At 36.8% G+C, this 72,089-nt stretch overlaps 1 protein-coding gene and 1 pseudogene across 4 annotated transcripts; both read left to right on the forward strand.

Moving 5' to 3' along the window:
- Positions 1 to 28,651: 28,651 nt before the first annotated feature.
- On the forward strand, positions 28,652 to 31,562 carry LOC113302641 (annotated as a pseudogene).
- A 223-nt stretch (positions 31,563 to 31,785) lies between these two features.
- On the forward strand, positions 31,786 to 36,759 carry LOC113302640 (glucose-6-phosphate 1-dehydrogenase, cytoplasmic isoform-like). 4 transcript variants are annotated; one of them, XM_026551581.1, is made up of 16 exons: positions 31,791 to 32,207; positions 32,633 to 32,672; positions 32,886 to 32,971; positions 33,288 to 33,360; positions 33,448 to 33,634; positions 33,744 to 33,901; positions 34,007 to 34,075; positions 34,638 to 34,696; positions 34,838 to 34,874; positions 35,067 to 35,138; positions 35,256 to 35,403; positions 35,491 to 35,586; positions 35,706 to 35,776; positions 35,852 to 35,967; positions 36,237 to 36,282; positions 36,377 to 36,759. In XM_026551581.1, exons 1-16 carry the CDS (start codon positions 32,083 to 32,085, stop codon positions 36,542 to 36,544), a joined length of 1,551 nt encoding a protein of 516 aa, XP_026407366.1. In that variant the 5' UTR covers positions 31,791 to 32,082; the 3' UTR covers positions 36,545 to 36,759. The 4 variants fall into 4 exon arrangements, with proteins under 4 accessions (XP_026407367.1, XP_026407365.1, XP_026407366.1 ...); XM_026551582.1 differs by lacking the exon at positions 32,633 to 32,672 and having other exon boundaries at positions 31,786 to 32,207; positions 36,381 to 36,759; XM_026551580.1 differs by lacking the exon at positions 32,633 to 32,672 and having other exon boundaries at positions 31,790 to 32,207; positions 33,753 to 33,901.
- Positions 36,760 to 72,089: the final 35,330 nt, after the last annotated feature.

Below are 72,089 nucleotides of genomic sequence, written 5' to 3' on the forward strand. Positions count from 1 at the left end.
TTAGATTGAACAAAATGTCGGAAATTGATTAGTTTCATTATTTTATTTTTCCGTGTATATATTCTTTTTTTGTATTGCAATCAATTTTATTTTAACATTAAAAAATCTTGATTTATACGATATAGTACCAAAGATAACAGGGGTACCATTTGGGTGATCCAACTACGATCATGAAAACATTATCTTGTATGATATCATCCCTGAACTATGTGGTACCTTCCTTTATCAAAAGTGTTAAAAACAACCAACCACATCTTCCACACTACGATGTTATCGATGTTGTAACGACAACATAAAATTAATATTGTCCATCACTACTCACCAGCACTCACCGTCACTACTTCTTCCACCACAAACCAAGGGCGGAGCCAGGAATTTGAGGAAAGAGGTAGACAAAACTCTTGGCAAGTTGGATAATGTGAAAAATGGACTTTGTATCCCATTTTATGATAAAAGAACAAAAATAAATATAATTGTGCTTGGCGCCACCCTTAACCACCACTAATCTTTCGACCTCCACCACTTCTACTACTCATTGTCGCAAAAATGTCTATTGATATTATTTATCAAAATTACTTATTAATAGAAATAAATATTATAATTAATTAAGATAACATTTATAATTAAAAAATGATTAGTCATTTATTATGAGCAATTAGTGAAACACTAATTAATAAAACACTTTATAATGAATAGATTATTTATTATGTGCAATTAGTGAAACACTAATTAATAAAGAAATTATGATATTTAAGTTGAACAAACCACCACCGTTGATTTATCTTTTCTATTAATTCCAACCAAGGTGGAACACTGGTTAGAGGCCACTCTTATGACACAATAGGTCATGAGTTCGAACCTCCCTGTTATAATTTTTGAAAATCCATATCTTGACTTGAGTATTCATTTTTCATTCATAATATTGGAATTAATGCCACGCGTGCGAGTTGTAGGAGGTGGTCAGGAGAACCACAGCCCTTGATTTATCTTTGTCACAGGCTAACTTAGCCTAGCTTTGTTTTGTACTAATGAAATAAACAAATATAATGCGGAAAAGAAATAACATAGACACCATAATTTTGTTAACGAGGAAACCGCAAATGCATAAAAACCCCGGGACCTAGTACAGATTGAACATACACTGTATTAAGCCGCTACAGACACTAGCCTACTCCAAACTAACTTCGGTCTGGACTGTATTTGAACCCCAACCAATCTCACACTGATCCAAGGTATAGTTATACTCCTACATCTCTTATCCCAGCATGATGCTACGTACTTGATTCCCTTAGCTGATCTCACCCACAACTAAGATTTGCTACGACCCAAAGTCAAAGACTTTAATAAACAAATTTGTATCACACAGAAAAGTCTATGATAATAGATAAATCCGTCTCCCACGAATGTAACTACGAGTTTTGTTCCGTCTTTTGATAAATCAAGGTGAATAGGAACCAATTGATAATATGGACTTATATTCCCGAAGAACAACCTAGTATTATCAATCACTTCACAATAGTCTTAATCGACACAGCGAAAAAAGATATTGTGGAATCACAAATGATGAGACGAAGATATTTGTGATTACTTTTTACCTTGCCTATCGGAGATAGAAATCTCAAGCCAATTATTACAATTGTACTCGTACGATAGAAACAACGAGATCAGATCACACAACTACAAGAAAAGTGTTATCGGTCTGGCTTCACAATACCAATGAAGTATTTAAGTCGTTAACCTGGTTTAGAAGAAGAAACCAAAGGTTAAAGGAGAATCGACTCTAGCTTAGCACAACTAGTATCACACAGAATGTGTGGGGATTAGGTTTCCCAGTTTCTAGAGTTCTCCCTTATATAGTCTTTCAAATCAGGGTTTACAATCAATGTTAGCTTGGTAACAAAGCATTCAATATTCACCGTTAGATGAAAACCTGATTTAGATTCAAGCTAATATTTATCAACTGTTAGATCGAAAACATAGCTTGTTATACACAAATGAAATGCACGTTCCTGGGCTTGTGTAACCGTACCTAAACTTGTATCCTGGATGGAGTTCACAAACTGGGTTCGCGGACTTAAGTTCCCGGATGAAGCTCACAAACTCCAGCAGAAATTCTCGGGTTTGAGAACTTCGCCAGTTCGCAGACTGGGTTCGCGGACTTAGCTCACGCACTACTCCGGTTCACTTGATCAACAAAGTTCGCAAACTTCGGTTCAAGCAATAAAGACTTATACATATATGTGTTTCCACAATAATGCTTATATCTTCCAAATGGTTATATAGTCTAAACTCTCATTTCAATCATTGAAACATTCTCAGAGGACGTTATATAGTTGTTATTCAGAAACCATTTTTCGTCAGAGCAATTTTCAAAGTGATTGAAACATAACATGACTTTCGTCACTAGGTAAAGATGAACTTGGCTAAAGCGAAAGCTTTACCAACACATATTTCGAGAAATAAATAGGCGAGGTAAACTCGGCTCGAAATACCAAATATGTATAATCTAAGTCTATATAGCAAAACGACTTTTGTTTCAAGATAGGAGATAAGTAGACTTTTGAGTGATAGATAAGTTCAAGTCTCCACATACCTTTTAGTCGATGAAGATCGACCAGTTCCTTGAGTAGTCCTTCGTCTTGTATGATGATTGTCATGGAGTTCTTGAGATCAACTACACTTTCTATCCTAGTCCGAGACCTTAACTATAGCAGACTAGAAATCAAGACTTATAGTTTTGATCACTAACATTGACAAACATGCTTGAGATAGCAACGCATGCGAGTTCGACCGAGCAATGCTCTAACAATCTCCCCCTTTGTCAATTTTAGTGACAAAACTATCAATACATATGGAATACAAAAAATATGTAAATAAACTTTTGTAGCTCCTATTCCACATGCCTAATCTTCAACATTACTTGAAATCTTCGTCACTCCCAAGTACTCCAATGATCCCAAAGGTTGTAAGTTTAGCATCATCGTTGTTGAAAATCCGTAGCTATAACAACGAGAAAACAAGAGTTCTCTCAAGTAGAGAAGATAAAAATCGCTCTGATAGCGAATAAATTATTGGAAACAACGAAAATAACTAAAACTAAGAAATCTTTGCTCAGATCTAGCCTCTAAAGGACTAAATCTGAGCAAAGAAAGATGAAGAAATTGATGAATTTTCTCTAATTTTTGGAAAGAGAGAAGAGGGAGAGTTTTTAAAAGAGCAAAGATTAGTATTTTTTATAAAAACAACAAAATATTAGTTTCAAATACGGTGACTTTTCTGAATATAAATTGATGTTCGAAGTGTGAGGGGTATCCTCCCTCTTTTTTAAAACCCCCTTAAAAGTTTAATATTTACACATAGTGTTGTTTTACCTCACGTAGACTTCTTCCAGTCCTGCTCATCGTATCTTGTAGTCGGCCAATTAGACTATACTGTATACACACATACTGCAAGTGGAAATAACATGAGCTCAATAACAAGGGTCCCAAATAAAACTAGGGGGACCATGGACATAGACCGGATGGGGGAAACATGCTCACATGGGACATCGCATGGCACACGAAGGAAAGAGACCGACTCTCAGCTACATACAGTCTATGCATTTTTTTCAGGAATATTAATCAAAATAATGGGAAGACATTATTGATGACCCCCAACAGTTTTGTTCGGCGTTTTAACTTAATTAATCATCATCATAAACAAAATCAATGTCTCATAATGGTTTCGTTCTATAGTCCTAATAACACCCTACTTTAGCTGTTTCTAGTGATCTAATTTTGGTTTTTTGGCACCCTGGTACGCCGTTCATATTCAAGCGACGAAGTTAAAGAGATTTCTTGAAGTCTACTTCTACCCTATCATTTACTATCATCCATTGATTTACAATCTCACTTTCCATTATGTTAGTCAGTTTCATTTTTCATAAACTAATTATTGCTATTCAAAAAGGTGTTGGGTCCAGCTTGTTGCTAAATTACTGATTAGAATTTTGTACGATGCCACATAAAATGGTATTTTCTATTTAATGTACCCGTATCTTAAAAGAAGAAAATTTTATGACACAAATAAAATAACAAACGCTATGTTATTGATAAATAAAACGAAAGCATCTGTTTTCCGGAAGCGGAAGGAGAAATTTCTTTGATAAAAAAAGATGAGTACGAAAGATTTAAAGCTCAAATATTAAAGAATCAATATTAACACCTGAATTTTGTTAAGGTGTGTTGATTCAAAGGAGGGTCCAAGACAATTTTATATCAAATGCTATATAAAAGATGGAATCATTTAATTACTCAAATGATTACACAAATAAGTTGAGAGTAATAGTAAACAATTACGGGTATCTTATCAGCTTCGTAGCCTATAAATAAGGCCATACATATGAATCTGTTTCCCACGGACTAACATCATACGTCTCTCTCCTTCTCTAGCTCTATTGGAATCAGTAGTCCGCTTGATTCAAAAATGGTGTCAAAGAAGGTGTATGATGCGACAAACAGAAGTAGACACTTCCAGCAGCAACAACATCAGCAGCAACAACAACAGTTGACGAATTGCAACAATGGAAAAGCTTCAAAATTTAAGAGGAGTAGTTTCCTCGGTGAAGATGATGGAGCTTTGTCTGCCATTTTTTTGCTTGCTTGCATTGCTTGTTTCCCTGCTTCATCTTCTAAATAACCAGAAATTTTAGATAATACGCTCATATATAGACAGCTTAATTTGGCTGTTTGCGTGTGTAACTTAATTTCTTCCATCTAAGATCTATTCCTATCTGTGGAGTTAGCATCAGGGATAGCTATATGTTAGTTAATTTGTTGTAGCAGCCTATTTGAATAAACAAATTATAATTATGCGTTAATAACTGATTCCCCTGTTTTTCCTGCCCTTCATTCTGTCCTCTTTATTTGGCTCCATATCTGTGATTGATTAACTGGTTTGAGCGACAATTGAGAACCGGCGATTATAACCCTTTTTTCATTTTTCTGAATAAGATTCTATTAAAAAACTAAGAAGTGGTCAAAGCCAGAATTACATCATCGGTAGAGGCATCTAATATCGGTGGTGCTATTCACAGCACAAAAACACCACATTACTCACAGCTCGGGACATCTAAACCCTACATCTCTAAAATGGTGAACTCTTTTATCCAGCGGTGGGTCCCGGCTGAAAGCCATGAACCAATACTCTTACAACATCTAGCATTTGAGCTGTGAATAGCATTTCCGATCTAATATAGAGGAAGGAAGGTACCTCCATAATATTAGATTTGTCTATTGAAAATTGTTGATTTTGTTAAATAATAGAGAAAGTGAAGTGCCTTTCCGATCAAAATTACAATTAAAAGATTTTGCCCCTTTAGCAAGAAGTATTTGCTGCTTCATTTTCAATTCTACTTGCATGCATGAACTGAAAACCCGAAATGTTATAACAAGTTCTAAGTAGTGTGTAGCCGCTTCTAAAAGAGTTTTGTTGTGCCAAGAGATAGACGCTGGTTTTCCACTCCAAAAGTTTATTAAGCTTCCACAGTGGCCTTCTATACTGAAGTTGTGCATTTTCTTTTCCACTGTACATATTGCTGGTTGGAACAAACCTACAGCTTCCGCTTCTTGTGGACCTAAGCTTGTAGATGGTCTTGTTCTTTCCTGGAAAAGTCACTTGTTTTATCTCGGTCCGGCTGCGGTGTGGTCAGGCCACATACTTCAAGAATGTGGCACATCTTTATATAACGACACGTCATATAAAATAGAAAACAAAATTCCAAAACAGTTTTATTACCTAACTGTTTGTCTTTTTTTTTTTGTTAACTTCTTTTTTTTTCTCAATAAGTAAAGTAAGAAATACCAATTAGTCCTAATAATAATATATTAGAGTTAGTTTGGTCCAGTTGACGCAGTCAACTGTCATTTTGGTCCTTTCTTATAATATATATATATATATATTGTCGTTTGGTCCTAGATATTATCGTTTGGTCTTAGGGTTTGACAATACTCAAGCGAGATGACGTCATGGATGATGTAATTTTCCTTTTATAGTGGCAGAAATACCCTTTAATTTGGGACCATATATATAGAAAAAAATCAGTAGAAAATATTTTATTTCCAGATTCACTTTCTGTCTCTTCTTTATTTTCAGATCTAGTTTCTCTCTTCTCTACATTTTTATTTTTCTGCTGGAGGTGATGAAGACGATGAAGATGATGATGAACGACGAAGGTTTTTGGATTTTTCTTCTACGTCGGTGTTGCTGCTGTTGAAGATGATGATGAAGACGATGTAGATTTTGTGTTTCTTGGTCACTGTTTTGTTGATGCTGCTGCTGTTGAATACGATAAAGATGATGAAGACGACGATGATGTTGTGTTTTCTTCTTCTCTGCTGCTGAAGATGATGAAGACGATGAAAATGACGAAAACGAGTTTCTGTTGTTGAAGATTATGAAGATTTGATTTATAGAAATTAATTTGAATTTCTGGTGAGTTTCATTTAATCTCTGTAAATCATCTTTTTGTTCTTTGATTTTTGTAATCTGTGTTTTTGATTAGGTGTTCATTCGAAAAATGAACTCTGTTTTTTTCTTCATAATAATGAAAAATGAACTCTGTTTTTTTTCTTCATAATAATGAAAGTTTTGTTATGTGTTCATTCGAAAAAATGAACTATGTTTTTTTGTTATGTATTCATTTTTAAGAATGAACTCTATTTTAGTCTTAATTTTGCGACGAATCAGAGAATTTTTGCTCCCAAAGAATCGGGTTACGATCCGCTTGGCAAGCTCTGACTCTCTGAGCCTCCTCTTGAGAAATTAGACTTTCAAAAATTTCGGACAAGTTCGATTTCACCAAGAAAATGTTCATCGATTTACGCCAAATCGCTTCATGAGTAGGCAAACTCTTGTGCTAGTGACAATCATCTCCAAATAAACACCAAGATTCAGAGACCGAGATTCTGCTGAACAGAAACCTCATTTAAGGGCCATGTAATATCAGAATTGCCAGGGTAGTTCTGGATACCAGCCAATGCCAATGGTCTTCCGGGTAGCCACCGAGGTGGTGGGGTGTCCCAGTGAGCCTGACAACACACACCACATCAGACGGGTGATGGATGGCCAGTGCCAATGTCAGGATAGTTATAGATACCAACCACCATCGGCCAGTGCCAATGGTCTTCCGGTAGCCACCGAAGTGGGGTGCCCCAGTGGGCCTGACAAGGGTTGCCACTTAGGCTTAAAAAATTCACCATCCAGACGGTTCATCCACCAGAGGTGGGGGCGCCAATTGTGGCCTAGTAGATGGTATGAACTGCCATGCAGTAACCATCCCTTGCCTTTAAAAGACAACAACCATCTCTCAGATGATATGAGTTACCATGTCTGATAAAAATCACTGCTTAACTCACGAACCGAGACAAATGATATGAATTACCTCGAACAATAATAACCATCTCTTGTCTCACAGGCTGTACAGTTATCAGATGGTATGATTTACCCTGGATGGTAATAATCATTTCTTGCTAGGTAGTATGAAAAATCAGTGCTGCAACTACCTCTAACAAACATTATATGATCTGCCAGGGTCGCAATCATCTCTGAATAGATGGTTATGAACTGCAAAGCAGTAACCAATACTTTCAGATGATATGAACAACCTTGTAGAGTTGTGTTGAACCGCATAGCGGCTGCCTACATACCCTCTCCGTTGCTCGAAGGGATCAAGCACGACCGTAGTTCGTCAATTTAGTTTAGATAGTATGAACTACCCACAGTAGCAACTATCTCTTATCAGCTATCAAGTAAACTGATTCCATGTGCAGTGTTCACAATGAATAACGAGTAGATCAAGCACTACTCTGAGTAAGCAAATCACCAATTCAGTTCCAGAAAAGCAACATGAATAAAGTTCAAAGGAATTGGTAAATAAGCACACACATATAAGAGCTGTTACACTTACATATCCACAAGCATTATATGGTTGGTCCAATTCAGAGGGTCATTTAACTAAAATGTAAATATCATCCGCATCAACTGTCGACCTAAGCATAAACCTAAATAGATCCTGACAAGGAAAATGGACAAGCACCGATTTACCATCCGAATCAACCGTTGTTAATACTAACTAATATGGCAAGGTCCGTTTAGGCAGTTAGCGCTAACGCACTAGTGCAACTCAGTCACTAAATCAAAGTATCTCTTACCACAGTCTGGCCAATCTGCTAGCCTAGAGTAAAATATTCATTTTTCGATCCATACACCGCTAACTGAAATGATTTCAATGAAACTAACCATCAACCAAGCACTTAGCGTCTCTAAGCTAGTGTCGCTGCAGACTTGTAACAAGGCTAACCATATTATGCTATTTCAGTATAATTGAGAAGGAGAACGAAAGTGAAAAGAAGAATAGAATCTGTAGACATTAGCTAAGACTCTGAAACTCTGCTTTGTGGCTAACCTCATGTGACATGCTTAGCAACAATATTTTAATCACTTAACATCAAGAGTTCTACTCTTCTCATTCAACAAATTAATTTAACTCAGAGACTCAAATAGGCAGTATGCAACCTAATATAGATATGAGTCACTATCCCTTTCGTGGTATAAATAAATGCAGCAATCCATAAAAGCATCGTTGTGTGAACCTAAATGGAAAAGAAACATCTGACGATATTGATGCAGTGTCATTCCATTAGATCTAGAACAATTATTATTATCTAGCATGAAATAAAATCTTAACAGCCTAATCTCATAGCCCTGACTAGCTTCATAAATAGAGTACACTCCAGTATAGCTCACTGAATTTAGAGGTCTAAACCAGACTCCAAGGGATGCAAACTAGCGACTCTTATTAAGGGAGAACTTGTAAATCTTAATTACAAGTACTTCCAACACTATACACACATAATTATCAAGGAATAGACAGTTCACAACAAATTCCATAGGAAATATATATAAAGATTGAAGATAAAGCAGATACACAATGCATTTAAGTCACATTTCACTTAAACGATGTCAAGTACACGATACACAAAAATGATAAACCAGTAGCTAGGTGTAAGCATACTTGTGATTTCATTGAAGGATGAGAAGCTAAACACCCCAGTATATATCGAAAGATGGGTAGAGGTAGAAGTGGTATCAAGGGTCACGCACCACTATACGGAAGTCATGCTTTGGATTATTAAAATAAGAGTTAACACTAATACAATGCTTAGCACATACTCAAAAGTGGACGATTCAATGCAAGTATCAAAATTCTCTTTTCTTCTCGGTTCACACAAAATTAAGCCTTTATAAATGAATGGCCTTCATATACCACTAATTTAGGGGTTTTAAGACATCTAGGTATCCAATTATGCACCATAATCATACAAATGGGATGTAAACACAGCAAGTGCGATCAAAAAGAATTCATTTCTTTTATTAGTTGGGATGATCCTCAACTTTTTAGACTCTATATATATGATTGAATGTCTACTTTGGGGTACCAACCTCACCTTGTTTGAGACTACATGCTATTGGCAAGTAGGGAAACAAATACATTTCGCTTCATGGGAGTCAACTCATCAGATTTGTTCCCTCTACTCTATCTCTTATTTTTATTATTTATTTTTGTATTTCCCATCTTAATTTCTACGTTGGATGACTCAATTACATTGAGGACAATGTAATGTTTAAGTGTGGGAAAATGGGTAATTATCCATATTTTTGCAAGTTTTCACTTTTCTTGGAATAAAAAAAAAATCAATTGCATAATATCTCTGTTTTGCTCGAGGACTAGCAAAATATAAGTGTGAGGGTGTTGATAAGCATGTATATGCTACATTTTGTACCCATATTTATATTAGCTATGATACAATATTTTAGTTGCTAATACTATTTTAGTGATTTTGTAGAAAGTACAAGTGAATTCGATCATCCAGCGAATAAACAGCAAAATGTGAGACTTAATGGTGTTTGCGAGGAAAATTGCAAAATGTGGTCGGCCTGGTATTTCCATATATCAGCAACCACAATGATGAAATGTGGTTGTCCTGGTATTTCCATATATCAGCAATCACAATGATGAAACATGGTTGGCCTGGTATTTCCATGTATCAGCAACCACAATGATGAAATGAGGTTGGCCTGGTATTTCCATGTATCAGCAACCACAATGATCAAGTATGTTGGCCTGGTATTTCTATATATTAGAAGCACTTATTATGCTGGCCTGGTATTTCTATATATCAGCAACACTTATTATGTTGGCCTGGTATTTCTATATATCAGCAGCACTTATTATGTTGGCCTGGTATCTCCATATATATCAACAACATAGAATTATTTCATAGCCGAGGTCATAATGGGCAGACAAGTTTTAATTTGTTCTTCAATTAATGCATGGTGAAGCGAGTCGACGTCAGCACACTAATTCCACCTAAGATTGGTCATGAGTGACTTTATTATTGTTAGCATAAGAATGGAAGAATATCACCTCCATGACCACGTGCAAATGAAGTGCAAATGAAGAAAAAGGAAAGATTAACATATCTTGTCCTTACATAAGTTCTCTTGCTATATATATATATATATATATATATAAAGAATATGAAGGAATGTTTGAGACCAAATGACGTCATTTGTGCAAATACAATTAAGGTGGGCCCAACACATGCAAGAAAATATCATGCTTTTTAAATGAAATTAATTCATTTCCTTGGTGGTTTCATATACTATGGAAAGTGGATATTCGCTGATACTTTACAATGTTTCGTCATATTACGACACGCGGCACAATACTATTGGGCGGATTGTATTTCATGACATGTGGCAGACTTCTATTGGGAGGTGATGTGGCGACGACGTGAATTCATCTATGGGCTATATTTATGTGTTGTTTCAAAATGAAAAAGGGGGGAGGCGGCTGCAGAGCCGTTGACAGAGAGAAGAGGCGACAAGGGTTTGGTGTATTTGAGTTTTCTTTTCTCATGGTTTGCTAAGTTGTTTGTTAGGGTTTAGATTGAAGCCAATTTATTTATATGAACTCTACAATGATATTTCTAATAATGATTCATTGATTAATGATTTCTCTTCATATAGCTTGGTGTTTAATTGATTTTGTGATTTTCTTGATTACTTATACTTTTCAATTGATATAGCGTGCTTGGTTAAATTCTTTGACGCAATATGCTTTAGGATTGATATGTAATACTTTAGAATCATTACCCGTGAAGCGAAGGAAATTACAGCGGAGAAACCATATTTTAGAATTTAAACATATTATCTTCTGAGACATGAGATTGATTTCGAAATTTGTCTTGAGTAATAAATAGAGATTAGTCGAGTTTATATGATTGTATTGGTGGAAATCGAAAACCTTAACAACCCGTTACCCATTTTGTTTATTGTTAGAATTATTTATTATTTCATTTTGTCCCGAATATCTGAAAAATTGTCAAACATCACCTTATTGATTTGTTAGTTTTTGGTATTAGTTAGTAGTAGTATTTTCACACTCCTCGTGGGAACGACTTGTACTTGCCATTGTTCTACTAGTTAGACGATGTGCACTTGCAGTATTTTATTGTAAGTTTCCGAGCCTACCACTTATCAACACCCCCACACTTATATTTTGCTACTCCTCGAGCAAAACAGAGATATTATGTAATATATTATTTTTTTTTTTTTAAAGATAAATCCTAACAAAAGCGTCACTCCCCCACACTTAACCATTACATTGTCCTCAATGTAATTGAGTCATCCAACGTAGAAATTAAGGTGAGAAATTCTAAAATACATATGCAAAAACTAAAGAACTAAAAATAAAAGATAGAGTGCAGGGAACAAATGTGATGGGTTGACTCCCATGAAGCGAAATGTGTTTGTTTCCCGACTTTCCAGTAGCACGTTATCAAACAATATGGGGTTGGTACCCCAAGGTAAGCTGCGAATTATATATATAAAGCCTGAAGAGTTGGGGATCAACCCAACTAATCTGATTAGTTGAAAACATGAACCTACAGTAAGAAAGATTAGTACCCAGAGAGATAAAACTGAATTCAATCTTATTTCAAGCATAATTCGAACCTTGAATATGAAGTAAATCAGGTTCGCAGATGATTACTAAAAATTGTCTAAAGAATTGAACAGTTATTGTGCTCCCTAAATCTGGTTCTAAGTCAGCGGAAATAACTTCCACGACTGATATTTTTCAAATTTACTAGCTGAACAAGGCCTCAATGGAGCAATAATATCACGACTCTTAGACCCATTATCATCTAAAACGGTATCATTATGAATATCATCAAGACAAAAAAATTCAGAACTTAATGGCTTATGGGTGAAGGTAGGAGCATTCTCGACTGATGGAACTAGTCGAGAATCGGAAAAAACTAGAGGTTCTAGTTTGGGCTTCCATTTATTAGTGTCTAGCAGCAGTGTGGAGTCTAACAAAGCATTGACTTCACAAATAACACTATCATCATCAAAATCATACCCAAAATGAGCTAAGCAAACCTCTAATGGATCTTCCAAGTCGCTCTTGCAAAATCTTTGCGAGTGCATACTTTCTTTTCGCCCACTACTGGTTTCAATTGCAGCACTTCAATCACTAAGGTACCTAAAAAAGAAAAAAAAATCAAACAAACTGCGTAAAAAGAAACTAAAGAAAATCTAAAAGAAAAAGAAAAATAAATTACGTACAAAAACTAAAACTAAAATAAAAATAAACTATATACAATGATATCAGTTATTTGTTTTTCATTTTTATTTTATTTGTTCTTCTTTACGTTTTTGGGTTTTTGTCTTTTCCTTACAGATTTTGGAGTTTGGAGCGAAAGAAAAATTTGCCAAAGTTTTTGGTGAATACTTAAAGATTTGGAGCAAAAGCAAAGCGAAGGGAGCGAAAGAAAAGAAGAATAAAAATTAATTAAAAAAAAAGATAGAGAGACAAAAAAAATTTAGAATTTTTTTTAGATTATTTTTTTCTTTTGCACTTTATTTTTTTTAAAACCCTACGGAAGGGTGGTTTAAATATAAATTGTTTGCAGAGAAGGACGGCGATTACAATATCGCGTCGGCCCCTCGGGTTCGTACATGACATAGGAGTCGTGGCCCGAGGAGGATTTGAAAACAGCTGCTTTAATTTCCTAGTAAAAGGCAAGGACTGGCCATACAAGATAAGGGTTCGGATTTCATCACCGTTCCCTTCTTGCCCGCCTTAGGAAAACGAAACCAAACGCGAACCTAAGCCTAAAATTTGACTAGAACGAGACCTATAGGGTAACGAGCTTAATAGGAAAGTCATTCTAAAAATATTGGTTACTCTTTTAAGCATGCTTCAAAGTTCATGATGGTTTCTGTGAGTTGAATACGCCGCCTTGTAACGCCGGTGAGGCCTTGGGTATCAAAGCTCCACTGAGCTTCCCTCGTCTCGATTCAACTTACTTAAACTCGGATTGATTCCAGAGGGGTTTGCTTAAATTGTAACGAATTCCCTTTCGAAGGATTAGAAGCTGGTCTAGAAATAATCTAAGTGGAGCCATCATGCTTTTTGTTTGCTAGAAATCAGTAGGTTTGTTGTGGTGGAGTCAGTCTTGTTTGTGTTTGCATAGAACTTACCTTCCTTTTAGGGTTTCTTTATTTTTCTTTTGTTTTTCTAGTTTATGTCCAAGGTTATTAAAGAGCGGTCTTGGAAAAGGAACACTCTAGGTCGTTTGATTAGTGATAAACCTAGTAGTTCTTCTTGTGAAGGAGGGGAGCTCGAAGACTCTTCTTTTGAGAGCCCTGTCTTTGGAAATTTCAGCTTTGAAAACTTGACAATTAGTGAAGAAAGTACTCCTAGTCCTTTGGTAGTGACAGAAATGGCAACTTTGAAAGCTTTATTAAACCCAACTAGGACCTCTCGTCCGTCTTGTATCAAGTTAGTTGAAACCGAGGCAAACTATGAACTCAAACCTGGGACTTTACAGATGCTCCCAATCTTTTTAGGAAAAGAGAATGAGAACCCCTATTTTCATGTTAGGGAATTTGAGGAAGTTTGTAGTACTCTGAAGATTAAAAACCTTAGTGATAATGCGTTAAAACTTAGGTTATTCCCCTTTTCCTTAAAAGATAAAGCCAAATCTTGGCTGTATAGTTTGGCTTCTGAGTCAATTGAAACATATAACCAACTTACATCTGCCTTTATACAGAAGTTTTTCTCAAGGCACAAAACATCGTCTATTAGGACACAAATCTGTACTTTCGCTCAACAAGAGGGAGAATCTTTATATAGGTATTTAGAAAGGTTCAATGACTTAATATCTCAATGTACTTATCATGTTTTAGAGATGGTTAGGTTAGTTCATATCCTCTACGAGGGTTTAGATTATTCAACAACAACCATGGTTGAGTCCTTATGCACAGGTGGGTTTGAGAATAAAACTGTTGATGAGGCGATGACATTTTTGAATGAAATCGCCGATAAGACCCAACAATGGGAAAATAGTAAGGAACCTCAGAAAACATTTCTTTTAAGTAGAGGAAATGTCAATAGGGTAGAAGGATCTTATGAGTCAGATGCTAAAATAGCAGCCATAGCCAAAAGGTTAGAAGCCTTAGAATTAGGTCATTCTAGTGGTAATAATGGTAGAATAGAGCATTCTTGGGAAGGCCATATTGTTGAGGAGCAAGACAACGCTCTTTATAACCACACTAGATTCGATAACCGTCAGAAGTTTGACCCATATTCAGAAACCTATAACCCTGGCTGGAGAAACCATCCCAACCTTTCTTGGTCTAAGGGCCAGAATCAAGGTCAGTCTAGTAACTCTCAGGTTCCCCCAGATTTTGGCTATACTAAGAATCCTTCAGCTCCGGCATAGTTTCAGAACCCTTCGGATAAGAAGATTATGATTTTAGAAGAGTCTCTTGCTTTGTTAACTCGTAACATTGTGCAGTTTCAACAATCTGTCGCTCAAGGTTTAGAAGAAAATAAGAGAATAGGTCAGGCTAAATCTCAGGATATTTCCGAGTTGAAAACCCAGGTTAGTTAGATAAATGAGTCTTTAAGAGAAAGAGGTAAGTTTCCTAGTCAAACTCAATCCAACCCTAGAGGAATTAATGAAATAGGTGAAAGACCATACAGACATCTGCTGGAATGTACAACAAGAATCCCCATAAACTAACAACCTGAAAATTTGGGGATCAACCCAAAATACAACATTTACAAATGACAGCTTCACACTTATGTTATCACGATGCGGAGACACTGAAACTATCAAAAAACAGAGACTTACCTCCAAACCAATTTTTTACAACACAAGGAAATGTGTAAAGAACATAATATGGGGATATTATTGGAACTGAGAAATTTTCAATTGGCTCATGCACGATATCAGGAATAGGCAAGTCCTCAGGGTACTTTGATGCAAAGTAATCCAACAACACTTTAGAAGCACACAATTCTAACCCTAAATTAGGCAACTTTTGGAAGTCTAGGGGTCTAGAAACAACCTCTAAGTTGGGTGAATTATCTTGTGGGATGGATTCATCTATGGAATTAGGAAAATCATCCACACAATTATCCACAGGGTCATCTATATGTTATGTTTGTAACAGAGAGTCACTACAAGATTCATCATCATCAGCATATAATCTTTGACATTCAAGAACTCTCAATCTTTGTTCCAAACTAGGCGGTGTGTGTTTGTAATACATCTCATATATTGTTAAAGGTGATTCTTCACTTACCACATGTGGAGTAGGAACTCCATACTGTTGCCTACGCTTATATTCAGCAAGCGTCATCTCAGATGAGGTTTCCTGATAATTTGACTTTCTACGCTTATATTCCGCCAGCGTCATCTTAGGTGACATCTCCTCGAAAGAAGTCATCATCCTCAAAAAGTCCCTGAAAAGAAACACAAAAAGAAACGTATAAAAAGGAAAAAAGAAAGTCTAAAATGAAATGAAAATATTGTACAAAATAAAAATAAACCTAAAAATTAATCTAAAAACAAATCCGCGACGGCGGTGCCAAAATGATGTGATTTTTGAAGTGTTGTAGTAATAAAGATTCGAACTCTAAGACTTGTGAAGATTAATTTTAAAGATTTAATGAAAATAACAAATATAAACAAAAGCGAGAGTTGCTGGGACTAGGATTCCACCAAATATTCAAATTCATGCGATTCACCTATTTATTCTAAACCATTATAGCTCATTCAATAAGAATTTTGACTCTATTTCTTTGCCTAAGGTAGATTCTTAAAATATTAATTGTACATCTTAAGCATGGCATATCAAAAGAATTAATCCTTAGCATAAACCATCAAACGAAATGACAATTAATTAAGAAAAATCTTTTTCTAATTTTAATTTAATGCAAATAGTCATATAAATAATTAAATGAATTTACCACATGACGAATTTTGGTTTCCTCCATCTTCCCAGAGAAAGGTTTAGCTCCACATAGTGAAAAACACGCTCAAAATATATTTTTATAGCTCAAATGGTGTTTACAAAAAATAAAAGGGAGGAGAATAATATAAACCAGGAGTTTGCAACGCTGCAAGGTCGTTACAAAACTCACTGTTACAACTGTTGCAAAGAACTATTGTTATATGGTATTGCAGAAGAGCTGTCGTTTATGGATTGGATATGTGACGGTCAAGAACGACAGTTCTTATCAGTTTATTGTTCTTCAGCTTCTCCTTCTCTGCAGCAGCATAGAAATCTGCTATGCAACTTCTTATTCTTCTCTGTGGCCTATTCCCAACTCTCGATGCCCCTCTCTGACTCCTAGGAATCATTTATATACCCAATAGTCAAGAAATATTTCGAATAAATGCTCATAATCTCCTCAGTAATGACATTAAACTCGGGAATATTTTCTTTATTCTCACGCGATTCTGAGTTGTTTGATTTATCCCCAAAACTTCCATCCGACAGAAAAATCCTAAGAGAATATCCTCTCTTCAAGCCTAACTTCCTATTATAACTCAGAGAATCAAATCAGTTACACCCGATAATATCTTCCTTACCCTTTTTTGGATAACTACCGAAAATAACCGAGTTTTCTTCTTCAAAACACGTAAAAAACCGTGTGTACATAGTGAGCATATAATATTTGTTCAAATCCCATGAAAATATGCAATAATATCTTCCCAAAAATACAGCCATACTCCAAAAATATCTCATGGGTACGTGCATTAACCTGTTTTTCTTCTAACTCCATGTAACCTTCTGATTCTTCGAGTTTAAACAACTTGCTATCCCTGTTTAACCGTAACAGGGTTGTATTAATCCAAATATACGATAAAATCTCGATAATAACTCTTCAATCAATTTTCAGAAATCTTCACAGGTTTAAAACATTTTCCCGCCAAAAGTATTTTTTATCTTTTGCTTCAAATCGATCACTGTAGCCAAATTCGATCAAGTTCAAAGACCTTACCAAGCCTGTTTAACCAAAAGGAAGATATCCATTCAATTTCAGCCATTAAGTCTCACTCGAACACCTCCAAAGGCCAAACCCTAATTCTGCCACCATTTTCCCCGCCAAAATTGAATATTCAAACGAAGAAGAAGGTCTCCCCTTATCCTGAGTGCTGGAGTGTGAATAGCAATAGGTGTTGATTAGTAAAGAAGGTTCCCCTTATTAATTAAGATGCTCCTTATCCAAAGTAGGGGTCCGTTTAGCAAGTGTCCTCCGGGGGTGCAAAAACCACTTTTCGAGCAACTTTCTCCATAAGAGCTTATTTCCTTGAAAAGACATAAAACAAGTTTATTAGTAATAAAATGAGGCCTAGCTAATATAGTTATGGGTGAAAATGCGCCGCACTTTCGTGCTCATCAAATTCCCCCACACTTACATTTTGCTAGTCCTCGAGCAAAACAGAAAATTGACCCGCTACACAACTTGTCATATAATAAGAGAGAAAAAGACCCGCTACACAGCTGGTCATATTTTTAATTTTTATTTTAATTTTATATATATATATATATATATTTTTAGACCCGCTACACAGCTGGTCATATAATGCAAAAAAATAAAAAGACCAGCTACACAGCTGGTCATAACCCTAAAAATCAAATTATTATTATTATTATTTTCATTTTTTATTCATTTTTTTAGACCCGCTATACAGCTGGTCATAACATGTAAGAAAAAGGAACAACCCCGCTACACAGCTGGTCATGATTTGCAAGGAATTTCCTGAAAAAATAAAGTAAAAAGTTAACCTCTCCCCCACACTTAAACATTACATTGTCCTCAATGTAATTGAGTCATCCAACGCAAATTTTAAGATGGGAAATGCAAAAAGTAAACGAAAATATAAAAATAAAAATACATCTACTTGAATGTACAAAAAGGATCCCCATAAAATAACAGCCTGAAAATTTGGGGATCAACCCAAAATACAACATTTACAAATGACAGCTTCACACTTATGTTATCACGATGCGGGGACACTGAAACTATCAAAAACAAAGACTTAACTCCAAACCAAGTTTTTACAACACAAGGAAGTGTGTAAAGAACATAATATGGGGATATTATTGAGACTGGGAAATTTTCAATTGGCTCATGCATGATATCAGGAATAGGCAAGTCCTCTGGGTACTTAGATGCAAAGTAATCCAACAACACTTTAGAAGCACACAATTCTAACCCTAAATTAGTCAACTTTTGGAAGTCTAGGGGTCTAGAAACAACCTCTAAGTTGGGTGAATTATCTTGTGGGATGGATTCATCTATGGAATTAGGCAAATCATCCACACAATCATCCACAGGGTCATCTATATGTTCTGTTTGGAACAGAGAGTCACTACAAGATTCATCATCATCAGCATATAATCTTTGACATTCAAGAACTCTCAATATTTGTTCCAAACTAGGCGGTGTGTGTTTGTAATACTTCTCATATATTGTTAAAGGTGATTCTTCACTTACCACATGTGGAGTAGAAACTCCATACTGTTGCCTACGCTTATATTCAACAAGCATCATCTCAGATGAGGTTTCCTGATAATTTGACTTTCTACGCTTATATTCCGCCACCTTCATCTTAGGTGACATCTCCTAGAAAGAAGTCATCATCCTCAAAAAGTCCCTGAAAGGAAATACAAAAAAGAAACGCATAAAAAGGAAAAAAGAAAATCTAAAATGAAATGAAAATACTGTACAAAATAAAAATAAACCTAAAAATTAATCTAATAACAAATCCGCGTCGGCGGCGCCAGAATGATGTGATTTTTGAAGTGTTGTAGTAATAAAGATTCAAAATCTAAGACTTGTGAAGATTAATTTTAAAAATTTAGTGAAAATAATAAATATAAACAAAAGCGAGAGTTACTGGGACTAGGATTCCACCAAATATTCAAATTCATGTGATTCACCTATTTATTATAAACCATTATATCTCACTCAATAAGAATTTTGACTCTATTTCTTTGCCTAAGGTAGATTCTTAAAATATTAATTGTAAATCTTAAGCATGGCATATCAAAAGAATTAATCCTTAGCATAAACCATCAAACGAAATGACAATTAATTAAGAATTTTTTTTCTAATTTTAATTTAATGCAAATAGTCATATAAATAATTAAATGAATTTACCACATGACGAATTTTGGTTTCCTCCGTCGTCCCAGAGAAAGGTTTAACTCCACATAGTGAAAAACACGCTCAAAATATATTTTTATATCTCAAATGGTGTTTACAAAGAAGAAAAGGGAGGAGAATAATATAAGCCAGGATTTTGCAACGCTGCAAGGTCGTTACAAAACTCACTGTGACAACTGTTGCGAAGAACTATTGTTATATGGTGTCACAGAAGAGCTGCCGTTTATGGATTGGATATGTGACGGTCAAGAACGACATTTCTTATCAGTTTATTGTTCTTCAGCTTCTCCTTCTCTGCAGCAGCATAGAAATCTTCTCTGCAGCTTCTTATTCTTCTATGTAGCCTATCCCCAACTCTCAATGCCCCTCTCTGACTCCTAGGAATCATTTATATACCCAATAGTCAAGAAATATTTCGAATAAATGCTCATAATCTCCTCAGTAATGACATTAAACTCGGGAATATTTTCTTTATTCTCACGCGATTCCGAGTTGTTTGATTTATCCCCAAAACTTCCATTTGACAGAAAAATCCTGAGAGAATATATTCTCTTCAATCCTAACTTCCTATTATAACTCAGAGAATCAAATCAATTACACCCGATAATATCTTCCTTGCCCTGTTTTGGATAACTACCGAAAATAACCGAGTTTGCTTCTTCAAAACACGTAAAAGACGTGTGTACATAGTGAGCATATAATATTTGTTCAAATCCCATGAAAATCTGCAATAATATCTTCCCAAAAATACAACCATACTCCAAAAATATCTCATGGGCACGTGCGTTAACCTGTTTTTCTTCCAACTCCACGTAACCTACTGATTCTTCGAGTTTAAACAACTTGCTATCCCTGTTTAACCGTAACAGGGTTGTATTAATCCAAATATACGAGAAAATCTCGATAATAACTCTCCAATCAATTTTTGGAAGTCCTCACAGGTTTAAAACATTTTCCCGCCAAAAGTTTTTTTTTATCTTTTGCTTCAAATCGATCACTGTAGCCAAATTCGATCAAGTTCAAAGACCTTACCAAGCCTGTTTAACCAAAAGGAAGATACCCATTCAATTTCATCCATTAAGTCTCACTCGAACACCTCCAAAAGCCAAACCCTAATTCTGCCACCATTTTTCCCGCCAAAATTGAATATTCAAACGAAGAAGAAGGTCTCCCGTTATTCCGAGTGCAGGAGTGTGAATAGCAATAGGTGCTGATTAGTAAAGAAGTTGCCCCTTAGTAATTAAAATGCCCCTTATCCAAAGTAGGGGTCCGTTTAGCAAGTGTCCTCCGGGGTTGCAAAAACCACTTTTCGAGCAACTTTCTCCATAAGAGCTTATTTCCTTGAAAAGACATAAAACAAGTTTATTAGTAGTAAAAGGAGGCCTAGCTAATATAGTTATGGGTGAAAATGCGACGCACTTTCGTGCTCATCAAATTCCCCCACACTTACATTTTTCTAATCCTCGATCAGAACAGAAAATTGACCCGCTACACAGCTGGTCATATAATAAGAGAGGAAGAGACCCTCTACACAGCTGGTCATATTTTTATATTTTTTTTATATTTATATATTTTTTTTAGACCCGCTACACAGCTGGTCATAACCCTAACAATCAAATTATAATTATTATTATTTTCATTTTTATTTTTTTTAAACCCGCTACACAACTGGTCATAACATGCAAGAAAAAGGAACATACCCGCTACACAGCTGGTCATGATTTGCAAGGAATTTCCTAAAAAAATAAAGAAAAAAGTTAACCTCTCTTCCACACTTAAACATTACATTGTCCTCAATGTAATTGAGTCATCCAACGCAAATATTAAGATGGGAAATGCAAAAAGTAAACGAAAATATAAAAATAAAATACATCTATTGGAATGTACAAAAAGGATCCCCATAAACTAACAACCTGAAAATTTGGGGATCAACCCAAAAGACAACATTTTACAAATGACAGCTTCACACTTATGTTATCACGATGCGGAGACACTGAAACTATCAAAAACAGAGACTTACTTCCAAACCAAGTTTTTACAACACAAGGAAGTGTGTAAATAACATAATATGGGGATATTATTGGGACTGAGAAATTTTCAATTGTCTCATGCACAATATCAGGAATAGGCAAGTCCTCTGGGTACTTTGATGCAAAGTAATCCAACAACACTTTAGAAGCACACAATTCTAACCCTAAATTAGGCAACTTTTGGAAGTCTAGGGGTCTAGAAACAACCTCTAAGTTGAGTGAATTATCTTGTGGGATGGATTCATCTATGGAATTAGGAAAATCATCCACACAATCATCCACAGGGTCATCTATATGTTCTGTTTGGAACAGAGAGTCACTACAAGATTCATCATCATCATCATCATCATATAATCTTTGACATTCAAGAACTCTCAATCTTTGTTCCAAACTAGGCGGTGTGTGTTTGTAATACTTCTCATATATTGTTAAAGGTGATTATTCACTTACCACATGTGGAGTAGAAACTCCATACTGTTTCCTACGCTTATATTCAGCAAGCATCAGCTCAGATGAGGTTTCCTGATAATTTGACTTTCTACGCTTATATTCCGCCAGCGTCATCTTAGTTAACATCTCCTCGGAAGAAGTCATCATCCTCAAAAAGTCCCTGAAAAGAAATACAAAAAGAAACGCATAAAAAAGAAAAAAGAAAGTCTAAAATGAAATGAAAATAATGTACAAAATAAAAATAAACCTAAAAATTAATATAAAAACAAATCCGCGTCGGCGGCGCCAAAATGATGTGATTTTTGAAGTGTCGTAGTAATAAAGATTCGAACTCTAAGACTTGTGAAGATTAATTTTAAAGATTTAATGAAAATAATAAATATAAACAAAAGCGAGAGTTACTGGGACTAGGATTCCACCAAATATTCAAATTCATGCGATTCACCTATTTATTCTAAACCATTATAGCTCATTCAATAAGAATTTTGACTCTATTTCTTTGCCTAAGGTAGATTCTTAAAATATTAATTGTAAATCATTTAATCATGCCATATTAAAAGAATTAATCCTTAGCATAAACCATCAAACGAAATGACAATTAATTAAGAGAAATCTTTTTCTAATTTTAATTTAATGCAAATAGTCATATAAATAATTAAATGAATTTACCACATGACGGATTTTGGTTTCCTCCGTCGTCTTAGAGAAAGGTTTAGCTCCACATAGTGAAAAACACGCTCAAAATATATTTTTATATCTCAAATGGTGTTTACAAAGAAGAAAAGGGTGGAGAATAATATAAACCAGGAGTTTGCAATGCTGCAAGGTCGTTACAAAACTCACTGTTACAACTGTTGCGAAGAACTATTGTTATATGGTGTTGCAGAAGAGCTGTCGTTTATGTATTGGATATGTGACGGTCAAGAACGACAGTTCTTATCAGTTTATTATTCTTCAGCTTCTCCTTCTCTGCAGCAGCATAGAAATCTGCTCTGCAACTTCTTATTCTTCTCTGTAGCCTATCCCCAACTCTCGATGTCCCTCTCTGACTCCTAGGAATCATCTATATACCGTATAGTCAAGAAATATTTCGAATAAATGCTCATAATCTCCTCAGTAATGACATTAAACTCGGGAATATTTTCTTTATTCTCACGCGATTCTGAGTTGTTTGATTTATCCCCAAAACTTCCGTCCGACAGAAAAATCCTAAGAGAATATCCTCTCTTCAATCCTAACTTCCTATTATATCTCAGAGAATCAAACCAATTACACCCGATAATATCTTCATTGCCCTGTTTTGGATAACTACCGAAAATAACCGAGTTTGCTTCTTTAAAACACGTAAAAGACGTGTGTACATAGTAAGCATATAATATTTGTTCAAATCCCATGAAAATCTGCAATAATATCTTCCCAAAAATACAGCCATACTCCAAAAATATCTCATGGGCACGTGCATTAACCTGTTTTTCTTCCAACTCCACGTAATCTCCTGATTCTTCGAGTTTAAACAACTTGCTATCCCTGTTTAACCGTAACAGGGTTGTATTAATCCAAATATACGAGAAAATCTCGATAATAACTCTTCAATCAATTTTCAGAAATCTTCACAGGTTTAAAACATTTTCCCGCCAAAAGTATTTTTTTTATCTTTTGCTTCAAATCGATCACCGTAGCCAAATTCGATCAAGTTCAAAGACCTTACCAATCCTGTTTAACCAAAAGCAAGATACCCATTCAATTTCAGCCATTAAGTCTCACTCTAACACCTCCAAAAGCCAAACCCTAATTCTTCCACCATTCCCCCCCCCCCAAAAAAAAAAATTGAATATTCAAACGAAGAAGAAGGTCTCCCCTTATCCTGAGTGCTGGAGTGTGAATAGCAATAGGTGCTGATTAGTAAAGAAGGTGCCCCTTAGTAATTAAGATGCCCCTTATCCAAAGTAGGGGTCTGTTTAGCAAGTGTCCCCCGGGGGTGCAAAAACCACTTTTCGAGCAACTTTCTCCATAAGAGCTTATTTCCTTGAAAAGACATAAAACAAGTTTATTAGTAATAAAATGAGGCATAGCTAATATAGTTATGGGTGAAAATGCGCCGCACTTTCGTGCTCATCACTTAGCTTAAATATTAAATCAGGAGTTCATCTAACGATGAATATCAATTGCTTTGTTACTAAACTATCTTATATTTGGTTGTAAGCAACCCTGATTTGAAAGACTATATAAGGGAGAACTCTAGCATCTGGGAAACCTAATCCTGATACTCTCGTATGTCCTAGTTTCAAACTAGAGTTGATTCTCCTTTAACCTAGGTTTTCCAAAACCGTTATTAGGTTAATGACTTGAAGACTTCATCGGGATTCGTGAAGCCGGATCCAACTATTTTCTCTGTAGTTACATATTATGATCTTACTTTTTCTATCGCTTTGAGTTTTAGCTTCTCTAAGATTTACTTGAGATTTATCTGCGGTAGGTAAGATATAAATAGTAATCACAACAGTTCTTCGTCTCAGATTCTTGTGATTCCGCAATAACTTCTTTTGTTAATCAGTTAGGTTATTGTGAGGTGACTAATATTTCTAGGCTGCTCTTCGGGGAGTATAAGACCAGATTATTAGTTGAGTTTCATGTTCACCTTGATTTATCCAAAGACGAAAACAAAACCAGAATAGATATATCTGTGAGAGACATATTTGTTTATAATTCTTCGACTTTGGGTCGTCGAAACTCTTAGTTGTGGGTGAGATCAGCTAAGGGAATCACATGCGCAGAGTCCTTCTGGGATTCAAGAGGCGCAAGGAACGCGACTGTACCTTAATCGGTGTGAGACTTGGTTAGGGTTCAACTACATTCCAGTCTAAAGTTAACTTGTAGTAGAGTCTGTAATGGCTTAATACAGTGTGGTGTTCAAATAAGGACTAGGTCCGGGGTTTTTCTGCATTTGTGGTTTCCTCGTTAACAATTTTTTTGGTGTAGGTGTTATTTCTTTTCCGCATTATATTTGTTTATATAATTGAAATATCACAGGTTGCGCTTAGTTCAATCACAATTGATAAATCTGACCTTGCTTGTTGGATAGAACTTGATTGACACTCGGACATTGGTTTTTGGTACCTTCCGTGTTATTCTCGTATCAATTAGTCTCATGGATTTCTATCTAGTTGATTTACTGATTATATTGAGAAAGAGATAAATCTCTTTGATATCTTTCTTGATTGAGTCTCACTTTTAAGTTGGTCCTCTCAGAATTATATTGGAGTATAGTCCATACAGATTGCCGAACGAAATATTGGGTGTGGTTATTATACCCCCGCGTTTTCAAAGTTTGTAAGAAGAACAAACTTCACTATTTGTAGACCAATGTAATTTGGACACCAAGGAATTTCCATAACCAAAAATATTCTCAAGATATGCAATAAACACCTACTATCGATTTTGTCCACTTCCAACCAATATCCAACTTTCATACCGAAATCCTTATTGGATTACAACTCAATATTAGCTAGCATACAAGATATTTAATTAATATATCTTTCAGAGAAATGTTTTGCTTGCTCGAAAAACAAAACATATATATTCGGAGATCTTAACAAAAAGATTCTAAACACTTTGTTTGGGATCTCACCTTCAGTATCAAGGAATATATTTGAACAGTAAAATATAATATTTGTACACATGTTCAAATTGCTCACAATGTTAACATCTTGAACTTTACTATTTTGCAAACCCAACTTCCAAAATCACACAAACCCTGAAGTGTACATGAGTTCAGAAATAAGTTTTTCCATGGGGATCGGTTCTGCTAGAGATCCCCAATTGGGATCGAACCTGCTACAGATCTTCAATGCATAGGGATCGGTCATGTTATAGATCCCCAATAGGAGACGGACCACCAATCTATTGATTTCTTCAACTACGAAACAAGTTTCCCAAGTCTACTTCCTTAAAGTTATTAATTAAACATAGTTTTCTAGGCATGAAATCAATTCTAAATTCATTACACAATCTAGTAACAAGTTACAAAGATTATGTGTATGTCGCAATTACGAAATTTAAAAGATAGACGTTATACTTCGTAACTCAATAAGATGATAAAGTCTCTAACACTAGAGTTTCATACATATAACTTCGCATGTTATGTTTTCAATCTAAACAACTTGAAAGTAACGTATGTAGAAATGGAAACAAGTCAAGTCTTGTATTGCTAACCTTAAGTAGAAGGATGATGTCTTTGTGGATGTCGATACGTCTTCAAAATATTCGAATCTTTAGAGTAATACTTGTATGTCTTGACATTTTTAGACTTCCTAGTCTAACATAACGAAGTTGACTCTAGTAATCTAATCAAGCAACTTTGAATTTTGATATTAAAGCATGACAAACAATCTTGACATACCAACGGTTGGTGGGTTCAACCGAGCATGCTCTAACATCATCCTATGTGGAGGTCTTATTAACACCTTTATTTAGCGGGTCATTGCTAAAAGACAAAAAATTAAAGATAAAAGTTTCATCTAAAGCTCATCTCTAATATCCAAGGTCTTATCTAACAAACTTTGTTTAAATTTAGAAACAAATTATGATGTGGACTTAAGACCCAAGGTCATAGACACAATCTAATCTAGACTTTCTCCTTTACCCCATTTAAGCTCCCCAAAATTAGATATATTTCTCATTCACTATATTATTTCACAAAAGGATCGGAGCAGAAAAGCCTCTCTCGTATCACAAGTCTTGTCCTTCTTTTTTTATGACATTCACCTTTGTATTGAAGATGAAATTCTGGTATAAAAGGTCTAAAATCTTAGGTGCCATGTAATTTCAATACCTTGACCCCTTGCATTGGGGATGCTCTCACAGATGTATATACAAACCCATACATCGTGGAAATTACATTAACCCGTTCTTAGAGATTCCATATGTGATTTATGTTGTACAAACCTTTCATTGGTATTCTTCACACATCCATGAGTCATGTCCATGTGCCAGTCATGAGAGCATATCCAATGCAAGGGGTCAAGGTCATCCTACGTGGAGATCTTATTAACACATTTTTCTTTGTGGGTCATTGCTAATGACAAAAATAAATAAATTAAGATAAGACTTTTAACCTAAAGTTCATATAAAATCCGTAAGGTTTTATTTGATAAACTTTATTTAAATCTAGAGACAAATGATGATGTGGACTTAATACCAGGGTCATGAAGAAAGTCTATTCTAGACTTTCACCTTTACCCCCACTTAGCCATATCATCTTTCTTTATGACCTTAACCTTCGTATTGGAGATGAAAACTTGATATAAAAGGTCTTAAATCTCATGTGTGTCATCAAGTGTATTCAATCTCGTCCGTCTCGGCCGAGATTCCAGTAATATTCTCGATTTCGCCCCTACAACAAACGATTCTTACAATTTCGCCGAGCCGAGATTTAAACGTAAATCTCGCCTGACTCACCCAAATCTCGGCCGAGACAAGTCATCCCCAAATTTCAGTTTTCAATTTCTGAATTTTTTCACAACAAAAATCATCTTTTCAACAACAAAGAAACAAAGTTTTGTAACAGGAACCCTAGCTACATTATACAGCAACACCATCAATTGAAGCAGTAGATGACGAGAACATTACACAAAAACAGCCAGGTGTGATTAAATCCTGTTATTCTTATATTTGATGTTTTTTTTTTATATGGTTTCATTTTTTTACTTTTAATAGTTAAACGAAATTTGATTATTTGGGTTTGTTTCCAATGATTTCATTGTGTTCTTTTTTTTTTTTTGCTCGACATTTGGGTTTGTTCAGTGATTTCATTGGAGGGTTTTTCTTTTTGCAGGAAAAATTTAGTGATTAAAGGCTTTGATTTTTGTGATTAGATTGATATTTCGGTTGGAAATTTCCAATTTCTATTTTGGAAAATATAATAATGTCGATATTGGCACTCTACACACTTCCGACTGTGTTCTTGTATGGGAAATCTATCAGAGATAGAAAACAAGTATATTAGCTCCATGGACTAGTTCTTGGTTACTGAAACAAGTAACAATATTGTAGTCAAAAGTATCAACATACGATACTATGACAACTAGTTATTCAAATGTGAGACATGTGTCATCCAATTAATCTGACCAAGAATAATCAAGATAGATTACTTAAGCTACTAACATTTGCAGAAAGTTAAACTTATACTCATTTTCTATTTTAAAAAGATGGTGTGGTTTTGTTGGATTTATACAAGCTTTACGGGTATATATGTGCAAATTTGTACAAAATACTTGATGTACGTACAAGTGTAAAATTTGGAAACAAGGATGGAAAAATTATTCCGAAATTTTCACCGAGAATCTCCAAAAAATCTCGTTGTAGTGTCTCGCTCCAGGCAGAGACAGACCGAAATCCGAGATTGACTACATTTTTAAGACCTTTGCCCTTGTGTTGGAGATGCTCTGATTAGACGTAATCCTATCTAAAATTTAGGTTGTGTCACTCGGTCAGTAATGGATTTGTACACAAACCGGAAACCCGACCCTAACGGGTACTGATTATATACTTAAGGCCAGGGGTTTTGAGAACCGCTTCGGCTTCGTACAAAGTCCATTCATTTTGAACCTAAAACCCTCGACATTTACTTATTCTTCTCTTGAAAAAGGGAAACGAAAATGTTCTCTGGATAGGATTTCAATAATAAACCCTAAATTTCACTCAGAACCCTAACATTTTCACCAGACTTATGTAATACAGTAGTTCATTTCCTGGTTAAACTCAGTAAACCTCCTCATAGAAGAAGAATCAAAGCTTACAAAGTCATAGGTAAGAACTTACCAACATATTGAAATTTTATTCGATTGATTTGGTTATTTAGATTTATCTATTAACATCTGAAGTTGATCAGAAAACTTAGAAGATATAGGTTTTTAGGGGATATCTTTTTTAATTTTCGTAAGTTTGATGTTATCAACCAAAAGGTTAAGTAGCTACATTTTAGTTACAATGTTATCTGCGACCCGAATTTCTTAGGTTTAGCTTTGGTAATAAATCTGGTAATTCTGGATTCTATACTGAGTAGTGAATGCGAATTGGAAAACTGCAAAGAATTTTAATCGACTGTCTTATCTCTATCTCTAGTTGTTATAGGGTTGTGTTTCTATGTGTTGACTTCATTTAGCTCGTAAACGTTTTTATCTTAGGCCAATTCAGTTTGATGTATTGTCAAGAGATTATGTTCAGTTTGTCCAATTGGTCTGTTTGGTTCTTAAAGGTGAAGGGAAGTGGCTATGCTTACTATACGGATTCTGGTTGACTGTTAAATGGATTGTTTTCAGTCTTTCAGATTTTCCTTTAGTTATACTGTTACACAGTCTGGTTAAATGCTTTTTCTTCTGCACCTTGTGGTTTTAATAAACTCATAACTTGCACAGGGTGACCTTGCATCATTCCAAACCTTTTTTCCACAATGACATGTGCCTGCATAAGTCGGTATCCAGTACTCCACCCAAGAGCAATTCTACCTTTGGCCTCTAGATTGAGATTTCGTGGTCGAATCACCCGGCCTTATCCCTCTGCTACCTCAACAACGGCTTCCTCAAGATCAGGATTTCTTTCAGCGGCTATTACATGTGAACTAAACCAGTCCAATGTGTTCCAGAAGTCCGAGGAATGGTTTGCCCTACGGAAAGATAAGCTGACAGCAAGCACGTTTAGTACGGCTTTGGGCTTTTGGAAAGGAAATCGTCGTTCCGAGCTCTGGCACGAGAAGGTCTTTTCACCAGATACCGATTCATTCACCGCTGCCGCAAGGGCTTGCATGAATTGGGGTGTTGTTAATGAGCCTGTAGCAATTGAACGTTACAAAAGTATAACAGGTCGAGAAGTTGACTTGTTAGGCTTTGCTACACATACAGAGGAGCAGTTTGGATGGGTAGGTGCCTCCCCCGATGGATTACTTGGGTCCTCCACAGATGGTGGATATTAGAGGTGAAGTGTCCGTATAACAAGGGAAAGCCTGAGCTGGCTCTACCCTGGTCAACACTCCCCTTCTATTACATGCCTCAGGTGCAGGGTCAAATGGAGGTCCTGGATAGAGATTGGGTTGACTTGTACTGCTGGACTCAAAACGGAAGCACCATTTTCCGCGTACATCGCGATCGGCAATACTGGCAGTTGATGACTGGGATCCTACAGGAGTTTTGGTGGGAAAATGTAATTCCTGCCAGAGAACTTTTGTTGCTTGGGAAAGAGCAGGATGTTAAAGTTTACGAGCCGTCTTCAACACATAGGCAAACTGGATTGATGATTGTTAAAAGCTTGAAACTAGCTGCAGAATCGGAATTGCTATGTAGGGAGATTGCTGGTGAGATCAACTTTTTCAAACCAAAATGATATAGCTGAATGATTGGTAAGGGCTCATTTCATTACTTTTGTTATTCAGCCAACATCTTTCAACGACATCTGTATTGCACAGGGCAGGTATAATCTCATTATAGGTTTACGAAATTCCAACTCCAAAAGAATGTATGAATAGGTGATATTCCATTCTTTAACAAATCCCTTTGGTGTATTTTTAAGTCCTGCCAATCTTTAAGTTCATGGCACTGTATACTATATTGTCACGCTTACATTTTATGTTGTGTCTCAAGTAACTTCTTACCAAAATACAACCCATCAGATGTGTTCTCTATGAAAATGCTATTCAGATTTTGTTAATTCTAGATGGATAGGCCAAGAAATTGAAACCAGAGGATAGAAATGATATAAAAGAATCTTGAATAGGAATGAATGAAGTACAGAGCAATTGAAACCGAAGGATAGACATGATAACTGATAAATTGGTTAAAACCTACAAACAGAAGTTGGTTGGGAAACAAGGGCCATAATTTTCTATTTTCTGTAGAACCTCTGTATCATTTTTTTTTTTGGCAACTTTCAGTTAATCTGACCATTAAAAGACAGGTTTCTAAAGATACACATCTAGAAATGAAGCAAAGACAAACTGAAAACATATGAGTTTCTGGGCAAGAATTTGAGAATTCCAAATAGGTTCTCCTTCCAGCATTCCGGCACGAAGAAGGTAAAAGAACAGAAAGTTAACAAGTGAGGCATGTACGGTGGTTTGTCGTGGGCAGACCAGTGGGATAACTGCCCAGACCCACCACCACCTGCAAAGTCTGAAGATGAAAATAAGAAGGGAAAAGATGGGTCCAAGGACAAGTCGAGTTCAAAGAAATTTGGCCTGAAATGGGTGAAAGATCTTTGCAAGAAAAATAAAAAATAACATCTGATGATCAAGAAACATTTATTGCCCGAATTAGAATAACTGTTTATTTGTTCAATTTCTTTTTTTTTTTATTAATTCTTTGCGAGCCAGTTTTTTGTTCTTTCAGTTTATGGTTTGATTATGTCATGTAATGTACGATTTTTAATCTCTAGATTCTTCTTCCTTGAAATCTATTTCTTCATTTGTTCTTCATTGCTCTCCCATTGTACAACAATGGGGAGGAAGATGTAAATCTTATCTGATCTCCATGAAGAATCGATACCCTATCATGATTTTAAGCCATCTTAAAATACAGTTTCTGTATAATGTTCGTTTGGGTCACCAAAAAAGTACATTCCTTCTTAAAACGGCAACGCCATGAATACGAATACCTTTGACAAACTTTAAGTGCTCTAGACATGTGTCAATGGAATAGGACTACAGTACAGCCACTACATTAAACATGCGGTGCTAAACAATGATATCCTATGTCATGTCACCACATATCAGAAAATGCCACCAAAGAAAATATCTTCTTAAAGTTTGTTTTTATTCCAATTCCGCTCTAGATCCATTTTGTGATCCTAAAAAGAAATCTTGTTAAGTTTCCATTTTATTGAGGATCAAATTCTGATTCTAATCGGAAACCGGTGGAAACCCTAACAAATCTCAGTTTGTTGAAATTAGCTTCAGAAAAGAACTTATTGGTTTTGCAATGGAATCTAATAGGTCATCTACAGAAGGAAGAAGATCTTCTGTGTCATCAGAAGGAGATGACCCCTCCCTTGATAATACCAATGTTTCCGAAACTGGGTCTCTCTCAATTATTGTTCTTGGTGCTTCTGGTGATCTTGCTAAGAAGAAAACTTTTCCTGCTCTGTTCAATCTCTACCAACAGGTTCTGTATTATATCTTATCTTTCTTTCTTTTGATTTTGAAAATGGGATTTGTTACTTGCAGTAATTCCCGAATTTAGGTGTTTACAGTTTCATAAATGAGAATTATAACAAAGTGCTTATAGTGATATATCTCTAGATGAAATGTGTCCATGAAACTGTTTATGGAGCAGCTTTCTAAGGGAGATGCACGATGCAGCACTACGCTGTCTTATATGCTAATTGTGTGGAATAGGAATGTCTCACTACTCTCGTGCTTATAATCACATCCCTTGACGAGGGAGCTGCACCGTGCATCTCCCTTGAGGGAACCACGTGCTAGCACCGCTCGTCAGCACTTTCAATTGTTGTCATCAATTGATTATTTTATGGTGCATTTGCAAAAGTACGTGTGCACATTAGTGTGACATGTTCCTGTTCGTTTCAGGCGCTGTCGTGGTTTCTGTGGTGTATGCAAAAGCTTAATGGTAAAAGTATTCAGTAACTATAAATTTTGAAGGCTTAAACGAATAGCGAATTCCGGATGTTGCTTTACACTTTGTTTAGAGTAGGGGGATACAGGGGATGTAACCAATGCATTATTCTATTTTACTGATAAACATCTTTATAGCTGTTAGACTCTCCCCATGTTATTAGAAGATTTGTTCATTGATGTACTAATGATTTGCGGGTGTATTCAGGGATTTCTACAATCAAATGAAGTTCATATATTTGGATATGCACGAACCAAGATTTCAGATGATGAGTTAAGAGACAGGATCCGCGGGTTAGTTTATTGTCCCTGTTAGTATTGAAAAGTAATTGTCCCTGTTAGTTTATTGTCCCTGTTTGACAAGTAATTGGCATAGTATTGAAAGATGTTTGAAAGTGTCTTATGTTAGCTTAGATATTGGACTCTTTGGAGTAGGAAGACACTCAGCTCGTTGCTTTCTCTAACTCCCCTTTCTGTTTTTTTACTTATTTTAGCACCCCTAATGAACTTTTTAAATTCTTATGATAAATATGTTTCCTGTATCAAGTTCACTAATTAGTATTGATGTGCATGGTAAGGACACGAGATTTATTTCTTTGTGAACATGCAGGCACTTACTTCAGAGCAAGAATTCTTCCTCTGGTTCTGGGGAATCAGAAGATGCAGCTAAGTTTCTGCAACTGGTAAGTATGGTGCTTATTCAACTTTTTATCACTAATGAGAAATGAGACCGTGTCTTATCTTATGATTTCAGTAATCATGTCTTGTAGGTCAAGTACATCAGTGGTGCCTATGATGGCGAAGAGGGTTTTCGGTTGTTGGATACGGCAATTTATGAGCATGAAGTCTCTAAGAATACTCAAGATGGATCATCCAGGCGACTGTTTTATCTTGCACTTCCACCTTCAGTATATCCATCTGTCTGCAGAATGATCAAACTCTTCTGCATGAATAAGTGTAGGTTACATTTTGGTTTGAACAAACCTTCCTGTTACTAGATCATGTCTTTCGATTTATCAAATTTCAGGGATATATTTTTCACAATACATTAGTTAATTCTTTTCAGCTGATTTAGGCGGCTGGACGCGGATTGTCGTTGAAAAGCCATTTGGCAAGGATTTGAAGTCTGCAGAGGCTCTTAGTGGCCAGATTGGGGAATTATTTGGTGAAGAACAGATTTATCGTATTGATCACTACCTAGGAAAAGAGTTGGTTCAGAATCTGGTAATGTTTTCCACTGGAGTTCAAGCCATCTTTATTTTCCCTCAAGACATATATATCTCCTCCAATCCATACCTAACCTTCAATATGACCTATCCGAATTGGCAGTTAGTGCTTCGCTTTGCAAATCGCTTCTTTTACCCCCTCTGGAACCGTGATAACATCGATAGTATACAGGTGAGTTTCTCCACCGAAACCCTTGCTAAAATCTCTGTACCGGAAATATATTGGATAATATTTGGATGTAATCGGTGTTCATATAAATTAGTATTAACGAGATTCAGCTAGAATCTTGCTTAATTGCACCTATATTAATGGTTAGTATGTCTTATAAATTATAATTGGTTCACCTCTCCTTGGAGAGAGCTCAAGTGTGCAGCATAGGTTAAGTGGTTTTGGATTCTTGCCTATTAGCGACTATATGATCGCTTAAAGAGCTTCTCAATATCTGGGAGATGGGTATATAAGAGGCTTTAAGTCATGTATGATTATTGACATAGAGTAGCGTTGATCTTTATTTCGTCTGAAATAAGCTTACTACATATCTTATATGCGCCTCTTGTTATCTCTGTCTTGGTGGCAATTGTTGTGACTTTGCTGTACTGCGTCAAGGTCTTTGCTCAACTCTCGAATGTACACAGGCTAATCATTTTTAGCAACTTGAACCAGAAGTATTTTTCAGCTGCTTCCTACAAAGATCAAATTACTGCTTGTTTCAAATTTATCTTAACTTATGTAGATTGTATTCAGAGAAGATTTTGGAACTGAAGGACGAGGTGGATATTTTGACGAGTATGGGTATGTGTGAATGAAGCTACTAACTGTATCAAAATTGGAAATTTATGTTATATGATGATTGTATCTTGCATATGACATCAAGATCATATTTCAATCTTACATGCTTACATTATTTCTCAAAAAGAATATATAAATTTGCAGAATCATTCGGGATATCATTCAGAATCATCTGATACAGGTACTTTCATTTCAAACTAGTCAAACTTACTTCAAAGTAATTAACTTTTGTAGGATTACCAATTTTTGTTTTTCTCAAATGTTATAATCATGCTCAAATGATATTGTTCGAACTCCTGCAACAGAAGATATATCATTGTGTTTCAGTTAAGACTTTTGAGTTTTGGTATAATTTTGTCACGAACTACTTTAGGTTCTCTGCTTGGTCGCAATGGAGAAACCCGTTTCTCTTACACCAGAACACATACGCGATGAGAAAGTGAAGGTACTAGTCTAGATTCATTCTGTTATATTGAATAATAATATTACCTGTATGTTTTTCTTGTTTTCTTCTACTGTATGGCAAACCATCACGTGTATTACTATTTTTTTAAAATTCCAGGTTCTCCAGTCAGTTGTACCCATTAAAGATGAAGAAGTTGTCCTTGGGCAGTACGAAGGCTATAAAGATGACCCAACCGTTCCAAATGACTCAAATACCCCAACATTTGCAACGGTAGTTTTGCGAATACACAATGAAAGATGGGAAGGTGTGATAAAATTGTCTGCATTTCTGCTAATAGGAAGTGCCAGTCAATACACTTTCGTTTCTCATAATTGTGAAAACCCATGTGCAGGTGTACCTTTTGTACTTAAGGCAGGAAAGGCTTTGAATTCAAGGAAAGCCGAAATCCGAGTTCAGTTTAAGGAGGTTCCTGGGGACATCTTTAAATGTATGAATTGGATTGGTCGTCGTGCATTTTAACCTCTGGCATCCACGGGATGAATGCACTCTTATGTTTTATTATTCTCTCTTTTTCTCAAGGAAATTTCCGATTTGTACATGGGACAGGTAAAAAACAAGGAAGAAATGAGTTCGTCATACGCCTGCAACCTTCAGAGGCCATGTACATGAAGTTAACAGTAAGTTGTTTAATCTCTCTTGATCTGTCTGCAATCTTCTAATCGGCTGTCAGTCTAAATCATATTTTCTCACAGGTGAAACAACCAGGACTAGAGATGTCAACAACTCAAAGCGAATTAGACTTATCTTACCAACAACGGTATCAAGGAGTACAGATTCCAGAGGCTTATGAGCGCTTGATTCTCGATACGTATGATTCTTTTACTACATATATTGCATAGTACCAAAACTGCATTGCATAAATCGTACCAAAACTGCAACTTAAAAGGGTAAAGAAATAACAACAAAAAAAAAGAAAGAAAAAAGAACAAGGGGAGGAAGATACTGAGACGCATTTTTTTTTCTTAAAGGTTATGTTATGCCGCTGCTGGGTAACGAACCTGGGTCACCTGCGTGACAGGCGGGAATACTTACCACATACTACTACGACTGATTTAACGCACTTTTTTGTTGTTGTAGGATAAGAGGGGATCAGCAGCATTTTGTACGTAGGGATGAATTGAAGGTTGGTATACTACAACTCTGTGCATTTCGAGTGTGATTGCATTACATGATGTAAGAAATGCCAAACTGATAAATTTGATCACGTCAATCATCAGGAAGCTTGGGAGATATTCACCCCGATGCTACATCGCATTGATGATGGAAAACTGAAACCAATTCTGTACAAGCAAGGTAGCCGAGGGCCAGTAGAAGCAGATGAGCTTCTAGCAAAAGCTGGTTATATGCAAACACACGGTTATAAATGGGTTCAACCAAATTTATAGATTTAGAACAACGTGGTAATAGCAATAATCTTTTACTAGATGAGTGCTAATAAAAACTGTGATGAAGGGTGTCATACATATATCACGCCGATTGAATTCTCAATGTCAGGTCTTAATGTATGTTTAGTTCAGATACCTAATCTAGTATGTATGACATGTATACTGTTGTGTACTTGTTAGTTAAAGTTAATCTAAAGAAAAATAAATTGACACTATGATGTGAGATTTCTGTTGCTCTTTTAAATTCCAACTTCTTTTAAACCTAGTTATGAAAGCAAGCATGGTATGGAACAATTCCATGAAAGTGTTCCATACAATTGGGCATCCATAGTTTGTGAAAGACCAAATGCAGTACAGTGTTTTTTACTTTGGTTGCAGTGATTAGAAATCTAAATTGCAGTTGGTCGTTTCTATGGCTCTCAAGTCTCGTATTGTTGCAGTCGTCGTTTCTTATGGCTATGAAGTCTCAAATTGTTGCAGTTGGTTGTTTCTTTATGTCTTTCTTTGAGCAGTGTATTGAGTAGTTTAAGAAGAGTGTTGGTCTTATTACATCTGATATTTGCTCAAGGGTTAGTCTTGTTCACCGAGTCTTTCTCGTTTTCATATATAAATATGAACTTGTCCTTCTATGATATTCAGTAAAGAAGATCAAAGCCCTTGTCCACCGACTTGGTGCTTTTGATATGGTATCAGAGCCATCTCTGATTTCCAAAACCTAAAACCAGAAATTGTTTTCAATCTTTATCCGTTTCTTTACAAATTTCAAGATCTTTACCGATCTTACTAAGATTCATCATTCAATGTTGAATACATCAAGATTTGCTTCTTCAACTCCATTAAAACTCAGTATTTCTCCTCCAGCAAAGGTTAATTCTACAAATTTTGTGTTATGAAAGTCTCAGATTGTTCCTTTGTATAAGAAGTTTTGATTTGTACAAATATGTAGATGGATCTACACCTAAGCTTCCTGAATTTATTCTAGATCCAACTACACAAGCTCCGATAGAAAATCTAGATAACTTATAGTGGATTCATCAATATCAACTTCTTCTTTTATGGCTTATCTCATGTTTATATGATGGAACTCATTTTTTTGTTCTCGGTTGTACCGCTTCTTTGAATGCTTGGCAAACCTTGGAGGATAATTATAATTCTTCAGTCAAATCTCGACTTATGCAACTCAAGAATGACTTGCAACATCTTCGCAAAGGAAATGAATCCATGCAAACTTATTTCAATCATGCTAAGTCTATCGCTCACCAACGTTCTCAAGTAAGTCGTTATGTTCTTGATGAAGATCTAGTTTTTCATATCTTGAATGGATTATCGACGCTTTCCGCACATCTATATTACTCAACAACTTAAAAGCTTAGAGTCTATTACCTCTAATGATCTTCTCAGCTTACTTTTAAGTGCAGAACATCAAATTGTTGAATCTCCATTTGATGTTCCAATTGCATCTAATATGCTCGAAACACCAGTACCACACCAGATCTATGTAGTTCCTCCAAATTTTCATCTAATTCTCATTATAGAGCACCTTCTGATTGGCATTCTGCTGGTGGATTCAATTTTCGAGCTTGTGCTGGTGGTGTCGGTCGATATTTTCCAAATTTTAGATCTCCTGGTGGTGCATATAGTAGTTATCGAGGAGGAAGGTTTGATCGTGGTTGGTTTTGTAGTGGTTATAATTCTAGACATTCTAATTTCCTTCCCCACTCACAATCACATGTTGTTTGCCATATACGCATTAAATCTGGTCATACAACACTTGATTGCAGATTTCGGTACAAAAAAAGTGTTTCTGACTATCCTCAAGCCACCAATGTCTATTTCGATGATGGTTACTATGACAATTCTTATGATGAATATTGGAATCCAGATCCTGATGTGTATGCAGTTTACAATGATGATTACAATTCATCTGCTGCTCCTGTTGGTGGTGAGAGTTGGACACCAGATTCTGGAGCTACTCATCATATTACTAATGATTTGAGTAGTCTCAACTTACAATATGAATTTCAAGGTGTTGAGCAAGTGAGAGTTAGAAATAATACAGGTTTGCCCATTAATCATATTGGTACTTCTCATCTTATTTCTGGCAACTCTAATTTTCTTATGAATAATGTACAACATGTACCTGATATCTTTAGAAAGATGTTTTCTGTTTTTTAATGCACAAGAGATAATCATTGTTACTTTGAGTTTCATCTTTCTTATTTCTATGCTAAGGACCTTCAAAGACACAAGAAGTTTCTACAAGGAAGTGTTAAGAATGATTTGTATGATCTCAACCAAAGTAGTTAATATCGTGTATCAGTATCGTATTGGCTCGGTCCGATACACCTATACAAAAGATTATATCGGTCTTTACAGGTGATACATCATTAAGACCAAGAATTTTAAATATTTATAAATTTTTCAATCTGAAATTTTTGGTGTCATATGATGCATTAGTTCTCAAGATTAAAAGCTTCACTGTACAAATTCAATTATATTCCAAGATCATTACTGGATCAGATTGAGTTTTCAAAGGTATAGAGGAAGAATATAATTAGGAGGAAAGGTTCTGTTTATAAATTTTAATAAATAAATAATTTATTCTACCAAATTACTCTTGCCGATATTATCAGTGTACAGGTGATCCCGATATATCAGTTTGTATCGGCCGATACGAGCGTTTTTATCGTTCTTGTATCGCCGATATTTTAGATATCGTACAGTTTTTTTCCGATATACGATAAAAACCTATAATATCGGCCGATACAATCGACATTGACTACCTTGATCTCAACTTTGATTCACTATCCTTTAAAGCTTTTGTCTTTACTGCTACTACATCTGGTGATTAGCATAAGGGACTTGGTCATCCATCCTACAGGACTTTTAAGCACATCTTATCGGTAGTGGATGAGTTTATTTCAATTCATTTGAGTCATTCAGTTTGTAGTGAGTGTCAGTTGTCGAAATCCCATACGCTACCCTTTCATAGTTCAATCAATAAAGATGTTTATGGTCCTTTGGATCTCATCCATTATGAAATTTGGTGTTCTCCAGTGGAATCTGTAAATGGATTTAAGTATTATGAAAGCTTCATTGACACCTTTAGTAGGTTAACCTGGCTGTATCCTCTTGCTTATAAATCAGAAATATTTTCTACATCCTAGATATTGAAGGATTGTGTTGAGGATTACTTTGGCACTAACATCAAAATGTTGCAAACTGATTGGGGTGGTGAATATAAAAATATTTCTTCTATTCTGACAAGGTGTGGTATTCTAAATAGATCTAGTTGTCTTTATGAATAGCTATGATTTCATCCTTGAAAACTATGTATCTTTACATTAGTTTAAGGAAGTAGATGTATGAACTTGTTTTCATAATCGAAAGGGAAATCATGATTGGTCTTGCTATTCATTGAATATCTTTTAAATGACTATGGTAGAACCTATCTTAACTTTGTTGAGACTTGAGGTATAACCGGTTATAGCTTATATAATATAGCTAGTTGTAACCGGTCATGAGCTACATTGGAAATCAAGGTGTAACCTATTACAAGTTACTTTGGGAACCAAGGTATAAGCGGTCACAAGATGAATTGGGAAGTTAGTTATGATCGATCACAAGCTACCTTTGGGAATCAAGGTGTAACCGATCACAATCTAACTCGAGAAGTAAGGTGTAACCGGTAACAAGCTACTTTGTGGAGCAAGGTGTAACCGATTACAACCTATATTGGGAATCATGTTAGAAATAGTCATAACATACTTTGGAGTAATGGACATTGTAGAAACTGGTCTTGCCTTATTGAATCGTATTTCTATGCCTTCCTCTTATTGGTCTTATGCCTTTGAGACTGCCAATTACTTGATCAACAGATTTCCAACTCATATCTTAGCTAATTATACCCCGCTGGAAACTCTTTATATAATGTCTCCAGATTATGTTTTTTTAAAAATAAAATAAAATTGGTTGTACATGTTATCCATCTATGATTTTCATCTCCATCCCCTTTGGTTTCAGCTCCACCACCTATTCCATATACTCATATACACCCTCCATCACATATTCCATCTCCTCCTCCTAATTCACCACCAGATCATGTGGATGCACCTATTCCTGCACCTGACATTTCTACCCCTGTGGTCTTACTAGCACCTCCTCCTATTTCTCATTCTATGATCACCAGAAGTAAAAATAACATTTCAAAACCTGAAACATTTACTGTTATTTTTACTTAGGATATGGACACTCATACCACTTTTGTAAAAATAAATAAATTACTAGTCTGGAAGACTTCCATGTGTGAAGAGATTTATGCTCTAGTACAAAATGGTACTTGGGACTATGTCCCCTATAAGCTAGGGATGAATATTGTGGGTTGCAAGTGGGTTTTTAGAGTGAATGCTGGTGATTATTTTTAAATATGTAAAGCTAGGTTAGTAGATAAGGTTACAATCAAGTGGAAGGGATTGATTACCATGATACATTTAGTCCATCGGTAAAGCCAACTAACATTAGACTAATGCTCTATGCTGCTTTGTTCAAAGGCCGATCCACTAGAAAAGTAGATGTCAAAAATGCTTTTCTTCATGGTTTTCTCAATGAGGAAGTTCATATGCAGCAGCCTCTTGGATTTATTGATAAACAACATCCTCATCATGTTTTTGCACTTAAGAAATCTTTATATGGTTTTTAAAAAGCCCCTAGAGCTTGGTTTGAGATGCTTAATCATTTTTTTTTATCTCTCAAGGGTTTCTTTCTTCTAATACAAATACTTTTATATTCTACAAGGTTTCATCTACTTCATCTATGTGGATGGCACCTTAGACACAGGGAGTACTGATTCTGGTATTCAATCTCTTATTGCTACTTTGGGAACTGAATTTGCTATTAAAGACTTGGGTCCATTACACTTCTTTTTGGAGATTCATGTAACCTACATCAACTTTGGAATTCATCTAAATCAGCTGCAGTATGTTCATAATCTCTTGAAAAGACTCAATTGTTATCAGCTAAGCCCATCTTAACTCCCATTGCCTTGCAAATAAACATGCCACTTCCTCTCCATATGATTTTTATGATCCTCAATTGTATAAAAACATAATGGGGCTTTGGAATTTTTAACTATTACAAGGCCTGACATCTCCGTCGCTGTCAATAAAGCATGCGAATTTATGCATAAACCCTCTATAGAAGACTAGAATGCAGTGAAACGGATACTGAGATATCTTAATGGCACTAAATATCATGGTCTTAAGTTCAAGAAATCTTATGCTCTCCCACCTCAAATGTTTTGTGATGGTGGCTGGGGTGGTGATCTTGTTGATAAAAGGTCCACAAGTGGAATGACTCTCTTTTTAGGAAATAAAAATATGTTTATAGATCCAGTAATGAAACTGATTACAGAGCCATGGCTGAAGCTATTTATGAAATTCTTTGGGTTTAATCTCTTTTATAAGAACTGCAACTTTCTTTTCATGGTCCACCTATTCTTTGGTGTGACAACATAGGTGCCACTTATTTGTCTACAAATCCCATTTTTCATAACAGAATGAAACATGTGGAGATGTCTTTTCACTTTTTCAGGGAGTTAGTTTCTGTCAAAGCTTTGCAAGTCAGATATATCTCTATAAATGATCAACTTGCTGACACACTCACAAAGGCTTTGGATCTACTTGTTTTGAATTTAGCAGAGGAAAGTGAATGTTCCAGCTGTCACTAGCTTGCGGGGGAATGTTTAGCCAGTGTACTGAGTAATGTAAGAAGAGTGTGCATCTTATTACATCTGACTGTTGTTATTTGTTATTTTTTGTAGCTGTCTGTATTTGGTTAAGGGATAATCTTGTTGACTAAGAGTCTTTCTCGTGTTCATATATAAATAAGAACTTGTCCTTCTCTGATCTTCAGTTGAGAATATCAAAGCCTGGTCCACCGACTTAGTGATCCTAACACTTTCAAATATCAAATTGTTACAGTAGCCAACATTTTCTCTTTGGTTTTTACAGTTTTGTTCTATTTTTATTCTACTCTGATCCCGTGGCTATTGGGTATACATTTTGAACATTTACATCTTCTCTGGAACACACCTTATATTAAGACAAGCAACTTAGCCAATCAGGTTAAGAACCTGAGTGACCGAATGTTTTTCTAAACCAGAACAATTAGGGAGCATATAACATCCTGGTGTTGCCTCCTTGGGAGGAAGATAGACAATTAATAATTGTTGCATAAATTTGGGCAACCCATCCATGCCTTAAGGTAGTCAGGTAACTTCTCTAAAATAGCAAAATAATTCAAATGATTCCCGCTTGATTAAGTTATTTGACTGTTTTTCAGGATGCTTCTGTCTCATTATCAGTTGTTTTGCAAACTTTGGATCCTCCACCTCTATATTGGAGGTCCTCTTCTTTTGGTATTACTGCCATTTCATCGGAGTTATTGCTCTAAGAGTCCTGCATTTTCCCATAGTCATCACTCGACGTGTGAATACCCTTGTGCTTCTGATTTTTCCTCTTCCATCTGTCACTAAGAGTATCTATTACCACTGCATTTGTTGGTTTTAAATAAAACTTATAACATGATGATGATTGTAGCCTTTTGAATCGGTATCCTTAGACAACCCACTCCAGACCAAGCTTATCTGGATGGTTTGAAGTTAGGCTAAGATCTATTGTACAAACATTTTTTCGACCATTGCTTCAGGTAACACTTGACTTAGGAAGTGTAAGTTCCGTTCCCTTGCTGGATAATGGTCTAGATAGGTGGTTGAAACAATATCAAAGATTGACTTAGGAAGTTTATGTTCCGTTCCCTTGCTGGATAATAGTCTAGATAGGTGGTTGAAACAATAACAAAGATTGTACTTTTGGCTTCAAGTTTCTTACGCGATTTGTTTTTGGATAATAATTCGATTCTATTCAGATTCACGGGTATGAATGAATTATAAAATTATTATTGACTTCATTATAAAATGAAGCCGTATAACAATTGTGACTATTATTTTTTCGGTGAGTCTACGTAATGTGATCAACTCAGAATCATGTACTAAGTAAATATTGATGCCTCGGTTGATCTGATACTAAGTAATTCAGATACTATTATAGTAATTCGTATATATAGTTAACAAGCAACACGAGAATGTACGTGGTTCGACTTTCTCCTACGTCCATAGGTAACAAGTAGTGATTTTATTAACGGTTATGAGTGAGGTTACCAGATCTTAAGTACCGTCAAAGATATTAATCTAGCTAATAGCAATTGTTGGACTATTTCTCTTAGTATTGAATAGAAGTATAAGCTATTCTCTAGTTCTCTCTTAGTAATTTTATGTCCATTCTCTTGGGACGAAGCTGAGTATTTATATCTCCCTCCGCCTTTGGGACTTCTTCGTTGTCTTGAAAGCTTCCAAGGTTGAATTGCTTGAACATGTCATATATGCGCTTCGTATTCAAATTCTAGTTTGAGCAACATCATGCTCTAAACTCGACCATGGCATGCCACCATGACCATCACAACTTGGCCACGACCATGGTGTATAATTTACTATACTTCCTATTATCAATTCCATACTTTTATTTTCCATGTTTTAACTTTGTGTTACCCTTGTTTTTTTTTGTTTGTCTTATGTAGGTAGAATCATCCAAAAAGAGCGAAAAAAGTGCTGAAATGGACATAGAAGTGAGCATGGACTAACGACCATATAGATTTCGAAAAAAATTCAAGAGGATTCACCTCCGTATTGTATATAATTAAGAGACAAATAGAAAACAAAAAGAATGAGATCATTCCGAATTTGTATGCAAAAGTTATGGTCAAAACATCTTAAGGATTTCTATTGGGGATCTCTACTAGGACCGGTCCCTTACCTGCGGATCTCTAGCAGGACCGGTCCCCCTCTTTAAAAAGTTGCAAGAGTACTTTCCATAAGGAGAAAACTTGGTTCCTAAGCATGCTTAAATCCTAGGATTATTAAGGGTATTTAAGGAGATTTTCAAAGATCTTTTAAGGAGATTTCGGTACACGTTTTATCCAGATCCGAAGTGGTAAAAAGAAGACAACGAGCGGAAGCTAGGGTTTTAGATTTCTTCCATCATCGTATTAATTTCTTTTTGATTATCTCATATGTATATCATGGGTTTTACTAAATTCATGAGTAGCTAAATTCTTATTTGATTGAAGATGAATTCTAAGTTCTTAACATGACTTGATTTAAAATATGAATCTATTTTAATTTCTTTACAAATATTATCGTTTGTTTTTACTATGATTATATTTATGATTGATTAATTGATTATGTGGCCTACTAAATCAGTTTGTTGATTAATTTACATCTGTTCATGGTGTTTTTTAGTTCAGAGCTAAAACCGTAAAACTCCATATTTATGTGCCTTTGTTCTGTAAAAAAGTAGAGTCATTAAAAGCCAATGAGTGCCTATACCTCTCGTTTTACATATATATAATTATATTTATGAACTTTGCCCAGCCGAATTCAAGAAATATATATATATATATATATATGATCATACAATTTATATTTACTGAGTAATTCAATATCTGCATGTATTAAATTTATTGGAATAATATTGGTGCATGTTGCAACAAACCCAAATATTCTGTAAATTTATTGAGCTCCCAGTTGCATTATTCACCAATGCGGAGCCTGCTGAGTACCTATTTCATACTGTGTTCCCAGCTGAACTCTTAATACCGGTATGACATGATGATTAATGATTCACTCTTAGCTGAGTAGCATGAATCTCCCGAAGTGTCTGAATTAAGATATACATGAAGGTACCTGGTTAGAAGCGTGTATGCTGTGTCACTGACTCGTGCCACGCTACTCGTAAGAGTGAAAAAATATTGATTTTGTGTTAACATACAAAATTCACTAAAATCGATTAATTTTTTGTCAATACACAAAATTCAATTTTTTGACCTAATTTTGTGTCAACTCACAATATTGGATTTATTTCCTAAAAACGGAGCAAGCACAATATCTCGATCCCTACTGGTCGAGACTAAACCTAAGAAAGCTAGGAAATTGGCTCGTCATAGATCCAGTAGGAGTAAAATCCTAACATATGTGAAAAATAAACAAAAGGGAAATCGTGACTGATTAGGTCAGTTACGGGTGGGGCATGGCTGCGCCACTTGGCCGGCCGGTTTATACTCCAGCCCGCGCCTCCTATGGACGACTAGCCCTGCTCCATGTTAGCCCTCACTCGCTCATCTTTCCTATCGACCAATCATATCGTTTCTACGCTACAAGCTCCGCTTTAAATTGCTAATGGAAGTAGGCTGGTCGAAGCGCTTATATTTCTTAAAAAAATGGATCTTGGCCGCCCAAGTCAGTCGCAAATTGATCACGACCACACGACTTGGACGGCGTCATTAACTAATTTAAACCCTTACAAGCTCGGAAAGTAGGATATTGTTGTGATGACCGATCACCCATCTATTGCCTCGACGAATCACATCGCTCTCGTCGAACCACTTCTTTATATAAAGATTAAATCTAGGCAGTCCAAGTCAGTCGTAGAATGATTACAACCACACGACTTGGCCGGTAAATTTAACAATCTTGGATCTCTCCTAACATGACCGAGCAAGCTCCATGATAGATACATGCGGTCCCTCTACTATTTTAGCCAATCAGGTTGCTCTTGGCCTACCTGCTTTGATCTGAATCATCGCCCAAAGGAATCTAGTCGCGCTTCCCATAAGGGTCTTAATTAGGTCAAACGACAACAAAAACTTGCCGCAAAGTCGTCTCAACTATCCAACTTGGCTAGCTGATTTGGCTGGTTTAGATTTAATTTGGGTCGAGCAATGAGGTGCCATGATGGCTACTGGTCACCCCTCTCCTATAAGGACCGATCACGTCATCCCTGACCTGCTCGAAAAACTCCCTGCAGTCGATCAAAGAGAACTGGTCCACTTGCTTGTGTTGGTCGCACAAGCGACTTCCTGTGTGGTTCGCATGTGTCAAACACTTTTGAATCGATGCTTTACATGCATCAATTATTTTTGATTTGCTTGCTTGAAAACGATGCTTTACTTGCGTCGTTTACAAATGATATTTTTAGAATTTTCAAAAATAATTTAATAATTTATTTAACTACGAGCACCATGTGCTATTTTTGAATACCATTTATGGAAAGTACCATCCATACGACTTGACTTGTCGCTTAGAACCACCTGCTGCCTAGCTTGCGCATGATTGGTCGGAATATTTCTCTACTTGTAGATTTTACATACAAGGTTCACGGCATATGTTAGCTGCTGAATAATCACGTACTCATTCTTCTACTATTCATGACCACTTCTCACATGTCATGGTGGTGGGCCAATTCAGCAACTACCACGCCTCCTATTGTTAGTCGTAACACGACTTGCTCCATATTATGTGGAATTTACCATATAAACATGCGCCTTAGTCATGCAAATCACGACTAAGATCTACTCACTACCAAAATACTCGAGAAATCAAACATGTCACAAACTAAGGGATGTTCATCAGGGTATTGGTATGGCGGTTTACATCATGCGGCGTGGAACATGCCCGTTATGATAAAGTGTTAGGAAAGGAGGACAGTTGACAAAAGTAGAGGAGTAGTGGATGTAAAACCGACCAGTCTTCGCTTCACAAAAGGTACATGGTTGTCATCACTTTTACACTATCTCCACCTCTTCATAACACAACTACTTCCATTTCCTATGAGATCAGGGTGTTCGACTATGACTCGCTATAAATAGATTTTCAATTTATTCAATCAGTAACTAACAAAAAATTTCTAGAAAACACAAAGAACTTACAGCTTCCATTTTTACAAGCAAGTTCCAATTTCTGAGAAAAGTCATAAACAACCACATCTTACGGAGCTTGTATCTCTAATATCAACACCTTCTCTGCCTCCCTCCCTAAGATCAACCCTTCTCCTTCATTTGTGACTAAAGCAAGACTGGAACGACCATTTCTTGGTTTAGGACATAATTGTACAGATTGATCTCTCAAATCTAAGGTACTCCTTTGCAGTATATTTGTTTACGGTCTAGACTCGTTTCTCATCAACCCACACACTTTTACTCTTTTCTCCGAAATCAGTTTTTACCTTAGTACAACATCTATCAAAGGTTGAGAGATCCGTAATCGTCTAGCAACTCTTTATCCAAGTAGATCTCACAAGACCTTACAGAGGGGTTCTGTGGAGGAATCGTGAGTAAAAAAAAATACTAGTAAGTGGATCGAGCATACTGAGTTTAACTGCTAGGATCAAACTCAAATTCACAAAACCTAAAGCATTCGACTGAATTACATGTTGTAAGCGAATCTCAAGGTGGTTTAGGCTGATAGAATCCAATAGCTAAGTTTACCTTCGGTGATATTAGGAATCTTGGGTGTATCTAAGCATGCCTGTTACCTTTCGGTTGATCATAATCTATGATTTATGACGAATAGAAAAATATATTACTTTGATGAATGTTTAGTAACGAAAAAAGATTCCTCGATCACATTTCTCATCCTTGATTACATCTTTATTTACTACTTTTGTTATTAACTTTTCTTTATAACCTATAAACAAAGCCCCCCTTTGTGACGTTTGACAATTGAAAACTCTCAGTTTTTCGTGGAAACGATCCTTGCTTCCTTTATATTACCAGTTAATTATGTGGAAATGAATGATTTAATTTGTTACACTCATTGTTGAAAGGTAAAGATAATATGGGTCTACACGTCCATGTCACAACAATGACTACACCTTTTCCTAGAACATTAAGAGAGAGAGTGTGCTTTCCATTGTACCATATTCCTCCTTTTATAGGATTTTCCCAAAGTTCCTTCCTTATATGACATCATGCCACATGTCATTGAAACCATCTTATTTACCATTGTTGACAATCCTCATAATATAACTCCTAATTTTATTAATCCATTCCTTATCCTTTCTATTCCATGGACATGGTCCTTAGTCCCCAAGTCCTCATTTTCCCTAATGGGCTTAACTTCTCTTTGGGAACTCCATAGCCCTGTTAAAGGGTAATTATTTTCATGTATCAACATTATTCCCCTGACAAATAACCCGGTAGTCATTCAGTTCTCTATCCGAGAATCCCTCTTTTATTCTATATGAGGTAAGAGAAGCTAACCATTATCCACCCACGTCTCTATTGACGGCTGGCTTTCCCACAACGTGTTAGTAGTCTCTTCAGTTTCCTACAGTTATTTCACTTATCACATAACTATACAACCCTTCTTCAGAGAACGCCTATATATATATATTCACACATCATCCCATTCTTTTACTCTCTACCATTTTTATTTTGTATTTAACTTACCATACCTGCGTTATGTCGACTGATTCTTCTAGGAGCGACTCGTCTGAAAAATAGGAATCAAAGGATGAGTAAGTAAAGAAATAGAAGGAGCCGAGCTTGGTAATTAGGGGGCAGTTTTATTTCCTAGGCCTGTAGATGACAACTTTTACACAATTGAAGAGATTATAAAAAATTTCGATCTAAAGCACTCCTTGAAGCCGAGGGTTCTATACACCAGTCAAAATGTGCCTTCCACGGATGACTATCTCATCCCTCGCCTTCTCACTCCTTATGTGCTACCATACTCTACACCTGGGTGGCTTATGCATCCTGAAACGGATGAGCCAACTGCCTTTTCGTTCACCAAAGTTCTGTGCATGGCCGTTCACCATGTGATTATTATATTCTCATTATCGACTTCCGCTCTATTAACGCATGTCATATGGCCACATTAGGTGTCGTACATTCTCTCCAACCCCGACCATGCAGCCACCATCAGATCAGTGGATATTGAGGATGCAATAAACGCATCTCTTCATTAGGAGGTGGTTAGATGCATGCGTGACATTACGCGGCTTTGCTGCCGCTGGGTGCCTCTTGTTCACACTTTCTTTTTTTTGCGTGCGGGGGAAGCAACTGTTGTTTTGGAAGATGTAGTTGCGCTTATGGGATTTTCCATCCATGGCACTCATTCTTACGATGAAGTGACTGTCTTTGAGGCTATGACTTTCGAAGATAAGGAGTTATGGGCCAATCTAATAGGTTGTAAAGATGAATCTCGGAGGGAGCGGGTGAAAAAGGACCAGATGCCAAAAAAGGGGTCTGGATCTAAAGTCAGTGGTTGAAAGGAGAAATTAACCCCTGCGGCAAAAAGGAAATCCATTGAGTCATAGAACGAGAAACCCGTTTTGCCACGTTCAACAGGCGAGCGCTTACTTGCCAGCTCACCCGAGCCTTTGAAGCTCTTCATGCTCGGCTGCTTCACCCGTGCAAGCTGACGATTCTTCCAAATTTGTCATTAAACTGAATAGACGCGCCTCATTTCCTCTTTGGATCAAATAGTGGGACCCTCGACCAGTTGATAAGAAGGTTACACCTCCTTCTCGAAAACAAAAGAACCCTCGTGCCGAATTGGCGGCCTTCATTTTGTTTTGGCATTGTCACGATGTTATTGAGTACAATCATTGAGATACCATTAAAAGCAAACTCATGACGATAGATGTATTGATGTGACGCGGTGTTTCTTTCCCTCTGGCTCCAATGTTCTTGGGGGGAGGGAGGGGTGTATCGTCAGTTGGATTTGCTTTGTTATGATATCCTCCGAGTAAAGGCGATTCATGAAGTTAAAACTTTTGTTCCTGCTCCCTCATTCAAGCGTGGGCTTGGGAAAACCTTCCCGTGTATGCCCCTGCAGCTCGTTCATTGGCGGTCTATCGTGAAGAGGAATTTACGCAAGAAGATGATACTCTCACCACGATTCTCGCTACTTATAGTTATCCACGGATGGCTCTTTGGCGCGACCAGGGGAAGGCAACCAAAGACGACATAGTGGAATTTATGGACATCACGAAGAATTTCAATCCCTCCCCCTGCCATGATGGTCGATCTGGCCCTGCTCATTATGATTTCGCGTCTCCGCTGGATGGCATGATGTTGTATATGTCACAGATCTGTCTGTACAAGATCTTGACTCAGTAATGACTGTATTTCCCGGATGCCTTCCTGGTTTTTACACTGGTAAGTTTATGGCGATGTCTTACAACCTTGATCGTACGGCTCGGAGCTAGGGTTTTATCAAGGGGTTCATTTTCCTTACCCGCCTTTGTTCGCTTCCGATGTCCCAGCGGTTCGTGCTAGCTTTGATCGCTTTATCTTTGGGGTGCAACTCGTCTTGTGATCGTGGGATTAGCTTTTATTTTCAACACATCCTATCCCAGATTGTCCCTTGGCCGTTTCTGAGGCAGCTCACAACTATCATGATCAGATTCGTCGGCATGTGTAAAATTTTGTTTTGCGTGAGGTAACCCCCCCTCGACTGGTTTATGATAATCTCAAGTTACTGCATGCATCCGGTCGTATTAAGCTGAGTAATGAAGAACAAAATAGCATGGCTTTAAATCTGGCACCAAAGATCTCTCCTTCGAACCGCTAGTGACTTCTTGGTACCCGCCGGAGGGGCATGAGCCTATAAGAAAGGAGCTAAAGAAGAAAGGAGCCAAGCCTCCTCTTTCCAAAAAGAAACCCGCTAGGATTCATATCCCAAAACCTGCTGTTAACTCCCCGACGATGCAGGTGCATTTTGAACTCAAGTATTATCATTGCTATAGATTCCCCATTTTTTTAATGGCGGGTTCATGCACTCCCAGGGGGTTCGGGGTAGATTTATCCGCGTTTGCATGTGTCGTCGGTTAACCCATTAAGGGAAGAGACCTTTCGTGCTAAATGCCAGCCTTTAGAGTCTCATAGTGAGCTGCTGGATTTTCTTAGTCCTACCGGCTAAACTCGCTCGGTTTTGGGTGGGTCTTCAGCCCATGTGGCCCCTCAACAGGATTTTTCTGCAGGTAACTGCCCATTCTTTATCTTACATGTATCACCATTTTTAATTTACGGTGTCTTTATTTTTATTCTATTTATACGTCGATTTTACTTTCTTAGTGTTATATTTTGTTTGTTCGGCAGGTTTTTCCACCGACTCCGAGTCATCTTCAGCTTCTTCATCCTTTCATTCAAAACCCCGCGAGTCATCTCTTAATCTTTCTCTTCTTGAGGTTAGTTCTTTCTCCCTTCTTTTCCTTCTTTCTTTTTTATTCCCATATTTCCTCGTGTGTTTTTTTTTGTTAGAACATGGGTAAGCGCGGTCATAAAGAATCTTCCAAGAGAGGTGACTCTAGCAGTATGAATGGTGTTAAGCGCCTGAAGCTAGACGGGTAAGAATTCATGACGAATGTTCGCCCAGAGGAGAACTCCGATGATCTCAATTCACTATCATAGCCCGAGGATATATCCAGTTCTGCTTTTCTAAAGTAGTAGACCCTGATGAAGCTAGTGTCGATCCCCAGGCTTACACGTGGGTGCATGGTTTTTGAGTTTCTTCTACAGCCGCTACTTATAAGAGTATTGTTGAGAGACGCGGTCATTTGGTGAAAGAATGTGTTCTTGATATGAAGACGTTGTGTTATATGGACAAAAACCTCCTGGAAGTCGCCGACGGACTTTCTGGGGCGGGGAGTGATCCCATTGATATGGGTGTGTTGAAGGGATGAGAGACCACTATTCGGTTATCCCTTGGTCTTGGCTTTACCTTAAAATGGTTAGACGACCTGTTAATTAAAGTGAAGCATCGATATGACCCCCGCGTGCACCTCCCAGGGAAAATTGACAAATTGGAGAAGGACTTGACTGCTCTTACCGAGGTAACCTATGAGAAGAGGGTCGCGCTGAACAAGCTTGTTGCTGATGTTGCCACGGCAACCGTTGCAGCTAAGCAAGCAGAAGCAGCTAAGAACGAGGTTCGTGTGGAGCTTGATAAGAAGGGGCGGGAGTTGACTGTGCTCAACTTTGTTTGATATGTTTTTGTTTCACCCCCTTTCCTTTCTAGTGAACAATTGTTGATGGTGGATTTTCAACAAAGGCTAAAATCGTAAAATCATGATCTTGCATGTTTCTGACACGGCTTCAGGAATGTATGTGAAACTCATATTTTAGGATTTGTGAAAGCTTATTTCACAATCTCTGACTGAGCGTACACCCTCTCAGAGCTCTATATGAATATGTTATTCGTAAAGCCTCCCCGGCTGAGCTTTTTGACACTTCGCATATTTCATCAACACCTCTATATAGAATCGAAATGATTGGACGGCTCCTAGACATATTTCATGCTAGTATAGAGCGTTAACGTCTTCAGGATGCCACTCTGTTCCCTGACTATGTATAGCGAATATGTATAGAATGTCTTAACGATTGGACGGTTCCTAGACATATTACATGCTAGTATAGAGCGCTAACGTCTTCGGGATGCCACACTGTTCCCCGACTATGCACAATCAATATTCAGAATGAATATGATGCTTCCATCATCTGATACCTCATTCTCGAATAAACAATGCTCCTAGACATATTGCATGCTAGTATAGAGCAATTCATGGGTTAAATTCTAGCGCAACATTCATCAATCAAATTCCTAGAAAAATAATCTATTTTATCTCATTACTCGGTTTCATGGCTTATTCCCGACTGAATTCCATGAATTAGTAATAGATAATCAATCTATCTCACTACTCTGTTTCATGGCTTATTCCCGGCCGAATTCCAGGAATTAGTAATAGATAATCAATCTATTTTATTACTCCGTTTCGTGGCTTATTCTCATCTGAATTCCACGAACTAGTAATAAATATTCACTGTTCGGGCATCTGGGCCACCACCGAGTAAGCCCTGAGAGAATGGTGCGAGTGTACTTAACAATAATACACGAACGAGCACCCAAATGCATAAACGAGCATTCAAAAATATGGACGAACGAGGAAAACCTATGCAAAATCAGAAAGGAAAATAATTACAAAATAATAAAGAGGCGCGCACGGAACAGGGCCCACCGGCCGGCCATATGCCGCCTTGACCGATCCCACGTCTCTTCCTTTTATTTTTAACTTATTTCATTATTTTTTCTTGTCTCATGAAAACTCCTTGTTTGAGCAAACTTTCTCGTTCGAGCAAAACTCTTAGTTTCTCCATATTTCCCCAAATGATGAAAAATAATAATATACTAGTACAATTGTTGCCATGGTGGGAGGGCCGACCGAAGAAGAATTTGAAGATGGGTTTGTCTGTGACTACTTTCGCTTTGTTTAGGGAAAAGTGATACTTTCGCTCAGTTTCGGGAAAAATGGTACTTTCATCCTGTTTCATAAAAGTGATACTTTCGCTCTATTTCAGAAAAAATGATACTTTCACCCTGTTTCAGAAAAAGTGATACTTTAGCTTCGCTCCAGAAAAAATATCTTTTCCGGAACGGAGACGAAAGTATCGCTATTCCCAGAACAGAGCGAAAGTATCGCTTTTCCCTAAACAGAGCGAAAGTACCACTTTTCCATGAAACGGGGCGAAAGTATCACCTTTTCCCGAAACTGAGTGAAAGTATCACTTTTATTGAAACGGAATGTGAAAGTATCACTTTTTATGAAACGGAAAATTAGTTTATCCATAAACCAAAATATGGTTGCATGATGTGGCATGCATCCTTTGTGGTGGTTTGCATAATGACTATGCATTCAATTTTCGAGAATTGTGCCAAAAATAAAAATATCATTTTTCTTGAAACGGAGGGAGTACATCGTTTTATTAGTTGCAACGCAAAGTTAGTTGATGCATAAACCAAAATATGGCTACATAATGTATTATGTATCCTTTGTGGTGGTTTGCATAATGGATATTCATTTAATTTTCTAAAATTGTGCCTAAAATGATAAATACCGCCTAATTTTTCGTAAAAACTCTAAATTTGATATTGTTCTTTGTACTCATTGCGTATCTTTTTTTATTACCTTTCCAACGAGATAAAATTTGTAAAATTCCAAGGCACGGATTTTTAGATATGTTATATTAAAGTTTGCTTTCTAATTATACCCCTAAAAATAAGATACACAAGGAGTTATAGTAATTGGACTAAAAGGGAGGGATAATTGTGTCAAGTGAAAAAGACCAACCATGGACACCAAATCCAATCTTTTTGTGTCAATTGATGACTTAGGATTTACAAATAAGTGGTGTTAGAGCATTGCTCGGTAGAACTCGCATGCGTTGCTATCTCAAGCATGTTTGTCAATGTTAGTGATCAAAACTATAAGTCTTGATTTCTAGTCTACTATAACTAAGTCTCGGACTAGGATAGAAAGTGTAGTTGAGCTCAAGGACTTCATGGCGATTCATCATACAAGAAGAAGAACTACTCAAGGAACCGGTGGAACTTCTCGACAAAAAGGTATGTGAAGACTTGAACTTATCTGTCACTCAAAAGTCTATCTACTCTATCTCCTACTTCTTGAGACAAAAAGTCGTATGCTATATATAAACTTAGATTATACACATTTGGTATTTCGAGCCGAGTATACCTCGTCTATCAATATCTCGAAATATGTGTTGGTAAGCGTTTCTCTATTCCCATACCCGCCCATGTGCATCCCTAATTATATTCGAGTTTGTCCATACAGATTTTTAAGCGAAATATTGGGTGGTATTGTTAGACCCCCGCTTTTTCAATTGGTATCAGAGCAGGAAAATACGTTCAAGACCTTACAAGTCCGTGTTTGTAGAGATCTGACTCTATGGACAGAGGTGATATCTCTATTAACGTACAACCAGTCTTCGATGACTCTAATTACTTATGGTAGAAAATTTCTATGCGAGCTTTTCTTCAAGCACGTGATTTTCAATCATGGGTATATGTTGTTAATGTCTATGATGCTCCCGTTGTGGCAGTTGGAGATGTAAACGTTCTCAAGAATATTGGTGAATATAATCCTGCCGAGATACTTGTTGCAAAGCAAAATTCCGACGGTTTGAATGCCATTACCCCAAATCTTCAGCACCATGTGTCAAATTGCACTAGGTCTAAAGATGCTTGGGATATCTTAGAAAACGTATTTGAAGGAAACTCCAGCGAAAAGGAAGCTAGACTTCAAAACCTTAATTCCGATGGGGAGAACCTTCGTATGGCAGATGAAGATACATTTGATGAGTTTAATCACAGAGTGTCTGAAATTGTTAATGCATCTTTTGCATTGGGTAAGACTATTCATTGTGATAAAAATTCTCAGATCGCTGCCATCTAAATACGAGTCTAAGAAGCATGCCATCGTTGAGGGAAATAACCTTGATAATCTTTCCAGAAATACATCGGTTGGAAAGCTAAAGATCTTTGATCATGAGAATACATCCAAAATCGGAAAGGATATTGCCTTTAAAACACAGAAGAACACTAAGTTACTTGATAAAAGTAAAAGTGTTTATGTCTCTGAGGATGATCATTCTGAGGGTGATTTTTCGGATGAAGATCTTGAAAAATCAGTCTCCTTGATCACCAGACAGTTTAGGTATCCTCTATTGAACAAAAGTAAACGGTTTTCAAGAGACAAACCTAGGTCGTCAGATAAACCTCACAATCGCGTTCCTTCTAAAAACAGCGATGCTGACGAGGTTGATGACGATGATATGCCACAGTGCTTTAAGTGTAAAGGTTTTGGTCATTTTGCAAATGAGTGCCCAAATTGTATAAAATACATTGGGAATAAAGGTCTTCCTGTAACAATTGATGAGATGTCTGAAATCTATGATTCTGATGAAGATAAGAAATCAAGTGTTGGTCTTCTATGTGAAAACATTGATTTTGATAATTGTAGCAATACATATATCAACCTTGATGGTTTTGGTGAAGAAGAGAATCCAATCAAGCTGGAAGAATCAATTGACCCATCCTTTGAAAACTCTGGTTGTAATATTTCAGGATCTACTATGTGTCTGGCTACTTTCACACCACAGATGCCTGAATACTATCCAAGTTTGACGTGCTCGTTTTGTTCTCAGGAGGGTCATGAACTATCAAGATGTTACAAGGACAAACATCAAGTGAGGCACGCCAACAAACTTCAACGAAGATCAAATCGATTGGCAAGGAAGCTTAAACTTGCTCAGAAGACTGTTGAGGTATGTAGGATTTTATCTTCGTCTAAGAAGTTGGTTTCCAAAGACAAAATAAGAACATTTGAAAAGAAAGTATGGTCAAATCGTTTTTATTATTATCAATTGGTTCCTGTTCACCTTGATTATTATCAAAAGATGGAACAAAAACTTTAGGGTTTTTTTGCGGGAGACAGATTGATCCTTTGATAGACTTGTCTGTGTGAGACATATATGTTTATTATCAAAGCCTGCGATTTTGGGTCGTAGCAACTCTTAGTTGTGGGTGAGATCGGCCAACGGAATCAGGTGTGCAGTATCCTGCTGGGATCAGAGGCGTAGGGAGTACAATTGTACCTTGGATCAGTGGGAGACTGATTGGGGTTCAACTACAGTCCAGTCCGAAGTTATATTGGAGTAGGCTAGTGTCTGTAGCGGTTTAATACATTGTGTGTTCAATCTGGACTAGGTCCCAGGGGTTTTATGCATTTGTGGTTTCCTCGTTAACAAAATTTCTTGTGTCTGTGTTATTTCAGTTTCCGCGTTATATTGTTTTATCTACATAATTGAAATAATACAGGTTGTGCGTTAGATCATCAATTAGAGTAATCCAACCTTTGGTTGTTGATTGTCATTGATTGATCCTTGGATATTGGTCTTTGGTACCGTCCAAGTTATTTCTTGTATTTGATTAGTACTCGCAGTTTCTGTTTGAGGAATTCAAATCAAGAGAGAGAGATATAAACTCGTTGATATACTTTTAATTGATTGAGTCTTGTTGATTCTCTTAAAATTATATTCGAGTTTGTCCACACAGATTGTTAAGCGAAATATTGGGTGGTATTGTTAGACCCCCGCTTTTTCAATTGGTATCAGAGCAGGCAAACACGTTCAAGACCTTACAAGTATGTGTTTGTAGCGATCTGATTCTATGGACAGAGGTGATATCTCTATTAACGTACCACCAGTCTTCGATGGCTCTAATTACTTATGGTGGAAAATTGCTATGCGAGCTTTTCTTCATGCACGTGATTTTCAATCATGGGTATATGTTGTTAATGGCTATGATGCTCCCGTTGTAGAAGTTGGAGATGTAAACGTTCCCAAGAATATTGGTGAATATAATCCTGCCGAGATACTTGCTGCAAAGCAAAATTCCGACGGTTTGAATGCCATTGCCCCAAATCTTCAGCACCATGTGTCAAATTGCACTAGGTCTAAAGATGCTTGGGATATCTTAGAAAACGTATTTGAAGGAAACTCCAGCGAAAAGGAAGCTAGGCTTCAAAACCTTAATTCTGATTGGGAGAACCTTCACATGGCATATGAAGATACATTTGATGAGTTTAATCACAGAGTGTCTGAAATTGTTAATGCATCTTTTGCATTAGGTAAGACTATTCCTGAAAAGGACATTGTGATGAAAATTCTCAGATCGCTGCCATCTAGATAATAGTCTAAGAAGCATGCCATCGTTGAGGGAAATAACCTTGATAATCTTTTCAGAAATACATCGGTTGGAAAGCTAAAGATCTTTGATAATGAGCATACATCCAAAATCGGAAAGGATGTTCCCTTTAAAACACATAAAAACACTAAGTTACTTGATAAAAGTAAAAGTGTTTATGTCTCTGAGGATGATCAGTCTGAGGGTGATTTTTCGGATGAAGATCTTGACAAATCAGTATCCTTGATCACCAGACAGTTTAGGGATCTTCTATTGAAGATAAGTAAACGGTTTTGAAGAGATAAACCTAGGTCGTCAGATAAACCTCACAATCGCGTTCCTTCTAAAAACAACGATGCTGACGAGGTTGATGACGATGATATGCCACAGTGCTTTAAGTGTAAAGGTTTTGGTCATGTTGCAAACGAGTGCCCAAATCGTAGAAAATACACTGGGAACAAAGGTCTTGCTGTAACAATTGATGAGATGTCTGAAATCTATGATTCTGGTGAAGATAGGAAATCAAGTGTTGGTCTTCTATGTGAAAATATTGATTTTGATAATTGTAGCAATACATATATCAACCTTGATGGTTTCGGTGAAGAAGAGAATCCAATCAAGATGGAAGAATCAATTGACCCATCCTTTGGAAACTCTGGTTGTATTGTTTCACGATCTACTATGTGTCTGGCTACTTTCACATCACAAGTGCCTGAATACTATCCAAGTTTGACGTGCTCGTTTTGTTATCAGAAGGGTCATGAACTATCAAGATGATACAAGTACAAAATCAAGTGAGGCACGCCAACAAACTTCAACGAAGATCAAATCGATTGGCAAAGAAGCTTAAACTTGCTCAGAAGACTGCTGAGGTATGTAGGGGTTTATCTTCGTCTAGGAAGTTTGTTTCCAAAGACAAAATAAGACCATTAGAGAAGAAGGTATGGTCAAATCGTTTGATTATTATCAATTGGTTCCTGTTCACCTTGATTATTATCAAAAGATGGAACAAAAATTTAGGGTTTTTCTGTGGGAGACGGATTGATCTTTTGATAGACTTGTCTGTGTGAGACATATTTGTTTATTATCAAAGCCTGCGATTTTGGGTCGTAGCAATCTTAGTTGTGGGTGAGATCGGGCAACTGAATCAGGTGTGCAGTATCCTGCTGGGATCAGAAGCGTAGGGAGTACAACTGTACCTTGGATCAGTGGGAGACTGATTGGGGTTCAACTACAGTCCAGTCCGAAGTTATCTTGGAGTAGGATAGTGCCTGTAGCGGCTTAATACAATGTGTGTTCAATCTGGACTAGGTCCCAGGGGTTTTCTGCATTTGTGGTTTCCTCGTTAACAAAATTTCTTGTGTCTGTGTTATTTCAGTTTCCGCGTTATATTGTTTTATCTATATAATTGAAATAATACAGGTTGCGTTAGATCATCAATTAGAGTAATCCAACCTTTGGTTTGATTGTCATTGATTGATCCTTGGATATTGGTCTTTGGTACCGTCCAAGTTATTTCTTGTATTTGATTAGTACTCGCAGTTTCTGTTTGAGGAATTCAAATCAAGAGAGAGAGATATAAACTCGTTGATGTACTTTTAATTGATTGAGTCTTGTTGATTCTCTTAAAATTATATTCTAGTTTGTCCATATAGATTGTTAAGCGAAATATTGGGTGGTATTGTTAGACCCCCGCTTTTTCAATTGGTATCAGAGCAGGCAAACACGTTCAAGACCTTACAAGTATGTGTTTGTAGCGATCTGACTCTATGGACTGAGGTGATATCTCTATTAACGTACCACCAGTCTTCGATGGCTCTAATTACTTATGGTGGAAAATTGCTATGCGAGATTTTCTTCAAGCACGTGATTTTAATCATGGGTATATGTTGTTAATGGCTATGATGCTCGTTGTGGAAGTTGGAGATGTAAACGTTCCCAAGAATATTGGTGAATATAATCCTGCCGAGATACTTGCTACAAAGAAAAATTCCGATGGTTTGAATGCCATTGCCCCAAATCTTCAGCACCATGTGTCAAATTGCACTAGGTCTAAAGATGCTTGGGTTATCTTAGAAAATGTATTTGAAGGAAACTCCAGCGAAAAGGAATCTAGGCTTCAAACCTTAATTCTGATTGGGAGAACCTTCGCATGGCAGATGAAGATACATTTGATGAGTTTAATCACAGAGTGTCTGAAATTGTTAATGCATCTTTTGCATTGGTAAGACTATTCCTGAAAAGGACATTGTGATGAAAATTCTCAGATCGCTTCCATCTAGATAATAGTCTAAGAAGCATGCCATCGTTGAGGGAAATAACCTTGATAATCTTTCCAAGAAATACATCGGTTGGAAAGCGAAAGATTTTTGATCATGAGCATACATCCAAAATCGGAAAGGATGTTGCCTTTAAAACACAGAAAAACACTAAGTTACTTGATAAAAGTAAAAGTGTTTATGTCTCTGAGGATGATCAGTCTGAGGGTGATTTTTCGGATGAAGATCTTGACAAATCAGTATCCTTGATCACCAGACAGTTTAGGGATCCTCTATTCAAGAGAAGTAAACGGTTTTCAAGAGACAAACCTAGGTCGTCAGATAAACCTCACAATCGCATTCCTTCTGAAAACAGCGATGCTGACGAGGTTGATGACGATGATATGCCACAGTTCTTTAAGTGTACAGGTTTTGGTCATTTTGCAAACGAGTGCCCAAATCGTAGAAAATACACTGGGAACAAAGGTCTTGCTGTAACAATTGATGAGATGTCTGAAATCTATGATTCTGATGAAGATAGGAAATCAAGTGTTGGTCTTCTATGTGAAAAAATTGATTTTGATAATTGTAGCAATACATATATCAACCTTGATGGTTTCGGTGAAGAAGAGAATCCAATCAAGATGGAAGAATCAATTGACCCATCCTTTGGAAACTCTGGTTGTATTGTTTCACGATCTACTATGTGTCTGGCTACTTTCACATCACAAGTGCCTGAATACTATCCAAGTTTGACGTGCTCGTTTTGTTATCAGAAGGGTCATGAACTATCAAGATGATACAAGTACAAACATCAAGTGAGGCACGCCAACAAACTTCAACGAAGATCAAATCGATTGGCAAAGAAGCTTAAACTTGCTCAGAAGACTGCTGAGGTATGTAGGGGTTTATCTTCGTCTAGGAAGTTTGTTTCCAAAGACAAAATAAGACCATTAGAGAAGAAGGTATGGTCAAATCGTTTGATTATTATCAATTGGTTCCTGTTCACCTTGATTATTATCAAAAGATGGAACAAAAATTTAGGGTTTTTCTGTGGGAGACGGATTGATCTTTTGATAGACTTGTCTGTGTGAGACATATTTGTTTATTATCAAAGCCTGCGATTTTGGGTCGTAGCAAATCTTAGTTGTGGGTGAGATCGGGCAACTGAATCAGGTGTGCAGTATCCTGCTGGGATCAGAAGCGTAGGGAGTACAACTGTACCTTGGATCAGTGGGAGACTGATTGGGGTTCAACTACAGTCCAGTCCGAAGTTATCATGGAGTAGGATAGTGCCTGTAGCGGCTTAATACAGTGTGTTCAATCTGGACTAGGTCCCAGGGGTTTTTGCATTTGTGGTTTCCTCGTTAACAAAATTTCTTGTGTCTGTGTTATTTCAGTTTCCGCGTTATATTGTTTTATCTATATAATTGAAATAATACAGGTTGTGCGTTAGATCATCAATTAGAGTAATCCAACCTTTGGTTGTTGATTGTCATTGATTGATCCTTGGATATTGGTCTTTGGTACCGTCCAAGTTATTTCTTGTATTTGATTAGTACTCGCAGTTTCTGTTTGAGGAATTCAAATCAAGAGAGAGAGATATAAACTCGTTGATATACTTTTAATTGATTGAGTCTTGTTAATTCTCTTAAAATTATATTCTAGTTTGTCCATATAGATTGTTAAGCGAAATATTGGGTGGTATTGTTAGACCCCCGCTTTTTCAATTGGTATCAGAGCAGGCAAACACGTTCAAGACCTTACAAGTATGTGTTTGTAGCGATCTGACTCTATGGACTGAGGTGATATCTCTATTAACGTACCACCAGTCTTCGATGGCTCTAATTACTTATGGTGGAAAATTGCTATGCGAGCTTTTCTTCATGCACGTGATTTTCAATCATGGGTATATGTTGTTAATGGCTATGATGCTCCCGTTGTGGAAGTTGGAGATGTAAACGTTCCCAAGAATATTGGTGAATATAATCCTGCCGAGATACTTGCTGCAAAGCAAAATTCCGACGGTTTGAATGCCATTGCCCCAAATCTTCAGCACCATGTGTCAAATTGCACTAGGTCTAAAGATGCTTGGGATATCTTAGAAAACGTATTTGAAGGAAACTCCAGCGAAAAGGAAGCTAGGCTTCAAAACCTTAATTCTGATTGGGAGAACCTTCACATGGCATATGAAGATACATTTGATGAGTTTAATCACAGAGTGTCTGAAATTGTTAATGCATCTTTTGCATTAGGTAAGACTATTCCTGAAAAGGACATTGTGATGAAAATTCTCAGATCGCTGCCATCTAGATAATAGTCTAAGAAGCATGCCATCGTTGAGGGAAATAACCTTGATAATCTTTTCAGAAATACATCGGTTGGAAAGCTAAAGATCTTTGATAATGAGCATACATCCAAAATCGGAAAGGATGTTCCCTTTAAAACACATAAAAACACTAAGTTACTTGATAAAAGTAAAAGTGTTTATGTCTCTGAGGATGATCAGTCTGAGGGTGATTTTTCGGATGAAGATCTTGACAAATCAGTATCCTTGATCACCAGACAGTTTAGGGATCTTCTATTGAAGATAAGTAAACGGTTTTCAAGAGATAAACCTAGGTCGTCAGATAAACCTCACAATCGCATTCCTTCTAAAAACAGCGATGCTGACGAGGTTGATGACGATGATATGCCACAGTGCTTTAAGTGTAAAGGTTTTGGTCATGTTGCAAACGAGTGCTCAAATCGTAGAAAATACACTGGGAACAAAGGTCTTGCTGTAACAATTGATGAGATGTCTGAAATCTATGATTCTGGTGAAGATAGGAAATCAAGTGTTGGTCTTCTATGTGAAAATATTGATTTTGATAATTGTAGCAATACATATATCAACCTTGATGGTTTCGGTGAAGAAGAGAATCCAATCAAGATGGAAGAATCAATTGACCCATCCTTTGGAAACTCTGGTTGTATTGTTTCACGATCTACTATGTGTCTGGCTACTTTCACATCACAAGTGCCTGAATACTATCCAAGTTTGACGTGCTCGTTTTGTTATCAGAAGGGTCATGAACTATCAAGATGATACAAGTACAAACATCAAGTGAGGCACGCCAACAAACTTCAACGAAGATCAAATCGATTGGCAAAGAAGCTTAAACTTGCTCAGAAGACTGCTGAGGTATGTAGGGGTTTATCTTCGTCTAGGAAGTTTGTTTCCAAAGATAAAATAAGACCATTAGAGAAGAAGGTATGGTCAAATCGTTTGATTATTATCAATTGGTTCCTGTTCACCTTGATTATTATCAAAAGATGGAACAAAAATTTAGGGTTTTTCTGTGGGAGACGGATTGATCTTTTGATAGACTTGTCTGTGTGAGACATATTTGTTTATTATCAAAGCCTGCGATTTTGGGTCGTAGCAAATCTTAGTTGTGGGTGAGATCGGGCAACTGAATCAGGTGTGCAGTATCCTGCTGGGATCAGAAGCGTAGGGAGTACAACTGTACCTTGGATCAGTGGGAGACTGATTGGGGTTCAACTACAGTCCAGTCCGAAGTTATCATGGAATAGGATAGTGCCTGTAGCGGCTTAATACAGTGTGTGTTCAATCTGGACTAGGTCCCAGGGGTTTTCTGCATTTGTGGTTTCCTCGTTAACAAAATTTCTTGTGTCTGTGTTATTTCAGTTTCCGCGTTATATTGTTTTATCTATATAATTGAAATAATACAGGTTGTGCGTTAGATTATCAATTAGAGTAATCCAACCTTTGGTTGTTGATTGTCATTGATTGATCCTTGGATATTGGTCTTTGGTACCGTCCAAGTTATTTCTTGTATTTGATTAGTACTCGCAGTTTCTGTTTGAGGAATTCAAATCAAGAGAGAGAGATATAAACTCGTTGATATACTTTTAATTGATTGAGTCTTGTTGATTCTCTTAAAATTATATTCGAGTTTGTCCACACAGATTGTTAAGCGAAATATTGGGTGGTATTGTTAGACCCCCGCTTTTTCAATTGGTATCAGAGCAGGCAAACACGTTCAAGACCTTACAAGTATGTGTTTGTAGCGATCTGATTCTATGGACAGAGGTGATATCTCTATTAACGTACCACCAGTCTTCGATGGCTCTAATTACTTATGGTGGAAAATTGCTATGCGAGCTTTTCTTCATGCACGTGATTTTCAATCATGGGTATATGTTGTTAATGGCTATGATGCTCCCGTTGTAGAAGTTGGAGATGTAAACGTTCCCAAGAATATTGGTGAATATAATCCTGCCGAGATACTTGCTGCAAAGCAAAATTCCGACGGTTTGAATGCCATTGCCCCAAATCTTCAGCACCATGTGTCAAATTGCACTAGGTCTAAAGATGCTTGGGATATCTTAGAAAACGTATTTGAAGGAAACTCCAGCGAAAAGGAAGCTAGGCTTCAAAACCTTAATTCTGATTGGGAGAACCTTCACATGGCATATGAAGATACATTTGATGAGTTTAATCACAGAGTGTCTGAAATTGTTAATGCATCTTTTGCATTAGGTAAGACTATTCCTGAAAAGGACATTGTGATGAAAATTCTCAGATCGCTGCCATCTAGATAATAGTCTAAGAAGCATGCCATCGTTGAGGGAAATAACCTTGATAATCTTTTCAGAAATACATCGGTTGGAAAGCTAAAGATCTTTGATAATGAGCATACATCCAAAATCGGAAAGGATGTTCCCTTTAAAACACATAAAAACACTAAGTTACTTGATAAAAGTAAAAGTGTTTATGTCTCTGAGGATGATCAGTCTGAGGGTGATTTTTCGGATGAAGATCTTGACAAATCAGTATCCTTGATCACCAGACAGTTTAGGGATCTTCTATTGAAGATAAGTAAACGGTTTTGAAGAGATAAACCTAGGTCGTCAGATAAACCTCACAATCGCGTTCCTTCTAAAAACAGCGATGCTGACGAGGTTGATGACGATGATATGCCACAGTGCTTTAAGTGTAAAGGTTTTGGTCATGTTGCAAACGAGTGCCCAAATCGTAGAAAATACACTGGGAACAAAGGTCTTGCTGTAACAATTGATGAGATGTCTGAAATCTATGATTCTGGTGAAGATAGGAAATCAAGTGTTGGTCTTCTATGTGAAAATATTGATTTTGATAATTGTAGCAATACATATATCAACCTTGATGGTTTCGGTGAAGAAGAGAATCCAATCAAGATGGAAGAATCAATTGACCCATCCTTTGGAAACTCTGGTTGTATTGTTTCACGATCTACTATGTGTCTGGATACTTTCACATCACAAGTGCCTGAATACTATCCAAGTTTGACGTGCTCGTTTTGTTATCAGAAGGGTCATGAACTATCAAGATGATACAAGTACAAACATCAAGTGAGGCACGCCAACAAACTTCAACGAAGATCAAATCGATTGGCAAAGAAGCTTAAACTTGCTCAGAAGACTGCTGAGGTATGTAGGGGTTTATCTTCGTCTAGGAAGTTTGTTTCCAAAGACAAAATAAGACCATTAGAGAAGAAGGTATGGTCAAATCGTTTGATTATTATCAATTGGTTCCTGTTCACCTTGATTATTATCAAAAGATGGAACAAAAATTTAGGGTTTTTCTGTGGGAGACGGATTGATCTTTTGATAGACTTGTCTGTGTGAGACATATTTGTTTATTATCAAAGCCTGCGATTTTGGGTCGTAGCGAATCTTAGTTGTGGGTGAGATCGGGCAACTGAATCAGGTGTGCAGTATCCTGCTGGGATCAGAAGCGTAGGGAGTACAACTGTACCTTGGATCAGTGGGAGACTGATTGGGGTTCAACTACAGTCCAGTCCGAAGTTATCTTGGAGTAGGATAGTGCCTGTAGCGGCTTAATACACTGTGTGTTCAATCTGGACTAGGTCCCAGGGGTTTTCTGCATTTGTGGTTTCCTCGTTAACAAAATTTCTTGTGTCTGTGTTATTTCAGTTTCCGCGTTATATTGTTTTATCTATATAATTGAAATAATACAGGTTGTGCGTTAGATCATCAATTAGAGTAATCCAACCTTTGGTTGTTGATTGTCATTGATTGATCCTTGGATATTGGTCTTTGGTACCGTCCAAGTTATTTCTTGTATTTGATTAGTACTCGCAGTTTCTGTTTGAGGAATTCAAATCAAGAGAGAGAGATATAAACTCGTTGATGTACTTTTAATTGATTGAGTCTTGTTGATTCTCTTAAAATTATATTCTAGTTTGTCCATATAGATTGTTAAGCGAAATATTGGGTGGTATTGTTAGACCCCCGCTTTTTCAATTGGTATCAGAGCAGGCAAACACGTTCAAGACCTTACAAGTATGTGTTTGTAGCGATCTGACTCTATGGACTGAGGTGATATCTCTATTAACGTACCACCAGTCTTCGATGGCTCTAATTAATTATGGTGGAAAATTGCTATGCGAGATTTTCTTCAAGCACGTGATTTTAAATCATGGGTATATGTTGTTAATGGCTATGATGCTCTCGTTGTGGAAGTTGGAGATGTAAACGTTCCCAAGAATATTGGTGAATATAATCCTGCCGAGATACTTGCTACAAAGAAAAATTCCGATGGTTTGAATGCCATTGCCCCAAATCTTCAGCACCATGTGTCAAATTGCACTAGGTCTAAAGATGCTTGGGTTATCTTAGAAAATGTATTTGAAGGAAACTCCAGCGAAAAGGAATCTAGGCTTCAAACCTTAATTCTGATTGGGAGAACCTTCGCATGGCAGATGAAGATACATTTGATGAGTTTAATCATAGAGTGTCTGAAATTGTTAATGCATCTTTTGCATTGGGTAAGACTATTCCTGAAAAGGACATTGTGATGAAAATTCTCAGATCGCTTCCATCTAGATAATAGTCTAAGAAGCATGCCATCGTTGAGGGAAATAACCTTGATAATCTTTCCAGAAATACATCGGTTGGAAAGCGAAAGATTTTTGATCATGAGCATACATCCAAAATCGGAAAGGATGTTGCCTTTAAAACACAGAAAAACACTAAGTTACTTGATAAAAGTAAAAGTGTTTATGTCTCTGAGGATGATCAGTCTGAGGGTGATTTTTCGGATGAAGATCTTGACAAATCAGTATCCTTGATCACCAGACAGTTTAGGGATCCTCTATTCAAGAGAAGTAAACGGTTTTCAAGAGACAAACCTAGGTCGTCAGATAAACCTCACAATCGCGTTCCTTCTGAAAACAGCGATGCTGACGAGGTTGATGACGATGATATGCCACAGTTCTTTAAGTGTACAGGTTTTGGTCATTTTGCAAACGAGTGCCCAAATCGTAGAAAATACACTGGGAACAAAGGTCTTGCTGTAACAATTGATGAGATGTCTGAAATCTATGATTCTGATGAAGATAGGAAATCAAGTGTTGGTCTTCTATGTGAAAACATTGATTTTGATAATTGTAGCAATACATATATCAACCTTGATGGTTTCGGTGAAGAAGAGAATCCAATCAAGATGGAAGAATCAATTGACCCATCCTTTGGAAACTCTGGTTGTAATGTTTCAGGATCTACTATCTGTCTGGATACTTTCACATCACAGATGCCTGAATACTATCCAAGTTTGACGTGCTCGCTTTGTTCTCAGAAGGTTCATGAACTATCAAGATGTTACAAGTACAAACATCAAGTGAGGCACGCCAACAAACTTCAACGAAGATCAAATCGATTGGCAAAGAAGCTTAAACTTACTCAGAAGACTGCTGAGGTATGTAGGATTTTATCTTCGTCTAAGAAGTTGGTTTCCAAAGACAAAATAAGACCATTAGAGAAGAAGGTATGGTCAAATCGTTTGATTATTATCAATTGGTTCCTGTTCACCTTGATTATTATCAAAAGATGGAACAAAAACTTTAGGGTTTTTTTGCGGGAGACAGATTGATCCTTTGATAGACTTGTTTGTGTGAGACATATTTGTTTATTATCAAAGCCTGCGATATTGGGTCGTAGCAACTCTTAGTTGTGGTTGAGATCAGCTAACGAAATCAAGTGTGCAGTATCCTGCTGGGATCAGAGGCGTAGGGAGTACAACTGTACCTTGGATCAGTGGGAGACTGATTGGGGTTCAACTACAGTCCAGTCCGAAGTTATCTTGGAGTAGGCTAGTGTCTGTCGCGGCTTAATACAGTATGTATTCAATCTGGACTAGGTCCCGGGGTTTTTCTGCATTTGTGGTTTCCTCGTTAACAAAATTTCTGGTGTCTGTGTTATTTCGGTTTCCGCATTATATTGTTTTATCTTTATAATTGAAATAATACAGGTTGTTGATGTGTTTTCAAAGTTGTTGTAGTAATAAGATTCGTTCAAGACTTGTGAAAGCAGATTTTAGACTTAATTTTAAATAAAAATATAGGAAACTTAAATAAAAGTGATATGAAAAATATGGAGAAGACTGGGGCTATGCATTCCACTAATTACCAATATCAAAATGATTTTATATTCTCTAATTATAATTATGCAAATCCTTCATTCAAATTGATTTTAAATATTGCAAAAGTTTTGATTTTTTTAGAAATAACAATTGTAAATCGAAAGTATGGGACATCAAAATCCTAGGCTAGCATGCTCCATCAATTGAAAAAACAATTGTTTAACAAAAACCATTTTTTTCTATTTATTTATCAAGGCAACTAAGCATTTGCATAAATTAAATAAAATATAGTTTACCACATTTTATTGGCGGAATAACTTCATCCGTCGCCCCAGAGGATGGGTTTAGCTCATCATCGTATAAACTTGCTCAAAGTATTGATTCATGCTCAAAATTTGTTTACAAAGATTAAATGGAGAAAAAATAATGAAAAATCGGTTGTTTGCAACGTTTATAATTGTTGCAAAACACTGTTACAAAAAACGATAGAAAAGAACTGATGTTGTTGTATCTCTGCGACCCTCGTGTGTCTGTCGTTGTCACTGTTGATAAACGACTGCCTATGGTAGTCTTTTGTTCTTCGTGTCCTTCCTAGCAGCAGCAGAAAAGTTTTCTCTGCAACACGATCAATCTCCTCTGTTGTTACTCCAAACTCTCCCAAACTCTCCAGACCGCTTTTATGTGATCCTATGAACCTATTTATACCCAGTAGCACCAAGAAATCTCGTTATAACTCGAGATAATTCTCTCTTAACTCGGCCTTGATGAAAAATATTCTGAGAATATTTTCTTCCCTGATTTAGCTTCTCACGCTGTTTCCCCATGCAAAATTACTCTCAACGCATCCAGTCATTGTCCAGAAGTGTTCCAACATGCAACAGCCACGCGAAAATCTCTTGGTCACTCAATCAGGATTCGGAATGGAAAACCAACCCGTGATGCTCTGATTTCATATCTTGGGTTATCTAGCCAAATTTGATCGAAACAAACACCCATACCAGCTCTCTTAAGACATATCACAACTACCCATGAAGTTTCAGCGATTGAATCGCACAAAAACTCCTCCAAAATCCGATCGAAAAATCTGCAGTGAAGTGAATATTTTTTCCCACCATTTTTTATTTTTGAAATGTTGAGGATGAAGTGCCCCTATCATTTTCTGGGGTGCGAATAGCAGATGGGTGCTGAGGACAAATTTGGGTGCTGAGGATGAATTTGGGCTACGCATAACCTTGGGTGTCCCTTAGCCAAATCTGGGGTCCGTATAGCAAATGTCCTCCAGGGGTCCATATAGCACTTTTTGAGCAACTTTTTCCACACAAGTGTATTTCTCCAAAAACACCTACACAAACATAAAAACACCATAATAAGTACAAAATCAAGCACTAGCAATACATACACTGAGGACAATTCAGACACAAAAATGTGTCTATCAGTTGTGTGTTAGATCATCAATTAGAGTACTCCAACCTTTGGTTGTTGATTGTCATTGATTGATCCTTGGATATTGGTTTTTTGTACCATCCAAGTTATTTCTTGTATTTGATTAGTACTCGCAGTTTCTGTTTGAGGAATTCAAATCAAGAGAGAGATATAAACTCGTTGATGTACTTTTAATTGATTGAGTCTTGTTGATTCTCTTAAAATTATATTCGAGTTTGTCCATACAGATTGTTAAGCGAAATATTGGGTGGTATTGTTAGACCCTCGCTTTTTCAATTGGTATCAGAGCAGGCAAACATGTTCAAGACCTTACAAGTATGTGTTTGTAGCGATCTGACTCTATGAACAGAGGTGATATCTCTATTAACGTACCACCAGTCTTCGATGGCTCTAATTACTTATGGTGGAAAATAGTTATGCGAGCTTTTCTTCAAGCACGTGATTTTCAGTCATGGGTATATGTTGTTAATGGCTATGATGCTCCCGTTGTGGCAATTGGAGATGTAAACGTTCCCAAGAATATTGGTGAATATAATCTTGCCGAGATACTTGCTGCAAAGCAAAATTCCGACGATTTGAATGCCATTACCCCAAATCTTCAACACCATGTGTCAAATTGCACTAGGTCTAAAGATGCTTGGTATATCTTAGAAAACGTATTTGAAGGAAACTCCAGCGAAAAGGAAGCTAGGCTTCAAAACCTTATATTGGGAGAACCTTCGTATGGCAGATGAAGATACATTTGATGAGTTTAATCACAGAGTGTCTGAAATTGTTAATGCATCTTTTGCATGGGGTAAGACTATTCCTGAAAAGGACATTGTGATAAAAATTCTCAAATCGTTGCCATCTATACACGAGTCTAAGAAGCATGCCATCGTTGAGGGAAATAACCTTGATAATCTTTCCAGAAATACATCGGTTGGAAAGCTAAATACCTTTGATCATGAGCATACATCCAAAAGGAAAGGATGTTGCCTTTAAAACATAAAAGAACACTAAGTTACTTGATAAAAGTGAAAGTGTTTATGTCTCTGAGGATGATCAGTCTGAGGGTGATTTTTCGGATGAAGATATTGACAAATCAGTCTCCTTGATCACCAGACGGTTTAGGGATCTTCTATTGAAGAGAAGTAAACGGTTTTCAAGAGACAAACCTAGGTCTTCAGATAAACCTCACAATCGCGTTCCTCCTAAAAACAACGATGCTGACGAGGATATGCCACAGTGCTTTAAGTGTAAAGGTTTTGGTCATTTTGCAAACGAGTGCCCAAATCGTAGAAAATACACTGGGAACAAAGGTCTTGCTGTAACAATTGATGAGATGTCTGAAATCTATGATTCTGATGAAGATAGGAAATCAAGTGTTGGTCTTCTATTTTGAAACATTTATTTTGATAATTGTAGCAATACATATATCAATCTTGATGGTTTCGGTGAAGAAGAGAATCCAATCAAGCTGGAAGAATCAATTGACCCATCCTTTGGAAACTCTGGTTGTAATGTTTCAGGATCTACTATGTGTCTGGCTACTTTCACACCACAGATGCCTGAATACTATCCAAGTTTGACGTGCTCGTTTTGTTCTCAGAAGGGTCATGAACTATCAAGATGTTACAAGTACAAACATCAAGTGAGGCACGCAAACAAACTTCAACGAAGATCAAATCGATTGGCAAGGAAGCTTAAACTTGCTCAGAAGACTGCTGAGGTATGTAGGATTTTATCTTCGTCTAAGAAGTTGGTTTCCAAAGACACCATTAGAGAAGAAGGTATGGTCAAATCGCTTGATTATTATCAATTGGTTCCTGTTCACCTTGATTATTATCAAAAGACGGAACAAAAACTTTAGGGTTTTTCTGCGGGAGACAAATTGATCCTTTGATAGACTTGTCTGTGTGAGACAGATTTGTTTATTATCAAAGCCTGCGATTTTGGGTTGTATCAACTCTTAGTTGTGGGTGAGATCAGCTAACA

Source organism: Papaver somniferum, chromosome 8 (assembly GCF_003573695.1).
Source record: "Papaver somniferum cultivar HN1 chromosome 8, ASM357369v1, whole genome shotgun sequence".
NCBI lineage: Eukaryota > Viridiplantae > Streptophyta > Magnoliopsida > Ranunculales > Papaveraceae > Papaver > Papaver somniferum.

Coding starts and splice junctions, on each gene's coding strand:
- LOC113302640 (XM_026551579.1), top strand. CDS start 32,025: ATGGAATCTAATAGGTCATCTACAGAAGGAAGAAGATCTTCTGTGTCA. Junction 32,208..32,885: donor TGTTCAATCTCTACCAACAG/GTTCTGTATTAT, acceptor GGGTGTATTCAG/GGATTTCTACAATCAAATGA. Junction 36,283..36,376: donor TACGTAGGGATGAATTGAAG/GTTGGTATACTA, acceptor GTCAATCATCAG/GAAGCTTGGGAGATATTCAC.